The sequence below is a fragment of the Misgurnus anguillicaudatus genome, chromosome 8 (assembly GCF_027580225.2).
Source record: "Misgurnus anguillicaudatus chromosome 8, ASM2758022v2, whole genome shotgun sequence".
Lineage (NCBI taxonomy): Eukaryota > Metazoa > Chordata > Actinopteri > Cypriniformes > Cobitidae > Misgurnus > Misgurnus anguillicaudatus.
The window spans coordinates 19,662,501-19,715,763 of record NC_073344.2 but is presented as its reverse complement, the minus strand read 5'-3'; the positions used below and the strand labels follow the sequence as shown (position 1 = coordinate 19,715,763).

General features: G+C 35.6%; 2 protein-coding genes and 3 long non-coding RNA genes across 8 annotated transcripts in view; 4 read left to right on the top strand and 1 right to left on the bottom strand.

The window, feature by feature from the left end:
* Window positions 1-1,001: 1,001 nt before the first annotated feature.
* Window positions 1,002-17,513, top strand: st7l (suppression of tumorigenicity 7 like). Its single transcript, XM_073870431.1, has 15 exons — window positions 1,002-1,338; window positions 2,842-2,924; window positions 3,522-3,681; window positions 3,760-3,814; window positions 3,991-4,106; window positions 4,235-4,313; window positions 4,586-4,674; window positions 4,760-4,864; window positions 6,517-6,627; window positions 7,511-7,583; window positions 7,668-7,770; window positions 12,663-12,813; window positions 13,388-13,480; window positions 14,359-14,498; window positions 17,298-17,513. The coding sequence occupies exons 1-15, from the start codon at window positions 1,170-1,172 to the stop codon at window positions 17,391-17,393; spliced, it is 1,623 nt and encodes a 540-aa protein (XP_073726532.1). The 5' UTR covers window positions 1,002-1,169; the 3' UTR covers window positions 17,394-17,513.
* A 1,934-nt stretch (window positions 17,514-19,447) lies between these two features.
* On the top strand, window positions 19,448-21,484 carry LOC141365715 (uncharacterized). Its single transcript, XR_012370770.1, has 3 exons — window positions 19,448-20,413; window positions 21,136-21,217; window positions 21,327-21,484. It is a non-coding gene; the product is annotated as an uncharacterized lncRNA (long non-coding RNA).
* Window positions 21,485-21,488: 4 nt separating this feature from the next.
* Window positions 21,489-31,668, top strand: LOC129451158 (uncharacterized). Of its 4 annotated transcripts, none has more exons than XR_012370767.1 (8): window positions 21,489-21,602; window positions 28,361-28,441; window positions 28,563-28,725; window positions 29,563-29,641; window positions 29,764-30,109; window positions 30,231-30,311; window positions 30,901-30,978; window positions 31,101-31,668. It is a non-coding gene; the product is annotated as an uncharacterized lncRNA (long non-coding RNA). The 4 variants fall into 4 exon arrangements; XR_012370765.1 differs by lacking the exon at window positions 21,489-21,602 and adding an exon at window positions 27,969-28,256; XR_012370766.1 differs by lacking the exons at window positions 21,489-21,602; window positions 30,901-30,978; window positions 31,101-31,668 and adding exons at window positions 27,969-28,256; window positions 30,433-30,559.
* LOC129426017 (uncharacterized) lies at window positions 23,179-25,146 on the top strand. Its single transcript, XR_012370769.1, has 4 exons — window positions 23,179-23,351; window positions 24,142-24,222; window positions 24,343-24,505; window positions 25,066-25,146. It is a non-coding gene; the product is annotated as an uncharacterized lncRNA (long non-coding RNA).
* A 7,099-nt stretch (window positions 31,669-38,767) lies between the features above and the next one.
* The window catches only part of wnt2ba (wingless-type MMTV integration site family, member 2Ba), a 15,424-nt gene continuing 928 nt past the window's right edge, over window positions 38,768-53,263 (bottom strand). Inside the window, exons 2-5 of the mRNA XM_055213310.2 lie at window positions 48,759-48,979; window positions 44,833-45,110; window positions 44,017-44,281; window positions 38,768-42,208 (exon numbers count right to left, since the gene is read on the bottom strand). Coding sequence (XP_055069285.1) covers window positions 41,979-42,208; window positions 44,017-44,281; window positions 44,833-45,110; window positions 48,759-48,979 — 994 coding nt within the window. The 3' untranslated portion in view covers window positions 38,768-41,978. The remainder of the gene's footprint in view (window positions 42,209-44,016; window positions 44,282-44,832; window positions 45,111-48,758; window positions 48,980-53,263) is intronic.

Genomic DNA, 53,263 nt, shown 5'->3' with positions numbered 1-53,263 from the left:
TGTATGATATTTGTCACTTGCTCACTTATTTTAACCTTTGTCATGTTATATCCGATATGCCAATGCTTTAAAATTGATCAATTTTGGCAGCCAATAATTTGGGGGCATCTTTAACGCTTTATAGTTTTTTTTTAATGCTTAAGACATTGATGGACAGTTTATACCATAAATTAAAAATATATAGTAGCTTAAACCTTCCATACTGGTGGGAAGTTGCTAAAACCAGCATAACTGGTAGCTTATTTTTAGCTGGTTTAAGATGGTCCTCCCAGTCTGGCAAAGTTGCAGCTAACTCCAGCTCGAAAGGTGACCAGAACACCTCTAAACCAGCTAAAACCAAACTGGGAGAGCAACTAAAACCAGCTCACCAGCTAATTCTGGTTTTTGCAGTAGCACATTCATTAAAAAGTGTCTCAAATTATAATAGTATATTTTAGGCATAAACACTATTGGTATTATTTTTTTTCCAATTTATAATAGGCTATTTATTTCTGTAGTTTTTGTGTTATTTTCTACCCCGAGTTAAAATTGTACAATGTTACAAAATGTTTATATGACATACATTGTTGGCGTAAACATTATAAGTACGTTAAGTAAGTGTAGTTGTTTCAAACATAACATGTTTATATGTTTACAGTATAAACTATATATATATAGTATGCACTAGTATTTCAGACCGTTTCTTAATCGGAAGGCTGCAGCCTCCAGAGGTCGCGTATGTAGGCTGCGTATCATGTCATAAAAATCGTCTTAATTCAGAATATTAATAATTTTAAAGTTGACTCTTATTCTTAGTTAATCGTAAATTGTTGTACTATGTTTATGACTTGTGAATGTAATGCTCAGTTAACTTATATAAACCAGGCTTGATGACGTATGCACCTTGCATACGCGACGTCCGGAGGCTGCAGCCTTCGCATTGAGACACGTCCTCGGTCATGATTTATGCGTCGTTGCGCAGACCTGTCGGGGTGTGACATCACAGTACTCATTTCTCATGCTGATTTGGTCTACTACTGTAGTATATGGTAAGTTGGCGATTTTTGGTCAGTTTCGAGGATCTTGGCTATAAATAATCAAGAGCTGCGCCCCCTGGTGGAGTGTTTCAGCACGGCACCTCTCTCCTCCAGTATCCCACAATTCTTATGTTTACGGCTGCTCGGTGAAAGATGGCGGACAGCAGCGGTGTTAATCCTCAATCGTCCGGTTTCACCGAGAAATTAAAATCGTGGCTGTGCTGGTCGTGGACGTACATATGCGCGCTCTGGTTCGCCATGGTTTTAACGATGGTGTACGCGCTGAGAAGTCCTCTGAAGTTACAGGAGACCGTGAACGCGGGTTTGTGTTTATCATGTTTAGAAAGTTCAATTGGATTTATTTTACATTTCTGTTCATAAAGACAAAAACAACAGTTATGCAATGATACATGTTTAATAATGGTGTTATGCTGGGTGTACTTGGATAGACTGTGGCGCTACTAACGTATGGTAAAGTATGGTATCAGGTTAGATAGTCACACTATGGTATACTTGACGTGTTATTGTTTATAAAAAAAAACATACGATATGCACATACGGTAGGATTTACATGATACTTACATGTAGGATAATTTACACGCACATCCTTTACGAAAATCAACAATCGTTTTATTATAGTAAATATGTAGTAACCATGTTTTTGGTGTATTGTTTACTATTAGCATTACCATAGTTTTACTACGAATGTCATGGGGAGACGAGGGTACTGTAGTCAGTTAGGTAACGTTAAATGTGTGTTAACTACAATTTTACCACAAGTACAATGGTTACTGTTGTAAAAGCATGGGTAATTTTCGTCAAGATTATCCAGATAATGTTACCATGGTACCATGTCTTACATGTAAATAAAAACGTCACATGACATGATGGTAAACCTGTGGTGTTACCATGTTATGTACATGTCAGGTTTTGTTAAAGTAAAATATAATGATGAAAAATAATGCTTTATTTTCCCATTTTGTTATTGGTCTAATATTTAAATTGTGGTTAAATATAAAATATGAGATGTATAGAATTAATATAAATTAGAGACCTCTTTTGCACCTTTACCTTGCTGCAAAACAAATATCGAAACCATTACAGAAATACTCATGGTTTTAAAGGAAAACACCACCGTTTTTCAATATTTTACTATGTTCTTGCATCAACTTCGATGAATTAATACATCCCTATCTTTTTTCAATGCGTGCACTTTTAATCTTTGTACAGTGCTTTGTGAATGTGTTAGCATTTAGCCTAGCCCCATTCATTCCTATGGCTCCAAACAAAAGTTTTATTTTGTGCCACCATACCTACTCATGTAACAGTCCCCAAATAGGGAAAACATGGGAGTGTTTGGTGGCTTCTAAATTCATCCCTGTTTGGAGCCGTGGGAATGGATGGGGCTGGGCTGGATGCTGGCACGTTCGCGAGGCACTGTGCAGGGATTGATAGTGCACGAGTTGAAGGAAGATGGGTATGTGTTGATTTGTCTAGGTTGAGGTTAGAACATGGTAAAATATTGAAAAACGGTGATGTTTTCCTTTAATGGAAACTATTTGTGGGATGTTGTCTGCTGGATGGGAACCAATGGAAAGGAACCTGAAATAACTCAATTATGTAATGGTTTTCGCAAACAGCTGATGGTTCATAGCATTTTTGACATATAAACTATCAGAATTTGTATAGTTTATTTCAGTGGGGTTAATGTTGAATATGTCAATAAATTGTCAGGTGTTTTCACTGTTGGTAAATGATTTAATGTTGAGTTGTTATAAACATAGTCATAATTTATATTTATTTACTTTTTGTTATTGGTCCACAGCATCTGTGTTTCTAAATACTCTCACGCCTAAATTCTACGTTGCTCTCACTGGGACATCCTCTCTCATCTCTGGCCTTATTTTGGTAAGTTTTTGCTGTCTTAAAGCTCTAGAAAATAAGTCTAGTTTTTAGACAAAAAATATACAATTTAAGCAAATTTGTGCTTAAAACAAGCAAAAAAATCTGCCAATGTGGTAAGAGATTTGTGGTTAAAAAAAATTGTTTAATAAAAACGTTCACTTATTTTAAAATATTTTTTCTTACCCTATTGGCAGATTTGTTTAGCTTGTTTTAAGCACAAATGCCCTTAAATTTATTATGTCTAAAAATAGACATTTTTTTAGGTCATGTTGCTCATCAAGAAAATACATCTTGATTTAAGAATTTTTAGATATTTGTACTAAAATACTAGGTCATTTTTTAGAGTGTTTCACAACTAAACAAAGAACAACTACTCCGCCTATTTCCGGCCTCAGACTGTTAGCCTGGCGCTATTATCCGGTCATGACGTATGGTTCTCCGCTTTACCTATCTTGGTGAAGGTCATGGGTTCGAATTCCCAGGAAACACACATAACTGATAAAAATGTATAGCTTGAATGCATTGCAAGTGAATAAAAGTGTCTAGAAAATGCAAACATTTATCTTTAAAGAGATAATTGTATCTTCTTTCATCCTGCAGATATTTGAGTGGTGGTACTTCAGAAAGTATGGCACCTCATTTATCGAGCAGGTGTCTGTCAGTCACTTGCGCCCTCTGTTGGGTGGAGTGGAGAACAGCACCTCTGCAGGCCTCTTCTCTTCTGTAAACGGGGATGCGGAGCAAAGGTCCAACGTTGCAGGTTTGTGACAATGACTGGCTCTTGTTAATATCATTCTAGACAGTATGACGGAAATGTAACATGCAGGTTTTTTTCCAGAATGTAAAGTTTGGAGGAACCCCTTAAATTTATTCAGAGGTGCGGAGTACAGCAGGTATGTCACGTCAAACATTTATTTTGTGGTTCAAATCAAAATGTTGTAATTGACACGTCTTAACGTGTTTTGTTACCATGTAAAATTCAAAGTTTAGTGGTTAATGCACATGATCTGACATGTACTCGGTCAATAAAAGTATCCAAAGATGAAAATGAATGTTTTTCCTCTCTCAGGTACACATGGGTGACCGGAAAAGAGCCTTTGACGTACTACGACATGAATCTGTCAGCACAAGATCACCAGACTTTCTTCTTAGGTGACACTCAGCAGCTTCGACCCGAAGATGCATGTCAGTGTTATGATTTTTTACCTATCCAAAAAAAATGACACGCAGATTTGATTAAAGTTTAAACCGGGTTGTTATGAGCTCACATCAATACTTAATCTCTCTCTCTTTCTCTCATAATTGATCTACAGTAATGCAGAAAGCCTGGAGGGAAAGGAATCCACAGGCACGCATTCGAACAGCTTACCAGGCCATCGAGCTTAACCGCGAGTGAGTTTCCAGTCTGCCTATTTCAATCTAAAGTAACATCAGACTTGTTTACCACATGGCTCTGTTAAATGCATGAATGTAAATGTAATGTTAGGCATGTAATTTAGACATGTTGTGCATGTATTGGCTTTGAACATAGTTTATCCAATCAGATTTTAGCACCCCTTCTGTTTTATTATGATCAGTACTTGATGCATGTGAATCTGATGCATGAACCAGCACCAACAAAGCGTAGCTTGTTTCCAGCATGTGTATTGTTTTGTTCACCGTAGATGTGCGGCTGCATATGTGCTCCTAGCTGAGGAGGAAGCCACAACAATCACAGAAGCTGAACGGCTATTCAAACAAGCACTTAAAAGCGGTATGAACTTTCAGCTTCACACCCTCACACATGTACTCATCTGGTGTCTCATCTGGCACACACTAATGAGCGTTGCATTTCACAGCGGGTAAAGACACCAATCTGGTGGTCTACATCAAGAGAAGGATCGCCATGTGTGCCAGAAAACTGGGCCGCATTAAAGAAGCTGTGAAGATGATGAGAGATTTAAGTGCTTAGTTTTTACCATGCTAATGCTCGATACATGACAGCCTGAAATATGTGTATAAGGGGTATACCTCCTGAGTTTGAGTTTTTTCAAATACTGATATCATTTGTGACCCACTCTGTGAAAACCCAACTAAAGTATTTTTTGTGATTTAAATCCATAATTGAAATTAAACTTTGATGTCGATAATCTCATTATTTGATTGTGAGGCTTTAGTCTGGATTTCACAGACAGGGTCACATTTAGGGGCCGTTTACACGACATCGATTTCAGCCGTAAATGCGAAGGTTTTTATGCGGTTTGGCTGTTCGTTGAAAACGCAAGTTTTTGATAACGACGCTAATCTGTAATAATGATGATGTGCTAGTTCAGTCTACAAATATAACCAAAACAACAATTGGGGGCCTACAACTAAGTTGACCAAATTTTAAGCACTTTGTAGGCCGCGGTTTCTTGTAGTAATTAACCTACGTCATCGTTCGTCTAAACAAAACGGATCTATGTTTTGCCATCTTGATTATTTGTATTTATCTTCCTGAAGACGAATGCATGTGCAGCAGGTGTGTAGTGTTTCTTTACAAGGTAACATCGCCATCTACTGGCCAGGCATACGTAATGCAGGGGATCTTTTGACAGCGTTGTCGTGTCTACGTAAAATATTTCATAAAGACAAAGGGAAAACTTAACTACATTGTTGTCACAAATGTAGTCTTAAATTTGGTTGCTGTGAACTACATTTGGTGAACCTTTTCTAAACACACCAAAGCATTTCCTTGATGGTTCTGCTACATTATAGCTAGGGCTACAAAACGATTAATCGCGACTAATCATTTGCAGAATAAGAGTTTTTATATATGTCTATGTATTGTGTATAATAATTTTGTATATATAAATACAGATATATTATACAAAAGTATATGTTTAAGAAATATTTACATGTTACATTATATATAATTATAAATACTTAATATATAAATAGATTTTTTCCTTGAAATTATACATGCATGGGTGTATTTATATTAGGGATGCACCAAATCCAGGATTCGGATTCGGCCTGATAACACACATCAGGTGCTGACATGGAGATAAGCTTTTTCTTTCGGTGAGCCTTAGGGGCGGGTCACATTTTGCGGATGCGAGCGTGTCGCACAGCATTGCTTTCATAATGCATAGGCTTACGGTAATTGTCAAAATAGTTTTTCCCACTTGTCATCCTGGCATAATGTTGCTTATCCTTTTTTTACAGTTAAAATTAAATAAAATGAAAAATACACTGCTGTGGACGTTGTTTACTTCATTAATGTGTTTTACTGTGTTAATGGATTCGGTATTCGGCCGAACCCAAAAAATCTGGATTCGATGCATCCCTAATTTATATTTACATAATTATTATACACAGTACACACACACACACATATGATGTAAACAAAACCTTTTATTCTGCAAACGATTAGTCGCGATTAATCGTTTAGTTAGTCGCGATTAATTATAACCATAAAATTATTGAATTTTAAAGTTGAAATATCAATGAATTTGAAGGCCGTCTGTGTTTAGCACGAATGCATGCTTGTACCACTTGACACATTTGCACTCCTCCAAAAAATTTATTGGAGGCTGATGATTTTGTTATTTCCATTTGTTTTCTATACAGTTAATGAAAGAATTTCCTTTACTTGGAATGTTAAATATTCACGAGAACCTTCTGGAGGCTTTATTAGAACTGCAGGCCTATGCCGACGTACAGGCAGTCCTTGCAAAATACGACGGTGAGTACACCTACACGTGATCACAACTGGAATAATCTTGAATAGTATTGCAAAGTATTGCTACTTACACTATCCCCTGGTTTTACAGACGAGGCTTAAAGATAGTCCTAGACTAAAACACATGTTTAAGCTGTCTCTACACAAAATAACTTACACCAACAGATCTTAAAGGGGCTATGGCATGAAAATCTGACTTTTCCATAATTAAGTGCAATGATTGGGTCCTTAGTGCTGGTATCAACCTAGAAAATTTGAAAAAGATGAACCCTGTAACTTAGTTTTGGGAAACCATTCTCTACAAGCACATGAAAAAATAGGTCGTTGAAATTTGGCTCTCCTTATGATGTCATAAGGAGCTCTTATTATAATAATACCACCCCTTAATCCAACCACAGCACTGCCATTTAGTGCAGAGAAAAAATAATTCACAGAACAATTGAGTTTCAATTTCAACAAACCACCATCATTGTGATCCGTGTTTGCACTTCATCCGCTCATATGTATTTTAAAAGGACACACCCAAAACGGCACATTTTTGCACACACCTACAAAGTGGCAATTTAAACATGCTATGATTAATTATTTATATGGTATTTTGAGCTAAAACTTCACATATGTGCTCTGGGGACACCAAAGATTTATTTGACATCTTAAAAAATTCCTGTGACATGGCCCCTTTAAAATATCCCAGTGCCATTGATTTGTCTCAAGATACAAACCATGTTTTTTTCGAAGGCGTGTTTATAAAAGATGCTTCATTTAACAGGCCTAGTCCTGGGTTTAGCTAAGCCTAGTCTGTAAAACCAGGCCTATGGTATATTTGGTAGCATAATGTAGTGTAACAGAGTCCATATTACCCTAATGAATGTTTTCACCTCTTCAGACATCAGCTTGCCAAAATCAGCCACTATATGCTACACATCCGCTTTACTGAAAGCAAGAGCCGTGTCAGATAAGTGAGTATGAGAAATATGTCCTGATATTTAATAGCATAGATGATGGTTTACTAAATAATGTTTTGAATGTGTGTCACGTGACAGATTTTCACCTGAAACAGCCTCCAGACGAGGTCTCAGCACAGCAGAGATGAACGCAGTGGAGGCCATACACAGAGCTGTGGAGTTTAACCCACACGTACCAAAGGTAAGAGGACCGGGGCGTTGTGTACTGGACTTCTTGTTTGCTCTTAAGGCAAAATATTTAATGCTACTTTAGTTGTGATCCTGCATGTGAAAACCTAACTAAAGTTATTTTTGTAAAATCATCCTACATAATGTAAAGAACAATACGTGAAAATAACCTTAATATCCTAAATATTTACTAAGATCATGACAAAGATTGAAATCGATGCAAAATCAATAAAAGAAATCAAACTTTTATACTCCTAATGTCATCATTAGATTATGAGATTTTAGCCTTTTTAGACTTTACAGATAGGGTCACGTTTGTAAATCACCTTGGATTATTTTGCACTGCATAAAATGATTTTCAAGAAATATTTTTTTTGTATTTTTTTCTTGTTTTCAGTAAAAATATCAAAAAATTCTTAAATTAAGATGCTTTTTTTGATGAGCAAAACAACCCAAAAAATAAGTCTAATTTTTAGATCAAAAATATCAAATTTAATTGATTTTGTGCATAAAACAAGAAAAAAAATCTGCCAATGGGGTAAGCAAATTTTTATAGATTTTTTCTTTAATTTAGTGTTTAAGAAAAATGTTCAAGATTTTTGCTTACCCCATTGGGTGAATTTCTACTTAGTATTTTCTTCTTGTTTTCAGTAGAAATATCTAAAAATTCTTAAATCAAGATGAATTTTCTTGATGAGCAAAATGACCAAAAAATTCTAGTTTTTAGACCAAAAATATAAAATTTAGGTGATATTGTGCTTAAAACAAGCAAAAATATCTGCCAATGGGGTGATTAAGTGTTTAAGAAAAAATTTTACTTATTTCAAGATTGTTTTCTCACCCCATTGGCAGATATTTTTGGTTGTTTAAGCACAAATTCACTTAAATTGTATGTTGGTTGTTTAAAACTAGACTTATTTTCTTAGGTCATTTTGTTCATCAAGAATATAAATCTTATTTTAAGAAAATACTAAGTAAGAAAGTCATTTTTTGCAGTGTGACTAGCCTAAAATAAGAACCCCCCAAACAAATATATGCACATACATCTTTTTAAAATGCTTAAACTATGAATTTTTTTGTGATTTATTGTTTTAGTATATTGCTTCGCTGTATTGTTTAGTCTCGCACATCCCTATTTATTTCACTCCGGCAAATCTGTTCATTTTTGGATTGCAATTTCGCCCATGCATTACGTTACAATTACAAATATGTTATAGTTATATTGCAATGTCTTGAATTTAACTTATTCTACAAATCTTTGTGTTTGGTTTTTGACAAGCGCACACCAAAACGTTTGAGAACCAGTGCATTAATGTAAATGTTGGGATTTTGTTATTTTCATGACCAGAAGGTGATGCTATTGTAGTTTATAATGATGGATCATAGTCCTCTATACACTTCTCATAAGTGTGTGTTTATATCGAAAAAAAAAAGATTTACATTCTTGCATTTGACAGAATTTTTTTAGAGACTTACTATACAGTGAAGGTACGTTTTATCAGTATTTTTTAACTCGCAGCCTTTTAGTTGTTAGTTGTGTTTGGCAAGCAAATGAAAACGTTATATCTCCTTTTGATTTCCTTTTGTTCTTCAAAGATGTTTTACATCTCATCATCTGTTGCTTTCTTTGTACCTGGCTTCAACTTACCAATTTCCAAAACACTAGATCAGACTTCAAACGGACATACTCGCGTGACCTCTTCACACTTAAACACGCAATCTCAGACCAAAGAGTATTTTACACATATCCATGCACTCTAGACAGGCTGTATCAGACTACAAAGGGCACCTGTTTGAGACCTGCAGCAAATATAAACACACACACACCTGGTGTTTCTTATACCTCATATCGAAAAGGACATCAGACTCACTCATTAGTTAACAACGTTTATGTTAGGGTTTTTTACCTGTATACCTGTATGAATCATCCACTTTGTTTAACCTTTTAGCAAAATGTCGTATAGAAAGCTATAGTAGACCAAACATATTACTGAGATCTGTAATAGTGTTCCTGTTGAATGTGGGTAAACCTGCAACATTGTTTTTCACAATGCAGAGCATCTAAATACTTATACCTATAGACAGTAGAGACATAAGGAAAACAAAACATATAAAAATACATAGAATATTACATAAAATACATCGAATTTTTTATTATAAAAAGTACTTCAAATGTTGTATTATATGCCATCTTAACTTCCCACAAAGCAGTGAGTTATGCACAACCAGTGAAGTATTTAGTACACTGTAAAAAGTAAAAGTTGGATCAACTTAAAAAAATTATTTTAATTGGTAACGCCTAAAAGTTTTTTCAACCTATTTTTTCTTTCTTTAACTCTTTCCCCACCATTGACAAGTTAACTTGTCAATTAAGAGATAACGCTTCCCTGCCAATGATGAGTTTTTCCGACAAACCGTATTTCCGCTATTATCCACCAGGTGGCTCTCTTACCCAACTTATAAAACCCGGAAGTATTCCCTAAGGGTAAACAGTTTAAACTCTGTGTATGTTTTGAGGTTCGATTTATTAAAATTTTAAGTGTTACCAATTGAATTAATTTTTTTTTACATTTTTTTGCCTTAAATTTTCACTTAAAGTAAGAAAATTTAAGTTAAAAAAACTTCTGACTTTAGGCTTTAGCAGTTGACGTAATTTTTTAAACATTTTTCGCCTTAAATTTTCATTTAAAGTGAGAAAATTTAAGTTGAAAAAACTTCTGACTTTAGGTGTTACCAATTGACGTAATTAATACAAAAAAATGTTTCACCTTAAATTTACACTTAAACTGAAAAAAATTATTTTAATAAAACTTCTGATTTTAGGCATTACCAATTTAATTTTTTTTACATTTTCACCTTAAATCTTTACTTAAAGCAACACTATGTAGTTTCCATGTAAAAATGACCTACAGCTCCCCCATGTGGTTGAAAAGCGCAATAGTGCCTGATATCAGACACTCTTCTGCAGGCAGGGGGAGGGGCGGGGCTGTGTGCTCTACCCTCCACCGCCACTTTCAGAGTGTGCTTGTAGCAGCTAGGAGGCTGCTCAGGTTGCAGCAAGTACAATTTGTCCAGTTAAAAGTTGTTCAATCACTGAAATAATTTTAGGGACATTATTTAAAGGTAAAAAAACTACATAGTGTTGCTTTAAAGGGAAATTTTAAAAAATAGATTTTCTGATTTTAGACGTTACCAACTGAAGTAAATTTTTATTTAAAAATTTCACCTTCTAATTTTTAGATTGACTTTTTCTCAAGGATTTATTTATTATCATTAACTAAAACTATGTAAAACATGCCTGATAATTGAAATTACATTAAATGTAGTCCTAAAAATTGGTTGAAATACGTCAAGTAACCGTCTTAGCAATAAACTGAAATATTAATTGAAACAAAAACTAAACTAATGTCAAATAAAGTTAATCGAAATAGTAATATTAGTTCAAAATAAATAAATAAAAAGTGACAAATGGTGATAGCAAAATTACAAAAACTTAAACTAAAATTAACATTTCAAACTAAACTTAAAATATTACATTAAAAATCTAATTCAGAATATAAAAATACAAAGTTAAAATAAAATCTACCAACTCTGGCAACTCTGGTTTACATCCATTATAGTGACCCATTGGAACTATAATGGATGTAAACGTTATGCAAAATTAAATGCATTGGGTGCACAAGGTGGTGCAATGTGATGTCATATGTCCACAGGCACATGTACGTCACACTGCATGTCTGAAAGACCTCTATAGTGTGATGACATCATTCAGGGTCGTTATGGTAGGTGAAAGGGTAAAGTGGTACGAGACAGACTCAGACAGAGGCTTATGGGAGTTCAACAGGGGCTTATGAGGTACTACCACATAAAAGAGACCATCGCTGACAATTGATCCCTCATAAAAGAGGTGGCCCTGTTTGTGTGCGGGCATGTTGTATAGGACAGCTGCCTGTGTAATGTCAGCCATCATCAAAAAGCTAAATTACCCTTGTCTGCATAGTGTATATATATATATATGTGTGTGTATACATCACAACAGATTCTTTGTGGTGAGAAGATATATTACAAGTGCAGAAAAAGGTGTTTTTTAATCATGTTAAAGGTATGCTGGATACATTGTAGAGGGTATCGGTTGTTTGACTGTTTAAATTGTGATGTAGTCTGATCACAGGGACTTTTGGGAAGGTTATCCACTAAATAATCCTATTTAATTCTGCTTTAATGGTCTTTACAACATTCACCTCAGGGTCTGGATCAGGACTGCTCAAAAATAAACCTAGTGTTTATTAGCTCAATATGCAGCTTATATATCTATATAAAATATATACACACAAGTCGGTTATAGATGTACATTGTAAAATTGAGCGATTGAGCAGATTTTCTTATTATTTCAGGTCATTTTACTTCATTTGTTTACATTCATTCATTCATTTTTCATTGTTTAAACTAGGGTTTCCCAAACTGGGGGTTCGTGAACCCTTGGTGGTGGTTCGTAGGTGAATTGCAGTGGGTTCGTGAGTTGATGAAAAATAATCAATTACAATTAAATCTAGATACTAACACACACACACACACACACACACACACACACACACACACACACACACACATATATATATATAATTTTTTTGTTAATCTTGTGACCATTACACAATACTACAATATATTAAAAACGGAGAACTTATGCAAATCAAATAAACATTTTTGAGTTAAACATGCAAATGTGCTATTAAAGTATTTAATTATTTACTTAAAATCTCAGGGCTACTTCCAAGTAAATCATTTTAGTCAACTGGGTTCGGCTGACGAAAAAGTTTGAAAACCCTGGTTTCAACTAAATAGTAAATTTTCTAATTTCTTTAAGTTTTGAAATTTAAAAAAAAATGTCTGTCTATATTCCCAAAGTATTTATTAGAGATGAAGAGTCTGATTTTGCCTCCTGAACACATTTTGAAGAGAGGAGACAGTGAAGCAGTGGCATACGCGTTCTTTCACCTGCAGCACTGGAAACGGGCAGAGGGGGCGCTAAACCTGCTGCACTGCACCTGGGAGGGCAGTAAGTATACACACCTGTTACCGCAGCTCTTATGTATGTGTGCATACATGATAGGCACTCTTGTCAAATGCTGTGTATCAGTGGCGACTCGTGACTGCTCTTCCGAGGATGCGCTAATTCCAAATAAGTGTTCGGATTATCACGTGTGTGGTTCCCTTTTCCAAAATATGTGTCATGTGTGTGGAGAGATCCTGTGTGCATCACGTGTTTTGTCAAAATAAGTGCCTGCTGCAGACGCGTCAAAACCGTTTATGATGAAAGACACGCTCACGTTTTCAAAATACACACAAGACACTCCCTTAAACTCTGATTACGCATGAGATTGTGCGAGTATCTGGCACACGCGAGCGTCTCCTTTCAAGTTCAAGGCAGCGGGCACTTATTTTGGCATGACACGTGATGCACACACGATCTCCCAAAGCGCAGAACACATATTTTGAAATGACGAACCACACACATGACAAGCTACATACATGTTGTGACGAACTTCGCATCGTGCGCTTCAAAAAAAGATGTCACCAGCCGCCACTGCTGTGTATATATGTAAAATCACCAGACGTCTTTGTTTTTGTAGCTTTCAGAATTATTCCATACCCTCTGGAGAAAGGTCACCTCTTTTATCCTTACCCAGGATGCACAGAGACCGCAGACAGAGAACTTCTGCCGTGTAAGTGTAGAAAACTCTGGTATTCATCAGTTATGTAATATAATTGGCTTGCATAAGTATATAGGATCTGAAGGTTTTAACAATTGATATGTGTTACAAAAATATTACTTCTGTGGACTTTTTGGACTTCAAATTTAAAGCACCATTTAAAGCTTGAAACAGGTATGACATTTTCTAGTACAACTTCAATTGTGTTCGTCTGATAAAAGTTAATTATATTCATCGAGGATGGCTTGCGGGTGAGTAATTTTCATTTCCGGGTGCACTATCCCTTTAAGTGATAGTGTGGTGGAAATCGAACAAACAACTTTCTGGTTGCCATCCCTTCAGACCTTTTTCCAGGGTGCCTTATTTTGATTGGTTGATCAGCATTTTCATTGGTTTGAACCACAAAACATGTGATGTCCATTCCAGTGGACGCAGGGTCTGAAGGGGTTAAAGCAGCACAATACGCCACCTATCTTTATGTCCTTCTAAAGATTCTTTTTTGTGCCACATGTCAATTGTTGAAGCTTTCAGACCGTGTGTACTTGTGCAAGCCAATTATATTATTATTTAGTATTAAGCTAGAAATGCAGAACATGCTACATTAGGATGCTTTGTTTTGTACTGTAGATTTTAGCAAGTGCATATAGAAAGTGTCTTTTCACAGTATACTTCAGATAAAGTAGAGTAGTTATGGTAGCGTAACTATAATGCATTCATGATGCTAATACAACACGAGTTTTCTTTGTACTACGAAATGAATGATATAAACAGTTGTTGTGTTGTGACTTGCGACATGCATTGTTTTCGTAGGCTCTTGCCAATGCGAAACTCTTGCCGTTTCATTGTTGACGTGTTTCAAGTACGTCGATTTTTCTCTCTTGTACCACCAGCGTTTCACGAGGTCTCGGTTTATCCGAAGAAGGAGCTTCCCTTCTTCATCCTCTTCACAGCGGGCCTGTGCTCTTTCTGTGCCATGCTGGCCATGCTAACACACCAGTTTCCTGAACTCATGGGGGTCTTCGTCAAAGCCGTGAGTACCTGCATTGGTTTCATTTGTTTCCTCTTTGACCTTTTTGTTTGTTTGATTGTTTAGAAGAGAAAGCGTACGATGAGTGAACTACGAAGATAAACAGTTTGTATTATGTTGCAATAAAAGTCTCAGTTAGGGACTTTCAGGACCAAGAGTCTTCAACAGACGCTGAAATGATTCATTGAAGTATGTGAATACACTGCAAAAAATGATTTTCAAGAAAAAAAATTATTTAGTATTTTTGTCTTGTTTTCAGTAAAAAAATAAAAAAATTCTTAAAGGGATAGTTCACCTTAAAATAAAAAGTCTGTCATCATTGACTCATCCTCATGTTGTTGTAAACCTGCATGAATTTCTTTTTTCTGATGAACACAAAAGAAGATATTTTGAGAGATTATGGTGAACACACAGCAGTAGGTGACCATAGACTTCCATAGTAGGAATAAAAAAAATGATGGAATTTAATGGGAACCGTCAACTGTGTGCTTACCATCATTTATAAAAATATTTTCTTAGTCATTTATCACAATACTTCCAAAATATTTTTTTCTTACTATGGAAGTCAATGGTCACTTACTGCTATGTGTTTACCATCATTTCTCAAAATATCTTCTTTTGTGTTCATCAGAAAAAAGAAATTCATAAGGTTTAGAACAACATGGGGACGAGTGAATGGTGACAGAATTTTCATTTTGAAGTGAACTATCCTTTTAAATTAAGATGCTTTTTTGATGAGCAGGGCGAACCAGGAAGGTGGGTCTAGTTTTTGGACCAAAAATATCAAATTTAAGTGATTTTGTGCATAAAACAAGCAAAAAAAAAATCTGCAAATGGGGTAAGCAAAAAATATCTTGAACATTTTTCTTAAACACTAAATTCAAGAAAAATTAGCTTTTTTTGCTTGTTTTATGCACAAAATCACTTAAATTTGATATTTTTGGTCTAAAAACTAGACTTATTTTCTTGAGTTGTTTTGCTCATTAAGAAAAAGCATATTAATTTGAGAATTTTTGGATGTTTTTACTGAGAACAAGACAAAAGTGCTAAGAAATTTTTTCTTGAAAATATTTTTTTTGCAGTTGTACACTCCCACTTTTGTGTTAATATAGAAAAGCACCATATATATACATACAGCTGATGAATATCAGATCAGCTAAGATGGCTGAAGTATTTCAGTTATTTAATTAACTCAGTTTCGCAACTCATTACTTTCAGAAGAACAGATGTACAAGATTACAATATTTTTTATTACACCTCATAAAAAAAGACATTCACAAAGTCATAAATACGAAAGCAAGCTGAAATGTTTCCATAAACTTTTTTGTTTTTCATTTGATGGGTATTTAGCGTTAAACCCGAGTCTGCTTAACATAAAGGCCGAAGTTTAAGCCGTCTGTGAGGTAAAGCGTACAACGATGAAATCGGGCACAATTCGGTTTTAGGGGCTTTACCTCTCGCATGCGTCTCTCTTTTGAAAGCATGCACGCTTTGTTTTTTGTCTACTCCAAACATCTTGTTCTCCTTGGGGAACGATGCTTTAATTTGTAAGTGCAATAAATTGGAGACACGCAGCCTCGTTGACCATTATCTTTTTATCAACCTCATTCGTCATGTTACAACATGTATTTACCCTAGCACTATCTGCTTCCTAAATCTGTGTTCGAATGGATGATACCTCTCCAGCATCGACTCTGGGACTCTACTCTCCACCCGGTTTTCCTCCCTCTTCGACCTACAAACCTGGGCTTCCTTTCCCATATTCGATCATAAACATTTGTTCATCTGTGAGATATACTGCTTCATAAACACATTAGCAGCTTGTTTATTGTGGATTGAACTGTGTGGTTTTTTTTATTGGCATGCTTTCACGCCAGTTTTAAAGTTGTGGAGCTGGTTGCCATCCAGAAATGTCTTGTTTGCGTCTGTCCTGACCTCCGTGTACTAAAGTATTGCAGAAGGACAAACTCCATCATACTTATGTCTAGCAATTCAGGTACTTAAAAGAGTCGTCTTTCTGACGTCTTGTGACTCGGACGCTTTCACTTGCAATATACGAAACTTCTGCATTAGCTCACAAAAAAACGGTTACTTATTTTTATTTCTTTCATCTTTACTGTTTGCCATAGAGCTTATTATGCCATACTTAGCAATAAATCTAAAAAATTTTAATCCGGAGCTTGGAAAAACTATTAGAGTTGCTTCACCAAACATTTGTTTGGTTGCAAGGTTGTAATTACTGTAGAGTCAGAGCAAAACTTTACCAGTGATGGGAAATTAAACCTCTGAAATATTTAGCTTTATTTGTGTAAGTACTAGTTTATATTTCAGCAAAGAAATTTGTACGCTGCTGTCTGTTATTAGTGGTGCTTGCTAAGGCAAGCATCATCATTATTAACGCTCATACTTATTTTATTTTCCACCCAAAACTCGTCCTGCACCGCTGGTGTTATAACCACGAGTGGTGCATCAAATGGGGCGGCATGTTGAGGAGATGTGAGCTATTACTTTTCGAAGCAATCGGACGTGCCCGGTGGATGGTAAAATGGACCAAAAATATCTTTACACTACATTATAGATTCTTTAACTTGACTGATTTGCCAAACAGAAACCTTAGCAGTGAATAAGCAAACCTGCTTTGAACTTTCATAATATGTGCATTTCATATTCATTTGTGAAAACAAAAAAAGGTTTTTCTGACGTTAATGGTTCCTTATATTAGCCAAAAATGGTTCTTCTGTGACATCCTGTATTTTTACGAGTGCATACATCTGACTCATCTTTCTCTTTTTCTCCCTGCAGTTCTTCAGCACCCTCTTTGCACCGCTGGGTTTTTTTGCTGACAAGATGGAGAGTTTTATGCCCTCCTGCTTGTGGCATCAACTAACAAACGTCTGACGAACAACACCACACACACGTGGACATACTTGCACTCAGAAACACTACTGTACATGTAACACATGAATAAGATGTTCAAAGCGGTACTGAAAATAAAAATGTTTTGGCTGTTTGACACAATCGTACTTTGCTTTTCTACCACATTATTTATTGGGTGAAGTCATTGATATGCACAAATCCAAGTGTTTCCAGCTGGGACACTATATGATCACCTTACAAGATTTATGACACGACTGGCACATATTTTGTGCGTGTATCCCTGCATTGTCTATGATGATATAGTGTTAATGCAGCCAGTGGGCAATGTGGTGGCCTTGTGGACCCTGATGAATCACAGGCAGTAAATTACGTGTCTGTTTTTAGCAGACTTCATGAAACACAGATCAGTTTGGTCTCAACAGCAGTCTGTGCATCTCTGAAGATCGTGCCAACCGATGATATATTAGTGATGGGCCATTGTAACATTAGGAAACAATATATATGGATGATAAATGCATTGTCAGGTTACCAGACAAAGAGAATGAAAATTGGTGCAGTTATCAGTATATTTGCTTCAAGGTATATTGAAGCGAACAACTTTAAATGTAAGACAGATGTAAAAAAGCTTTTTGTTTTGTATGCATGGCCATATTTATCAAAAGGTTAAGATCCATTGATCTTATTTTCTATTAACTGTACCAAAGTATTTTGTTTTAGACTACATTGTAGACATTAACAGTCGTTTAAAGTTACATTAAGCTCTTTTAAACAATTTTATAAGCCACATTGATACTAAAGCTTGTTAGTCTTTAATACATGTTGTGTAAACCCAAAGTATGTATGTTGTTCAAAATACTTCCCCAGCTTTCTGTCATGTTTTTCAAAGCACAGCAAGGCCTCTCGACATATTTGGCAGGAACGTAGTTGTTCACAGCTACATATAAGACAAGCACATAGCATCAATGATCAAAGATCTTTGCGCCACCTGCTTTTTTTGGCGGTCTTCCATTTAAAAGACGAGGTCGTGCAAGGTTAGACTGAATAGCAATTTTGTAATGTACCGAATGTGGAGTATGAAAAGGACCAGGCTTACAAAGGTAAGGGGGGAAAGGATGAAAAATATATGTGTGACCCACAAAACCAGTCATAAGTCACACCGGTATATTTGTAGCAATTGCCAACAATACATTGTATTGGTCAAAATTATAGTTTTTTAAAAATTATTAGGATATAAAGTAAATAAATAGTTAATTTATCATTATTAAGATGTGTTGCTATGGACTTTTTTATATTTAGTTTTTGTTGCACCCTCATATTTCAGATTTTCAAATAGTTGTATATATCAGCCAAATATTGTTCTAACAAACTAAACATCAAAGGAAGCTTATTTATTCAGATTATAAATCTCAATTTCAAAAATTTGACCCTTATGAATGATTTTGTGGGCTAGGGTCACATATGAAGAATGGAAGGAGTTTGGTGAGCTCAGCAAAATATATATATTTTAAATTAAGTGATTTTCAATGCAAGATCTTGCTGTCTATTGCACTCCCTACTAAAAAAATCCAGCAAAGACCAGCATAAGCTGGTTTTGGCTGGTCCTTACAGCCTGACCAGCTAAGTCCAGCTAGACCAGCTTAAAAAGTGACCAAAACACAGCTAGACCAGCGTGCTACACCAGAAATACCAGCTAAAACCAGCTCATGCTGGTCTAAGCTGGATTTTTTTTAGTAGGGCTTGCCATTTATTGCACTTTTAGCCCATGTAACCTGTAAGTTTTTGTTATCTTATAGTATTGATTTTGTAAGAATTCAGTAAGCTTTACAAAAAATGCAAGGCAGAAGTTAATTCCGCTTAAACTGAGCTTTTATAAGTCATCTTGTGAAGTAATCCAGTGTTTCTTATATCGCAATATACATCGCAGGAAAATATAACATTGCAATGTAAGTTTCCCCCCACTATCGTGCAGGCCTACTGCGCGCTATATACGATTTTAGTAGCATGTTTCCAACATAAAAATATAAACAAACTGCTTTCGCGGAACTTTCGGGTTACAAGTTATGTAGCTTCCGGTAAACCCCGCAAAGAATCAGTAACATCAAAGTCATTTTAGATTAGTTTATTTCTGATTGCTGAACAAGCAAAATAATAGTGGTGCTAAAAAACTGGTAATAAGTAATTACCTTAGTTCAAATTATAGCTAAATCGTATCAAAAACTGCACTGAGCTAACGTTAATGTGTTAAAATGTGTACTCGGCTCTCCAACCTCCCTTCACATAGTGATTATCCATGATCGCCGTCTTCACTCATCTTTAGGAAACCAAAACATTTGTTATTTCCAGAGGTATTTGTTGCAGAGTTCAGTTTAGCCCCTAAAGTTAGTCAGACCATTAAACAAACAGCCCAGACACGCGACAACGCACGCACGTGCTCCCAAAGAAACCGCCACGTGACACAGACGCGGTTCAGGGAATTCCCCTTATTAATTCCCCCATTATGACGTCATATAGAACGCTCACTCAATCGTGGTTAGAACTGGATTATTCCATCATTCTAAGGTAAGTATCAGAACAGTAAGGTGCAGAAAACAGGAGACACTCGTGTAAGTCATGTGCTTTAATTATTGTAATCATTTCATCTTAATTATTTGACTTAATTATTTAACTAAATGTTAGACACAAATAATATAAATTGGTTTTAAAGTAATTTAACTCCTTTACAAAATAATTTTTGGTGTGCAGTGGGCTGGGGAAAAAGCGCAATATGTGTAACGGAATCCAACGGTTTTTTTTTTAAACTGTGTAACTGTTACTGTGTAAAACGTACTTATGATCTTTAGCTGTTTTTGTTAAAACATACAAGGGGCACTGCTAGTCGGAATGCAGACAGATAATCCAGACAGTAATTATTTAATTGTATTATTAAAAATCATGTTTTCGGTTGGACAGGTCTATGTTGGAATTGTGTCAACAATTGTCTCTTGAGGTGTCTCACCTCATTCCATCCTATCACACGAAGAGAAACACGACGGCCCAAAGATGTAAGTTGTAATTCCTGTTAATATATTTGTGAAATAACACATAACTTTAGTTATTAATAATGGTCGTATCCACGTTATAAGGTCACTGAGTTCCGGACATCGTTAAATGTATCATTTCAGAAATTAAATGTGAAGTCCTCTGAATGACAGATTAGCCTTTTAAAACGAGTTATATTGGCATCTGCGTATATAATCAAGGTTTTGACGGCTAACTACTGTATGTTGTAGTATAAATGATGGAGATTTACTCAGGCCGCTATGGAATTTATTTTTCCTTAACCGCTGGCGGGGAGCGCGCGGATGCAGCATTCGCAGTGATGCCAGATTATTATTAAAATCCTCTTTAGACGTTGTGTTTAGTGTTTTAGCAATTAAAGCGACACTTCAGGAAAAGTTGGTGCATGTTAGTGTTATCGATGTCTCTGAATTATTTCTGAAAGACAAAGCTTGAACTTAGGCATTTTTGTTATATACAAATTGTTGTTTTTCGTTTAAATATTTGCTGTTATTGGTAATTTAATGTTGACTGACTTTACAGTCGAGATCAAAATTTGAGAAAATGTATAAACACTTTAGAAATTTGATGTGTGGTTAATAACGCATGTTATTATTAATCTGTGGTGTGACAAACTCAAAACACATATTTAATATCAGTTACACAGACTTTAAAAGAAATATAGAAAAGTGCTAAAACATGCCATACATGCCATTTTTGCCAACAGAATAGGCATTGCCAGCAATTGAATTAAGAGGAGGATGAAAGTGGGAGGTGGAGGGCTTATACACAACATTTTTTCCTTTCAGGTAATAACGTGTTTGTTTATTTTACTTTGTATCTTGTGTAATTATTATAAATATTTGTATTTGTTTAATTGAAACATAAAAAAATGCTAAAAAACTTTTTTCCATACAGATTTATTGCCAGCATTTTAATTCAGAGGTAAAAGTGACATGTTTGTCAAGTATGCCGTGCATACTCAAAATAAGACCTCTGAATTTAACCCATCACAGTGAGTAGTAAACAACACACACACACACACACACACACACACACACACACACACACACACACCAAAACTGCAACCCACCGGCCATGAGACTCGAACTGGCAACTCTCGGGTTAAAAGCCCAAAACTCTCTAACCACTGGGCTAAAACTGCCCAAGCTGAAGGACAATGAGAGGTTTAAGGTAATGACTTGTTTGTCTATTATACTTTGTACTTTGCATAATTATTATAAATATTTGTATATGTTTTCATTGAAACATTTAATGAAAAAAAAGCTAAACAATGATCTTTTTGCCCTACAGATTTATTGCCGGTATTTTAATTCAGAGGTGGATATCAGTGGGAGGAGGAGGGCCATTATACACAAAAAAATTCTCTTTCAGGTAATAACTTGTTTGTTTATCATACTTTGTATCTTGCGTAATTATTATAAATATTTTTATTTGTTTATTGAAACATTTAATGGAGAAAAAATGCTAAACAATCAACTTTTTTTGCCCTACAGATTTATTTCCAGCATTTTAATTCAGAGGTGGATGACAGTGGGAGGAGGAGGGCCATTATACACAAAACATAATAACTTGTTTGTCGTTTATACTTTTTACCTTGTGTAATTATTATAAATATTTTAATTTGTTTAATTGAAACATTTAATGGAAAAATAAAAAATGCTAAACAATGAACTTTTTTCCATACAGATTTATTACCAGCTTTTAAATTCTGAGGTGAAAGTGACATGCTTGTCAAGTATGCAGTGCATACTTAAAATGAGACCTCTGAATTTAACCCATCACAGTGAGTAGTGAACACACCCGCACACACACACGGTATTTTCTGGGACCAAAGGTCTGTGTGAATGGGGTTATAAATATTTGAATGTTTTAATTGAAACATTTAAAGGAAAAGTAGAAAATTTGCTGAACAATGATTTTGTTTTCATACAGATTTATTTCCAGCATTTTAATTCAGAGGTGGATACCAGTGGGAGGAGGAGGGCCATTATACACAAAAAAGTTTTCTTTCAGGTAATAACTTGATTGTTTATTACACGTTGTATCTTGCGTAATTATTATACATTTTTGTATATGTTTTAATTGAACCATTTAGTGAAAAAAAGCTAAACAATGAACTTTTTTTGCCATACAGATTTATTACCAGCTTTTAAATTCAGAGGTGAAAGTGACATGCTTGTCAAGTATGCAGTGCATACTTAAAATGAGACCTCTGAATTTAACCCATCACAGTGAGTAGTGAACACACACACACACACACACGCACACACACACAGAAGTGGGCAGTTACCCCAGCATCCAGGGACCAATTAAGCCAAAGTGCCTTGCTTAAGATCACCACAACTCACCGGCCCGAGGAACTGGCAACTCTCGGGTTAAAAGCCTGACTTTTACCACTAGGCTACAACTGCCCCAGGTGGAGGACAATGGGAGGTTTAAGGTAATGACTTGTTTGTCTATTATACTTTGTACTTTGCATAATTATTATAAATATTTGTATATGTTTTAATTAAAACATTTAATGAAAAAGCTAAACAATGATCTTTTTGCCCTACAGATTTATTGCCAGCATTTTAATTTAGAGGTGGAAACCAGTGGGAGGAGGAGGGCCATTATACACAAAAAAGTTTTCTTTCAGGTAACTTGTTTGTTTATTATACTTTGTATCTTGCATAATTATAAATATTTTTATTTGTTTAATTGAAACATTTAAAATAAAAATTAAAAATGCTAAACAATGAACTTTTTTTCTACAGATTTATTGCCAGCATTTTAATTCAGAGGTGTCTTGCTGAAGGGCACGACAGTCACAACTCATTGGTTGTGAGACTCAAACTGGCAACTCTCGGGTAAAAAGCCCAAAACTCTCTAACCACTGGGGTACAACTGCCCCAGCTGAAGGACAATGAGAGGTTTAAAGTAATGACTTGTTTGTCTATTATTCCTTGTGTAAATATTATAAATATTTGAATGTTTTAATTGAAACATTTAAAGGAAAAGTAGAAAATTTGCTGAACAATGATTTTGTTTTCATACAGATTTATTTCCAGCATTTTAATTCAGAGGTGGATACCAGTGGGAGGAGGAGGGCCATTATACACAAAAAAGTTTTCTTTCAGGTAATAACTTGATTGTTTATTACACGTTGTATCTTGCGTAATTATTATACATTTTTGTATATGTTTTAATTGAAACATTTAGTGAAAAAAAGCTAAACAATGAACTTTTTTTGCCATACAGATTTATTACCAGCTTTTAAATTCAGAGGTGAAAGTGACATGCTTGTCAAGTATGCAGTGCATACTTAAAATGAGACCTCTGAATTTAACCCATCACAGTGAGTAGACACACACGCACGCACACACACACACACACTTACACCCACACACACACACTTACACACACACACACACTTACACACACACACACACACACAGAAGTGGGCAGCTACCCCAGCACCCAGCAAGCAATTAAGCCAAAGTGCCTTGCTTAGATCACCACAACTCACCAGCCCGAGGAACTGGCAACTCTCAGGTTAAAAGCCTGACTGTCACCACTAGGCTACAAATGTCCCAGCTGAAGGACAATGGGAGGTTTAAGGTAATGACTTATTTGTCTATTATACTTTGCATAATTATTATAAATATTTGTATGTTTTAATTGAAACATTTAATGAAAAAAGCTAAACAATGATCTTTTTTCCCTACAGATTTATTGCCAGCATTTTAATTCAGAGGTGGATACCAGTGGGAGGAGGAGGGCCATTATACACAAAAAAATTCTCTTTCAGGTAATACTTGTTTGTTTATTATACTTTGTATCTTGCGTAATTATTATAAATATTTTAATTGTTTATTGAAACATTTAATGGAGAAAAAATGCTAAACAATCAACTTTTTTTGCCCTACAGATTTATTTCCAGCATTTTAATTCAGAGGTGCCTTGCTCAATGGCACCACAGTCACAACTCATTGGTTGTGAGACTCAAACTGGCAACTCGTGGGTAAAAAGCCCAAAACTCTCTAACCACTGGGGTACAACTGCCCCAGCTGAAGGACAATGAGAGGTTTAAGGTAATGACTTGTTTGTCGTTTATAATTTGTATCTTGCTCAATTATTATAAATATTTGAATGTTTTAATTGAAACATTTAAAGGAAAAGTAGAAACGTTGCTGAACAATTAACTTTTTTTCTCCATACAGATTTATTCCCAGCATTTTAATTCAGAGGTGGATGACAGTGGGAGGAGGAGGGCCATTATACACAAAACATAATAACTTGTTTGTCGTTTATACTTTTTACCTTGTGTAATTATTATAAATATTTTAATTTGTTTAATTGAAACATTTTATCGAAAAAGCTAAACAAAGAACTTTTTGCCATACAGATTTATTACCAGCTTTTAAATTCTGAGGTGAAAGTGACATGCTTGTCAAGTATGCAGTGCATACTTAAAATGAGACCTCTGAATTTAACCCATCACAGTGAGTAGTGAACACACCCGCACACACACACGGTATTTTCTGGGACCAAAGGTCTGTGTGAATGGGGTTATAAATATTTGAATGTTTTAATTGAAACATTTAAAGGAAAAGTAGAAAATTTGCTGAACAATGATTTTGTTTTCATACAGATTTATTTCCAGCATTTTAATTCAGAGGTGGATACCAGTGGGAGGAGGAGGGCCATTATACACAAAAAAGTTTTCTTTCAGGTAATAACTTGATTGTTTATTACACGTTGTATCTTGCGTAATTATTATACATTTTTGTATATGTTTTAATTGAAACATTTAGTGAAAAAAAGCTAAACAATGAACTTTTTTTGCCATACAGATTTATTACCAGCATTTTAATTCAGAGGTGAAAGTGACATGCTTGTCAAGTATGCAGTGCATACTTAAAATGAGACCTCTGAATTTAACCCATCATAGTGAGTAGTGAACACACACACACACGCACACACACACACACAGAAGTGGGCAGTTACCCCAGCATCCAGGGACCAATTAAGCCAAAGTGCCTTGCTTAAGATCACCACAACTCACCGGCCCGAGGAACTGGCAACTCTCGGGTTAAGAGCCTGACTTTCACCACTAGGCTACAACTGCCCCAGCTGAAGGACAATGGGAGGTTTAAGGTAATGACTTGTTTGTCTATTATACTTTGTACTTTGCATAATTATTATAAATATTTGTATATGTTTTAATTAAAACATTTAATGAAAAAGCTAAACAATGATCTTTTTGCCCTACAGATTTATTGCCAGCATTTTAATTTAGAGGTGGAAACCAGTGGGAGGAGGAGGGCCATTATACACAAAAAAGTTTTCTTTCAGGTAACTTGTTTGTTTATTATACTTTGTATCTTGCATAATTATAAATATTTTTATTTGTTTAATTGAAACATTTAATGGAAAAATAAAAAATGCTAAACAATCAACTTTTTTGCCCTACAGATTTATTGCCAGCATTTTAATTCAGAGGTGTCTTGCTGAAGGGCACCACAGTCACAATTCGTTGGTTGTGAGACTCAAACTGGCAACTCTCGGGTAAAAAGCCCAAAACTCTCTAACCACTGGGGTACAACTGCCCCAGCTGAAGGACAATGAGAGGTTTAAAGTAATGACTTGTTTGTCTATTATTCCTTGTGTAAATATTATAAATATTTGAATGTTTTAATTGAAACATTTAAAGGAAAAGTAGAAAATTTGCTGAACAATGATTTTGTTTTCATACAGATTTATTTCCAGCATTTTAATTCAGAGGTGGATACCAGTGGGAGGAGGAGGGCCATTATACACAAAAAAGTTTTCTTTCAGGTAATAACTTGATTGTTTATTACACGTTGTATCTTGCGTAATTATTATACATTTTTGTATATGTTTTAATTGAAACATTTAGTGAAAAAAAGCTAAACAATGAACTTTTTTTGCCATACAGATTTATTACCAGCTTTTAAATTCAGAGGTGAAAGTGACATGCTTGTCAAGTATGCAGTGCATACTTAAAATGAGACCTCTGAATTTAACCCATCACAGTGAGTAGACACACACGCACGCACACACACACACACACTTACACACACACACACACACTTACACACACACACACACTTACACACACACACACACACACACAGAAGTGGGCAGCTACCCCAGCACCCAGCAAGCAATTAAGCCAAAGTGCCTTGCTTAGATCACCACAACTCACCAGCCCGAGGAACTGGCAACTCTCGGGTTAAAAGCCCGACTGTCACCATTAGGCTACAAATGTCCCAGCTGAAGGACAATGGGAGGTTTAAGGTAATGACTTATTTGTCTATTTTACCTTGCGTAATTGTTTTAAATATTTGAATGTTTTAATTAAAACATTTAATGAAAAAAGCTAAACAATGATCTTTTTTCCCTACAGATTTATTGCCAGCATTTTAATTCAGAGGTGGATACCAGTGGGAGGAGGAGGGCCATTATACACAAAAAAATTCTCTTTCAGGTAATACTTGTTTGTTTATTATACTTTGTATCTTGCGTAATTATTATAAATATTTTAATTGTTTATTGAAACATTTAATGGAGAAAAAATGCTAAACAATCAACTTTTTTTGCCCTACAGATTTATTTCCAGCATTTTAATTCAAAGGTGCCTTGCTCAAGGGAACCACAGTCACAACTCATTGCCCTTGAAACTCAAACAGGCAACTCTTGGGTAAAAAGCCCAAAACTCTCTAACCACTGGGCTACAACTGTCCCAGCTGAAGGATAATGGGAGATTTAAGGTAATGACTTGTTTGTCGTTTATAATTTGTATCTTGCTCAATTATTATAAATATTTGAATGTTTTAATTGATACATTTAAAGCAAAAGTAGAAAAGCGTATGAACAGTGAACTTGTTTCTCCATACAGATTTATTGCCAGCATTTTAATTCAGAGGTGGATACCAGTGGGAGGAGGAGGGCCATTATACACAAAAAAGTTTTCTTTCAGGTAATAACTTGTTTGTCGTTTATACTTTGTATCTTGCGTAATTATTATGAATATTTGTATATGTTTTAATTGAAACATTTTATCGAAAAAGCTAAACAAAGAACTTTTTGCCATACAGATTTATTACCAGCTTTTAAATTCAGAGGTGAAAGTGACATGCTTGTCAAGTATGCAGTGCATACTTAAAATGAGACCTCTGAATTTAACCCATCACAGTGAGTAGTGAACACACCCGCACACACACACGGGTATTTTCTGGGACCAAAGGTCTGTGTGAATGGGGTTATAAATATTTGAATGTTTTAATTGAAACATTTAAAGGAAAAGTAGAAAATTTGCTGAACAATGAACTTTTTTCTCCAAACAGATTTATTGCCAGCATTTTAATTCAGAGGTGGTTACCAGTGGGAGGAGGAGGGCCATTATACACAAAAAAGTTTTCTTTCAGGTAATAACTTGTTTGTTTATTATACATTTTTGTATATGTTTTAATTGAAACATTTAGTGAAAAAGAAAGCTAAACAATGAACTTTTTTTGCCATACAGATTTATTACCAGCTTTTAAATTCAGAGGTGAAAGTGACATGCTTGTCAAGTATGCAGTGCATACTTAAAATGAGACCTCTGAATGTAACCCATCACAGTGAGTAGACACACACGCACACACACACAGAAGTGGGCAGTTACCCCAGCATCCAGGGACCAATTAAGCCAAAGTGCCTTGCTTAAGATCACCACAACTCACCGGCCCGAGGAACTGGCAACTCTCGGGTTATAAGAGCCTGACTTTCACCACTAGGCTACAACTGCCCCAGGTGGAGGACAATGAGAGGTTTAAGGTAATGACTTGTTTGTCTATTATACTTTGTACTTTGCATATTTGTATATGTTTTAATTAAAACATTTAATGAAAAAGCTAAACAATGATCTTTTTGCCCTACAGATTTATTGCCAGCATTTTAATTTAGAGGTGGATACCAGTGGGAGGAGGAGGGCCATTATACACAAAAAAGTTTTCTTTCAGGTAATATTGTTTGTTTATTATACTTTGTATCTTGCATAATTATAAATATTTTTATTTGTTTAATTGAAACATTTAATGGAAAAATAAAAAATGCTAAACAATCAACTTTTTTGACCTACAGATTTATTGCCAGCATTTTAATTCAGAGGTGTCTTGCTGAAGGGCACCACAGTCACAACTCATTGGTTGTGAGACTCAAACCGGCAACTCATGAGTAAAAAGCCCAAAACTCTCTAACCACTGGGGTACAACTGCCCCAGCTGAAGGACAATGAGAGGTTTAAAGTAATGACTTGTTTGTCTATTATTCCTTGTGTAAATATTATAAATATTTGAATGTTTTAATTGAAACATTTAAAGGAAAAGTAGAAAATTTGCTGAACAATGATTTTGTTTTCATACAGATTTATTTCCAGCATTTTAATTCAGAGGTGGATACCAGTGGGAGGAGGAGGGCCATTATACACAAAAAAGTTTTCTTTCAGGTAATAACTTGATTGTTTATTACACGTTGTATCTTGCGTAATTATTATACATTTTTGTATATGTTTTAATTGAAACATTTAGTGAAAAAAAGCTAAACAATGAACTTTTTTGCCATACAGATTTATTACCAGCTTTTAAATTCAGAGGTGAAAGTGACATGCTTGTCAAGTATGCAGTGCATACTTAAAATGAGACCTCTGAATTTAACCCATCACAGTGAGTAGACACACATGCACGCACACACACACACACACACACACACACACACACACACACACACACACACTTACACACACACACACACACACACACACACACACACACACACACACACACACACACACACACACGGAGCAGTGGGCAGCTACCCCAGCACCCAGGGATCAATTAAGCCAAGGTGCTTTGCTTAAGATCACCACAAGTCACCGGCTCAAGCCGGCAACTCTCGGGTTAAAAGCCCGACTGTCACCACTAGGCTACAACTGCCCCAGCTGAAGGACAATTGGACCTTTCAGGTAATGACTTGTTTGTCTATTATACTTTGTACTTTGCGTAATTATTATAAATATTTTTTTATTTGTTTATTGATACATTTAATGGAGAAAAAAGCTAAACAATGATCTTTTTGCCATACAGATTTATTGCCAGCATTTTAATTTAGAGGTGGATACCAGTGGGAGGAGGAGGGACATATACACAATTTTTTTTCTTTCAGGTAATATAACTTTTTTGTTTATTATACTTTGTATCTTGCGTAATTATTATAAATATATATTTATTTTTGTAATTGAAACGTTTAATCGAAAAAAGCTAAACAATTCACTTTTTGCCATACAGATTTATTTATTGCCAGCATTTTAATTCAGAGGTGAAAGTGACATGCTTGTCAAGTATGCAGTGCATACTCAAAATAAGACCTCTGAATTTAACCCATCACAGTGAGTAGTAAACAACACAAACACACAAAACACAGCAGGTCATGAACACACACACACAGTGGGCAACTACCCCCCCCCCCCCCCCCACCAGGGGAGCAATTAAGCCAAGGTGCCTTGCTGAAGGTCACCAAAACTGCAACCCACCGGCCACGAGACTCGAACTGGCAACTCTCGGGTTAAAAGCCCAAAACTCTCTAACCACTGGGCTAAAACTGCCCCAGCTGAAGGACAATGAGAGATTTAAGGTAATGACTTGTTTGTCTATTATACTTTGTACTTTGCATAATTATTATAAATATTTGAATATGTTTTCATTGAAACATTTAATGAAAAAAAAGCTAAACAATGATCTTTTTGCCCCCACAGATTTATTGCCAGCATTTTAATTCAGAGGTGGATACCAGTGGGAGGAGGAGGGCCATTATACACAAAAAAGTTTTCTTTCAGGTAATAACTTGTTTGTTTATTATACTATTTATCTTGTGTAATTATTATAAATATTTGTATTTGTTTATTGAAACATTTAATGGAGAAACAATGCTAAACAATCACCTTTTTTGCCCTACAGATTTATTGCCAGCATTTTAATTCAGAGGTGTCTTGCTCAACGGCACCACAGTCACAACTCATTGGTTGTGAGACTCAAACCGGCAACTTATGGGTAAAAAGCCCAAAACTCTGCAACTGCCCCAGCTGAAGGACAATGAGAGGTTTAAAGTAATGACTTGTTTGTCTATTATACATTGCGTAATTATTATAAATATTTTTATTTGTTTCATTGAAACATTTAATGGAAAAGTAGAAAAGTTGCTGAACAATTACCTTTTTATACAGATTTATTGCCAGCATTTTAATTCAGAGGTGGATGACAGTGGGAGGAGGAGGGCCATTATACACGAAACATTTTTCTTTCAGGTAGTAACTTGTATGTTTATTATACTTTGTATCTTGCATAATTATTTTAAATATTTTTATTTGTTTATTGAAACATTTAATGGAGAAAAAATGCTAAACAATCAACTTTTTTGCCCTACAGATTTATTGCCAGCATTTTAATTCAGAGGTGGATAGCAGTAGGAGGTGGAGGGACATATACACAATTTTTTTCTTTCAGGTAATAACTTGTTTGTTTATTATACTTTGTATCTTGCGAAATTATTTTAAATATATTTTTCTTTTTGTAATTGAAACATTTAATTGAAAAATGCTAAACAATCAACTTTTTTTGATCTACAGATTTATTGCCAGCATTTTAATTCAGAGGTGTCTTGCTCAACGGCACCACAGTCACAACTCATTGGTTGTGAGACTCAAACTGGCAACTCTCGGGTAAAAAGCCCAAAACTCTCTAACCACTGGGCTACAACTGCCCCAGCTGAAGGACAATGAGAGTTTTAAAGTAATGACTTGTTTTTTTATTATACTTTGTACCTTGCGTCATTGTTTTAAATATCGGAATGTTTTAATTAAAACATTTAAAGGAAAAGTAGAAAAGTTGCTGAACAATGATTTTGTTTTCATACAGATTTATTTCCAGCATTTTAATTCAGAGGTGGATGCCAGTGGGAGGAGGCAGGGGCGCCGTAAGGGGGGGAAAAGTTAGGACGATTCTAAGGGCCCATGAATTTTTGAGGGCCCCAGCCAAGGACTGTGCCGCAAACGCAACCCCCTTAAGCTGAGCCCTCTTAGCTCCGCCCCGTCTTTACTCTGCGTGTTAGCGCCGTCTTCAATCCACGGTCTCACAGTGCGCGTGAACTTCAGAAGAGAGCAAGGTGTGTGTATTTACTGCTATTTGCTATGATATCTGCATATGTGCGCTTCCTTACTATAAATGCAGTTTACACAATGTGACGGCGGAGCAATACAATGCAGTTTTCTTTCCACTGTAACGTCTTCACTCTGTTCACCTCAGTTTAAAAATAAACAAGGCGATTTACGTTCCCTGTTTTATGTTATGACTCTAACGCGAAGTCAGCCCTTATAAGCTGTTTTAATTAACGTAGCCCGTACAAGCTAATTAACATAAACTAGAAATGCGATCGGTTACACACGCCAATGTTTTGTAACGCAATATGCCAAGGAAGGATTTTTATGCAGTCGTGAATCGAGTTGATTGTGATAAAACTGAAATGCAACTAAGGGCGCACTCACATTATCCAAACCAAACCATGCCCCAGCGCGATTGTCACCCCTCCCTACTCCCCCAGGTGCACGCACTCACACTGTACTTTTATCGATCCGAGTCCGGGCGCGCTTTCGTCATTAAGATGCGATTGTTTTGAAAAAAGCAGGAAGTAAAGCTCTCACTGAACACTGGAACCCACCGTAATGATAGGTCTGTGTTTTTTTATTCGGAGTCGTTTGGTGCGCGATTACAGACAGCCCTCTCACATGTCATCATATTGCTTAGTTGATCTGTCACGTGCGCAGCGCGGACATTCACGTAACCCCGCTGCGCGCATCAAAAGGTTTTTACGGAGGCAGATGAAGGTGAGTGGTCGCGCAACTGACGTCTTCACCTTTTGAATCGCGCTCAGGCGCGATTGCGCTCACACCACAGCCTTCCGCGCCTGAGCCCAAGTGAACCGCGCTCCGGCCCACCTCTGCAACCCGGCCGCGGCGCGATTAACCAATCCGCGCCCGGGCGCGGAACAGAGCACTCACACTAGTCAAACGAACCAGGCTTTGGGGGTCAAACGCGCCCGAGCGCGGTTTGGTTTGGATAGTGTGAGTGCGCCCTAAGGCTAAACTAGTCCAGTTATGTATATTAAAGCTTCTCACCTTGCAACAGGTTTAAGACATCAATGGAAATCTATGTTGTTATCTGCTATAGTTGTCATTCATTTCATTTTGGAGCCCCGTTGATTAAAAAACAGTCTGAAGAATCATTTAATAACAGTATAGCTGTTTTCTCAAGTTCACAGTTTCAATGATCTGTCGTTATTTTTGCTTTACTGAAGCTGCTGGTGTGTGAAACTTGTTCTTTACCTTATAAATAATGCTAATAATTATAATACAGGCTTTGGTCAAGCATTTTTGACCCAGTCTTATTTGAGGCATAAGGTAACTGTATAGAAAAGATGCATAGTTGTTGCCTTTTTTAAATGTTATAATGTCATTCATTGGTGTGTGTAACAGCTCAAGTATGTCACTGAGATGCCTGTGAAAATCAGACTAAAGTCTTAAATCTTACTGTGAAATAAAAAGCATCACAGTTTAATTTCAAGCATTAATTGATTTCAATCGCTGACATGACATTACTCAGTCAATATTAAAGATATCAAGTTTATATTTTCACAAAATGTTCTTTACATTATATGGGATGATTTTATGTGGAAAACAGTAAATCACAAAGAAATACTTAAGCTGGGTTTTCACAGGCATGGTCACAATTATCTTTAATCTTTAAGAACGTTGCATTTTCTCTGAATATTCGATTAATGTACTGTATTTTTCAATTAAATTTACATTGCACAATAAATTATCCTAGCTGCAGACATTGTAGGTGTCTATAAATACTGATAATTGTGGTCATAACAATAGCAAAATGAATTGTTCTGTATTATTAAATTACAGACAAAGATTTTGAATAGCTACAGTAGGTTGGATTGTATGTTTGGTGCGAAATGGGTATGGTGGGGGCCTGACCCCCTATTCTTTCATAGGGCCCAAAATTGCTAGCGGCGCCCCTGGGAGGAGGAGGGCCAGTTTTCTTTCATGTAATAACTTGTTTGTCTATTATACTTTGTACCTTGAGTAATTAATATAAATATTTGAATGTTTTAATTAATCCATTTAAAGGAAAAATAAAAAAGTTGCTGAACAATTATCTTTTTTCCATACAGATTTATTGCTGGTCAATAGGGGGCACAGAGAGGAAAAGTTGGCCAGAGAGGAGATCTACTTTTTTTAACATGTTACCAAAAAGTTAAATAAAACATGCAAATTAATACAAAATAAAATCATTTAGTTGTACTATTTCACTGCTAGTCATGTTATCATTTATCTATTGGGGCGCCTCCCAAACGAGTGTGTATGTTGGTCAGTGTATTTGTTAAAAGCATGTAACTTGAGGCTGAGCTCTTATTGGCCTGCTTCAGAATCAGTTTGCTGCACCCCAATCCCTCCCACTTTTGTTGTTAGCAAATCAATATTGTTTATGTTTTTGACCTCATGTGATTGGACCGTTCTCAGAGTCTCATAAGCGCGTTGCGGTTTGAAAATGTTCGAAAATGTTACAATTATAGGTATATTTTTGCAATTGAAAATGTATTTAATTTTATTTTATAGAAACTTATGGCAAATTTAATTTTTGCCATATGGGTTGTACAATTAGAAATGTATTTGTTACCCCTAAAATACATTTTAAAATACATTGTCATGTAGGTTAAAACTAAATGTATTTTCTAATTCCAAAACATTATTGTTTTGAACATAAAATATCCTATTAAACCTTAAATTCAAGAAGGAAAAGGCAAAGTTGACCATGACATACGGGTTTTGCTCTGAATTTGAGGCTCCCTCGCACTTTGATCTTCACAATATGTGGAGTCCCACACTTCCGTCTCTCTATCTTTAGACATCTTTAGTAAAGATTAAAGCTCGTGATCCTCTCCGTGGAGAGCTGAGGTGCTTCTGTTTTGATCTGAAAACATGGCATGAGTTACATTCTTGCTATCTGACTCCGTAGATAAGAGTTTTTATGTGTTAATCCCACACCGCCGGCCCGCTGAGCTCAGTCTGACAGCAGACGCGCTAACTCTTCCATCCATTTGCTTCTGTGAGCCAAGCCACGCTCGTCCCCAAAGGTCACGTATATATAACACTTAACTCCCCTATAAATCTGCCCTCGGGATCAAATGCTTGCTTTGGATCTGTAGACTAGAACGCTCCCACAATGGGAAGAGCATTGTGTATGGATGTAAATCACGTAGCGCTGTGAAATTTCATAAGTTTCACACCATAAATTTCTTCTGATAAGAAACTAAATTTAATGAGATGTGTGATTCTTGCATTTTATGAAGACAAAGTGTTGCTTGGACCCTCTGCTATGACCTTAGGGGTAGCAAGGCCATCTGTGAATGTTAATATGGATGCACATACACAAACCCTGTACGAATTTGCATACTGTGACAGACAGTATGTACGGTACTGAATCTGATAAAGTAGCCTGCCTACTCATCGGCCGTCAAACTGTTTTTTTTCTTTATTATATGGTATGAATATGGGTATTGCGAAGGACATTTCTGCAATAGTACACTGTAAAAAGTAAAAGTTGGATCAACTTAAAAAATTACTTCATTTGGTAACACCTAAAAAGTTGAAGTTTTTCTTTCTACTAAAATTTGAGGTGTTACCAATTAAAGTAATTTATAAAAGTTTTTTCACCTTAAATTTTTCACCTATAGTGTTCACCCCTAGTTTCACAGACAAGGCTTAAGGCTATTTCTAGACTAAAACACATAGTTGAGTAGCCTGGGAAAACTCAAAAACTCAAAGACGCCATTCAAGCCTATTTCTAATGCCAAGAAATCGCAGCACCAGTCAGAAACGTCGTGGCAGGCTTTACACGATGACGACAGCGCAGCAACTGTGAAGCAGATTTTGTACATTACAAATATGGATGCCCGCATGAAACATCACTCGTTCGAATCAGCTATCGCGACGGTTTTAAGCGATTTAAACTTTTCCTTTTCGTTAAAACCTTAGCAAAGAACAACACTCGAAGCCTTCACATCTAAAAAAAGATTTTATCGCTGTCTTACCGACTGGATCTGGCAAAAGTCTGATATAGCTCTGCATACATTATCTCCTTCATCCTTGTGATTGGTTTTAGGTCTATCCAATTGGACAGAGGCATTTGAGAGATGTCCGTAGGTGACGCCCCTTTGGAAATGATTTGTCTTTGAAGCTTTGCCAGACCATAACTCAGTTACTACTGAGAATGATCTGGTTTTAACCTGGCTAATATTTGAGTTGTCTGAACTGAAAATAACTTGCATGTACAGATCTTAAAATATGCCAGTGCCACTGATTTGTCTTAAGATACACACCACACTGCAAAAAATGATTTTCAAGAAAAAAAGTTTTTGTATATCTTGTTTTCAGTAAAAATATCTAAAAATTCTTAAATTAAGAACGACCTATAGGAAAATAAGTCTAGTTTTCAGACCAAAAATATCAAATTTAACTGATTTCGTGCATAAAACAAGAAAAAAAATCTGCCAATGGGGTAAGCAAAAAAATCTTGGAACATTTTTCTTAAACACTAAATAAAAAAAATCAAGAAAAATTAGCTTACCCGGTTGGCAGATTTTTTGCTTGTTTGCTTTGGTTTTACTGAAACCAAAAAAATACTAAGAATTTCTTTATTAAAAACAATTTTTTGCAGTGTAGTATTTTTGTTTTCTTTTGAGTACAAATTAATTAAAAGTTCTTAAATTAAGAAGCATTTTCTTAATTAGCAAAACGACCTAAGAAAATAAGTCTAGTTTTTAGACAAAAACGTAACATTTGTGCTTAAAACAAGCAAACAATCTGCAACTTTTTTCTTAAACACTTAATTCAAGAAAAAAATCAAGAAAAAATGTATTACCCCATTGGCACAAATTTAATGTTTGTCCAAAAACTAGACTTATTTTCTTAGGTAATTTTGCTCATCAAGAAAATACATCTTGATGTAAGACTTTTTAGATATTTGTACTAAACACAAGACAAAAATACTAAGTAAGAAAGTCATTTTTATTTGTCATTACACTGACTTTCTCACTTAGTATTTTTGTCTTGTTTTCAGTAGAAATATCTAAAAAATTCTTAAATCTAGATGTATTTTCTTGATGAGCAAAATTAAGTCTAGTTTTTAGACAAAAAATATACAATTTAAGTGAATTTGTCTTACTTATCTGCCAATGGGGTGAGAAATTTTTGCTTAAATTAAGTGTTTAATGAAAACTTATTTTTTTTCTCACCCCATTGACAAATATTTTTGCTTGTTTTAAGTTTAAATTTACTTAAATTTATACTGAAAACAAGACAAAAATACTAAGTAAGAAAGTCATTTTTATTAGTGATTATATATGTTTGGCACTATAAATTCATCACATTTTGTACATTAATCGACCCCAAACTTACCTCAGTTTGAGCATTAATTTCAAAAAGATCCAACTGTGTTATATCTCGCGTATAACTAGAGCTTGAAACAGCTGGATGGTTTTCAACATAACAAGATCATTATCTTGGACAATTGAACATAGTTGTAAAGACCACACACATATTGGGCTCTGAGGATACGATCATGTGACTGGATGAATATACACGATGTCCTCTCGAAAGAGCAATCGTTAACGTCAGTCTACTCAAAATAATGTGAACAGCACTGTGGGTTTCATCACCTTGCCTCTATCAATAAGTCCTTCTACGGATTAGTGCTCGAATCAAAATGTTACGGGACACTGTTTAGGAACGTACATAAATTTCAACACTAACCACATAGTGGTTATATGCTGCCAAAGGGGGGGTAATTTTACAATGTCCAAAAGAAAACATACCCTGACATGTTTTCCACAAGTCTTTCTCAACGCAGAAGTTTTTCTGGCAGGAAGAGGTGCGAGGTGAAACTGTTGAACAACGGAAAACATAATCAGACTGGCTGTGGGAAATTTCTGAGATTCCACAATTGGAAGAATGTATCTTTTGGATGGGATGATGAAAATGAAGCAACTATAGAGAGCCGTTGGCGCCCTTGGATACAAAACAAATCGTGTTAAACAACTAAGCACTTCTGGCTTACGACATCATAGCAGTTCTGATCCTCAGAATGGCTTGAGATTCGATTCGCTTGTATTCAGGGTCCAATATCAATACTCACCAGGAGCTGAGTAAATATTAGCTTTGTTGAACAAAGAATATCAATTATACAATATACAACTCCATTCAGACCAGTAAACAAAATGGCAATGTGATGTAAATCTACGCAACTCCATTCAGACCAGTAAACAAAATGGCAATGTCTTTTACCTAATTTTTATCTTGGCACAATATTTACCATTGCCCACATTAAAGGGACACTCCACTTTTTTTGAAAATATGCTAATTTTCCAGCTCTCCTAGAGATAAACTGATTCTTATAGTTTTGGAATTCATTCAGCTGATCTCCGGGTCTGGCGCTAGACCTTTTAGCATAGCTTAGCACAATACATTAAATCTGATTAGACCATTAGCATCGCGCTAAAAACGACATTTATCTTTACGTGAAAAAACAAGTAACATTTCCTGCAAAATTTTACCCGAAAGCTCAACTTATAAAACTGCACTGTAAAAGTAAAGGTTTTATTATCTTTAAAAATTCCTTCAATTGTTAACACACAAAAAAAATCTCATTTCAATGAAGTTTTAACTTAAAATTTTTCACTTTAACTGAAAAATGTAAGTTAAAAAACTAAAAAAAGTAATTAAAGTATTTTTTAAACGTTTTTTTAACCTTTAAATTTGTTATTTAAAGTGGGAAGATTTAAAGGGTTAGTTCAATTTGATCATAAATCACCCCTGTATTGTTCTAAACCACAAAGTCCTTTGATTGTCTTAAGATCACATTTTTAGATATTTTTGATGAAAACAGGGAGGCTTGTGACTTTCCCATAGACTGCAGTTTGATATTTTACAATCAAGCCCAGAAAAGAATGAAAGGTCCATGTGCCATCAGTACTTCAATAATAATATAAAGTGATGAGAACACTTTTGTGCGCAAAGAAAACAAAACAAAAAAATGTATTCAACAATTTGTTCTCCTCCTTGGTCGTTTAGTGCGCGTTCATGAGCAGACTACGGCACATGCTGCTGATGTCACCTGCTGGCGTAGTTGCTAACGTTTGTTTTTTTGTTTCTTTTATTTAAGCCATTATGCAAACAAACATTGTAAACAATACCTAAACAGCCCGTATAAATGCGCAAATTACTAGCGATCGGGGGGGAGAGCAAATTGTTGAATAAAATAGTTCGTTTTGTTTTCTTTGCGTACATACATTTTTTTTGATACTTCATATTGTTGTCGTTGAACTATTGGTGGAGCATGGACCTTCTTTGCGATGTCTTTCATTTAGGGGTGCACGGATATATTGGCCGATGATGCTTGCTATGCTTCTCAATGAATTACGGTGAAATGCCACTACATCCAAAAGCCAGAGGGCGCTCTCATGCAGAAACTCAATATGAGCTGCAGACAAGTAACTATACAGACGCAGCTTTGACACGCAGCTCCAGGAAATGTCTTAAGGATATATTTGAAGAGTTTCGTTGCAAAACGAGATAACTCCGTTTTTTTAATTTTTCAGAAATCTAATTTTTTGGTTGTGCATTCCAGTTAATATCAATTCAACTGCAGTTGGTTTGTTTTGATTTAAACCTTCATAACTTAAAAAATACAGCTAAGTAGCACCATAAAACAAAATAATAAAATGATAACATAATAATAAACATGTTTTGACAAAAAATAAAAAAAAAATGGATTTATCTCGTTTTGCAACGAAACTCTTCATTTATATTGCTGTTCTTCAAACCTTTTCAGGTATTTTCATGATAATAAAGAATATGTATGATGATTATGTTTGACGAGTGTTGCTTTTTTAAATGCACGTTATAAACGACTCAAACTAACAGTGATTTCAGATTGATAAGGACTTACTGATCAAAAGCCATAGTACATGAAATAGCTGTGAATATTATTAGTGTATGTCAGCATTTATCGGTGCACCCGTACATTCCTTCTTTTCTGGGCTTGATTGTGAAAATCAAACTACAATCTATGGGGCAGTCACAAGCCTCCCAGTTTTCATTAAAGGTCCTGTTCTTTCTGTGTTTTTAAAGCTTTGATTGTGTTTACAATGCGCAATATAACGTGTTCATGTTTCACATGTAAAAAAAACGCATTATTTTTTACACAATTTACTATCTATATGTTTTCACTGTCCTAAAACGGGCTGATGTCTTCCTTGTGCAATGAAGTCCCTCCTTCAGAAATACGTAATGAGTTCCGATTGTAGATGGCTGTAGTTCAAACCGGCCGTAGGCTTTGGAAAGGGGACTTCTGTTAAAGAAAATATATCACCTGGCCGTGAAATTTGAGCTTTATCATTTTGCAGGTATTATTTATGCTATTATAGCAACATTACACACTAACTAAAGTTTTAAAAATGGGATCAGGAAGAACGTGACCTTTAAAATTGATTCAATTGTTACAAGTGTTATTAAAAAATTGTCATTTTGGGGTGAACTAACCCTTTAAATTGATAAAGTTTATTTTTTAAGTGTTACCAATTGAAGTACAGTCATTATTAAAGTAGTTCCAATTTTTACTTTTTACAAGCTTACTATTGTGAATTGGGGTAAAATAAGGAGAATGCTAAGTTTGAATGCTTATTGTTTAGGTACTGATTTTTGTTTATTTTTTTTAGCCAAAAAAGCTAAATAATTTGCCATTTACTAGGCTGGCTCATATCATATACAATATGATGCTGATTTAGACGCAACAGCGTTCTGCTTTTTTCACAATTACACAAGGACAAAAAACAACCAAATAATTGTTTATATGAAAATAATGCAAAATACAGTTTATAGCAAGATATATATGTCAAAAAGTTACTTTCGGAACCTTCTTGTGCAGCAACAGCTCGGGGTTGTGACTTTTTTTGTCAAGTGTACTATGACAAAAAATACACAACCAAGGCCTTTACCTGACAAAGGTTCAAGTTGCTTTAGATTAATGGTGCCACAATTTTGGACGTGCGTTGTTAGCCGGTATGACAAGCCAGATTCATTGTACCATCCATCTTTGCAAATTTAGAAACGGTGTTGTCATAACAATGTGCTTCCTTCAGACCAGCACAATGAATGGCGAAGAATGCGAGTCATGCCAACCTGACTATTTTTATGGCCGAATCTCAGTAGGGTGCTTTCTTATTTTAGCGATGATTTGACATTTAGTATTTGGTTTACCTAGACTTGAGTCGACCAATAAAACATTCAGAGAGGGTCATTCATCTTCGGAGGTCTTTGTACAAGTATCCTGAACTCACCTTGTGACCGAATGGTAACGTTGCTCAAATAATAAACCAGACGTGATATTAATAGTCTTATAGAGCTAGACTTTAAGTTTGTGCCATTTCAGGACTTATTTCACATCGAAAACTTGGGAAATACAGTGCCTGAAAACTCAGATTAAAATTTTGAAATGTTTTTCTAATTTCATTGTGCAATATCTACATGAAATAGTTTATGAATGGCTTAAACTATGACCTTAATGACCTCATTGATACGCCTCTTTCATTTCAATAATGTGAGCTTTCCCTAATGATTTGGACTCTTTATTTAATAAACATCATATTTCATTGAGAAACCCTCTGTGAAAAAAATGTATTTGATGGCAGACAAGTTATCTGTGGTGAACCCTACCAAACCAAACACAAGTGCTCATATTGAAAGGGATGTTTTAGTGCTGGGGTATTGAAAAGATAACAAGAAATAAAAATATATTTCTCTAAAGTACAACAACAGTGGGATGTCATAAATTGATATTTGATCTTCTATTTCTTTTGTGTACAAATCTCATATCAAAAATTATGGTGCAAGAATTAAATGAAGGGGAACACAGTTATCACTGTTTAACAATATTTATACAACGCCCTTCAAAGTGTCATTTTGGACCATTTAATGGAATTGTTCTTGGCCTGAAATACAATTTATTTTGATATTCTTTGTGAAGCTAGAACTGATTGTGTTAGCAGCGCAAAAGGTCCCAGTGAACACACATATAAGTCGCTTTGGAGAAAAGCGACTGCCGATTGCATAAATATAATGTAAATGTAATTTTACAATTTAAAAATAGTAAAATGATCGCATCCAGATCACAACTCGAGACACCAAACAATGTCCATAATTTCCCATGACAGCCACTGACTTCCACAGCTCCTGACTGGCCTACGAGAATTGCTCCATGCTTCTCCATGCTTACATCTTTAAAGGAGAATAAAGTTAAAGGTTCGGCGAGTGGAGCGTTATAGTTCCAAAAAAACCTGAGAAAAAAGCACCGTGGCTGCTGACTGGTCATCGTGGTTACCCCGGTCAGGTCAAATCGAGCCAATCGGGTTTCTTATGTGGTTTACAGGTGTGTACGTCCACGGTTTCCTCGCAGTCCATGCATTCGACAGCGCAGCACCACTTGAACTTGCACTCGCATTTGGTCAAGCGTTTTACGCGGGTGGTGTCGTAGCCACGCCCACAGCACATGATCTCACAACTGTCCATAGCCCTGGATGACTTGTTGCACACCCTTCCTGCCGTTCCGAGAGATCCTGAAATAAAGATGAAGGAGTTTGGGATAAATAAATGGCAAGGGAATTTATATTATTTTAGTAGATTATTCATATGTTCCTAAAACTAATGTCCATAACACAACTGACCGTAAACATTATTGATGATTTTGCCTAAAAATTATTTACCAGAGTTAAAGGCGGGGTGCATGATTTAAAAAAAAAGTCGGGGCGACTACCAAAACACACTTGTAGCCAATCAGCAGTAAGGGGCGTGTCTACTAACTGACATTGTTGCCTTGGTTGCGTATGTGTGGGGCGGATCTATCCAAAGAATTCTATTGGGGTAGAGGCGTGTTTGTTTAGGCTTTCAGAGATCATGCACCCCGCCTTTAAGAGAGAAATCTGGGGGGCTGTTATTGATACAGAATATGTGTCCTATTGGGGATTTTCTGTAGTTTTAAATGCTCAGTAGTTGGATTAAAAGATTAATTGGTAGTCAGTAACTAACAAAGAGCAACTGCGTACATTTTATAAAGATAATAAAGCTTTTTTAAGAACTACTGTAAACTGTATTTCCCCCTAATTTCTAATACATCCAAACAATAAACTTTGATATTTTTGTTATTATTTTCAATAATTCTTCTCAGATTTTTAATACTGTAGTCTGTGTTACTGTAAAAAAATATTAACAAGTATTGCAACAAATAGAAACATCACAGTTTATTTTAATATAGATATTTTTTAAATTACAATAATAAGAACAATATTTTTTTACATTGCTTATGTAAATAATGTCAAGATGCACAAAACTCTTAAAATATTTTAAGCAAAATAATAATATAATAGTGGCGCAAGGATTGCGTATTTTTTAAGCAAATGTGAAAGCGAGTTAGCATTTTAGCACTTTCGGTTCTATCGTCCTGAAGTCAATGGGTTTTTTGAATGAGTTTTTGTTAAAAAACGCTTTAAATAAGTCCAAAAATATTTAAGTTTTAATCATAAAACACATCAGTAATGTGGGGATCAGGGATGACGTTGATGTTGAGAGATGCTGGTGTAATTCGCTTGTAGCCTAATGCTGCGTTTATACCAGCCGCGGTAGAGGCGTCAAGAGCGAGTGATTTTAATGTTAAGTCAATGTGAAGACGGGTTGATGCGCGTCTAGAGGTCTCGCGCCACGAATAAGCACTTAGCGCCGCATCTAGTTTCATGCGAATGGCGTGAATTGAGCATTGCCGTGGCAAACGCGCGAGTTGAAAATTTTGAACTTTGGCGGAAAGCTTGCTCTAGTAGTGAGTCGCAGAAGTACCTCCCATGACGCGAATTTCCGCGTAAATGTCTCGATGAATAGAATTTCACGTGCGAATGAAGCAAGTACACTCAAACTGTTCAAGCGGCAAACTAGGCGCGGTAGACGGGATTTTGACGTCTCAAACGCAGCTGGTATGAACCCACGGAAATGTTAGATGTTTATTACTAGTAAATGCAATAATATTATAAAAATTCATAAATATTGTGTTAATCTGTGAAGATTATAACAAAATGTGTAAGCTTTTGTTAAATACAGAGCTTCATTTTTGCGATAATCCCAAAATTTTCTGGCAAAGGGACCAGTGTCCCGCTAACTTCCGGGTTGGCCTACAAAATATATCATCCCTGCGGCACTCTACAAACAATATATTAATAAAAAAGTATAATTATATATGAATAATTTTTTTATATTATACTATAATAATAATAATATAATAATAATATACTTGTATTTTTTATTTTACAGGTAAAATATAACTGATAGATTTTAGGAATTTAGCTACATCAACTAGAAAGACACTTTCGTAATAGCTTACCTGCAAATCGGTCCATGAGACAATAGTCTGGCGAGTTTTCGACGTATACAAGATCATTTTTGGTAGTTCTTTTAAAATATCGGTCGGCAGCCATAAATCCTGTACCATCCTGGTTCATCGTGACCTCAACGGCCGTGTTATATTTCTTCCTCAAATAGTCGCCTGTTCTCCGGAAATCTGACATTGCCAGCCAGCAGGTCCTGAGAGCGCACGATCCACTAACTCCATGACATTTACATTCAGTCTTCATAAACCGCTTCACTGCCTGAGGACAACAAAAATCAATCCATCACCTCTGACCCACACACAGACTGAAAGCGAAGCTCAATTTTTCATATTTAGCTTTTCAGAGAATGCTAAGACATGTTTAAAAATTAAAGTGAAGCCTAAGCATGGGTTAATGAGGAATTTAAACAATAAGCAACAATAAGCCTTTATAAGGCCAATGATACAGTATGATGACTCCAAAATTTGAAGAAAAAAAAGCTTCATACCCATTTAAAATTAATGTCTTTCACTCGATCTTGTTGTCAATGCACATTTTTGTCCCATTAAATACTTTCTAGAATAATGATGTTCATTCCCATAACCTATTTATTACACCCAACTACGACTAAGTAAACCAATTATAATTTTGTCTAAACTGAACTAAAATGAAAGACATCCCGCTCTAAATTACTATTTTTATAATAAGTAATTGTATTCCGCATGTGAAAAAAATTCACTAAAATAATTAAAGGGGACATGTACAAATCCATTTTCATTTTTTGCTAGTCTAACTGTATGTTAGTAACTGCATTTTAACTCGACACTCACCATTCTACCACAGCGATTGTTATGTAAGTTCATCAGTGCTCTGGCATCTTTCACCATCCTCTCCCTGGCATCCACAAAAGCTTTGGCAAACTTGATACCATAGTTGATATTGTCACTGCAGCCGCCCCAGTCAAAGTCACCTTCTTTATCGCTCGCCCTGCCTCTCCTGTCGGTATCACAGCTGCAGATTTTAAGTTCGCCTTGACTGCAAGCCCTTGTAATGGCGTAAACGACGCCCGCTGAGGAGATGGCATAAACGAATGCTGCTTCCCGGCTACCTGATGGAACAGAATAAAATTTGATGTTAGCACATTTAGTCTGTCAGACACTTTTTAGTGACTTGCAGTGCATTACAAAGCAATACAGTATGGAATTAAACCCTTGATCTTTTGCTGCTAAATCAATGCTCTACCAGTTGGGAACCCAACTGTATTGCACTGCAAAAAATGATTTTCATCAAAATATTTTCTTAATATTTTGTCTTGTTTTCAGTAAAAATATCTAAAAATTCTTACATTAAGATGCTTTTTCTTGATGAGCAAACCCCCATTGACAGTTTTTTTTTTTTTGCTTGTTTTATGCACAAAACCACTTAAATTTGATATTTTTGGTATAAAGACTAGACTTATTTTCTTGGGTCATTTTGCTTATGAAGAAAAAGCATCTTAATTTAGGAATTTTTAGATATTTTTACTGAAAACAAGACAAAAATACTAAGAAATGTTTTTCTTGAAAATATTTTTTGCAGTGTGTGCTTTATATATTTCAGTGCTGAATACAAGACAAAAATATGAAGTAAGAAAGTCATTTTTTGCAGTGTACATTAAAGAAGCCAACACTGAAAAAAATGATTCATTGAATTTAATCCATCCCTTTAAGGTAAGTGGTTGCAATCAATTTATTTAAGCTACATTTAAACAAAAAAGATTAGTAACGTAAAACAAAATATAAAACTTTTGTTTAAATGTAGCTTAAATAAATTGATTGCAACCACTTACCTTAAAAAATTGATTAAATTCGATGAATCATTTTTTCAGTGAAGCTAATATAAAAAACATGTAATAAATAAATATTAAAATTGAGGCTATTAATAGAATGTGCTTTGGCCGGCAACTCACAGACTTGTGGGCACGTGCGGGCATGTTGGAGACCACTGGTGTAAAGCCTGATATTAAATGTGTTCTCAGTTTGTGACACAACAGAAAATGTGATATTAACCACACTGAAAAAAAATGATTCATTGAATCCAATAAATTTTTTAAGGTAAGTGGCTGCAATCAACCTCTTTAAGCCACACCCAAACAAAAAAGATTAGTAAAGTAAAATAAAATATAAAACTTTTGTTTAAATGTAGCTTAAATAAATTGATTGCAACCACTTACCTTAAATTTTTTTATTAAATTCAATGAATTTTTTTTTTCAGTGCACCCAGCCAAATTTGAATGTTTAAAAAACACCAAATAAATTAAATATTCAATCAAATGTTCAAAATCTCTGAAAAACAGGCAGGATTCTCAAATGCTGGGGGCATGTCCGCACTAAAACCACGCCCCCTCACAGGAAAGCTGCTGTCTCTCTCAACTTTCAAATACCGCTACAACCTGAATGGATGCTCGCAATTGTGTTAGGGGCGGGGCCATGCTTGGTGGCTCCAGTGTGTCATTGCGACACCATTTTAGCACCGCCCAAATGATCCTGAACACAGAAATGTAAAAAAACTGTTTAACGGTGTAACTCCACAATTCTTTGTAACATGTTTCAGCAATAAATTTTCTGACATGACTTTACACAATGTTCCTATGGCTCAACTGATAAATCTTTGTGTTCGCAGTGCAAAGTTCAGGGGTTTGATTCTTAAAGACACACATTTGGCAGACACCTTACAGTGCATTCAAGCTCTATATTTTGTCAATATACACTCTCGGCTGAATGTACCTTTATACCTTCAAATGCTCATCAGACACAGGGTCCTTACCACGGTACTAAATCATCTTTGCTTTTATTATATCAACTCTGTAACACATGATCCTCAGATTTTAACCCCTCGGCTTGCCCGAGCGCATGAGGCCACCTTATAGCTTTCCGACGTTCGACTGATTCAATCTGACACTCCTTCACCTTTACTTTCTTTGGTCGGCTGCACTTGTAGCCTGAAGGTGTGTTTTTTAGTCAAAGTAGCGCAAAATGACCCCTATTTGCCTCGCTTTCCTCCTCCAGCTAGCGCACTGAGCCAGAACAGAGGGTGATATGTCAAAAAGAGCAGCTTTGTCTGTCTGCCAGAGTCATCTGCACAAATATTTACATCTCCTATTACTGTTTATACATCAGCCTGTAGAGAACCCCCTCCGACCAGCCACTTGTATTTGGAGAATATCCACTCTCTGTCAGACCATCGGCTATACTTGGGAAGCTGAGACCTTTAAAGACTTTTTTCCCACCACTGAACAATATAAAAAAATCTGGGATGTTTCAGTTTTCTAATAATTCAGAAAGTTTTGTTACAATTTATATGATCAGCATAACCATTTCTCTATTAGTATTTGGTATGTTCCCCTTTTGCTTAAATGACAGCATGCGCTCACCCCAGCATGGGCTCTGCGAGTTTGTGCAAAACCTGATGATCCATATTATCCCAGCATGACTTGCAGCAATGTTCCAAAAAACATATTGCGTGTTGTAAAAGAAAGCACAAATATCTTCTTTTCTTGTTTAAATAAGTTATTGGAGTCAATAGGTGAATTTTAATCACCCAATATTACCCAATAGTTTAGATATAGATATATGGATAGATGGATGAATGGATGGATAGATACTGTCGATAGATAGATACTGTCGATAGATAGATAGATAGATAGATAGATAGATAGATAGATAGATAGATAGATAGATAGATAGATAGATAGATAGATAGATAGATAGATAGACACTGTCTGTGGATGGATGGATGGATGGATGGATGGATGGATGGATGGATAGATAGATAGATAGATAGATAGATAGATAGATAGATAGATAGATAGATAGATAGATAGATAGATAGATAGATAGATAGATAGATAGATAGATAGATAGATAGATAGATAGATACTGTCTGTGGATGGATGGATGGATGGATGGATGGATGGATGGATGGATGGATGGATGGATGGATGGATGGATGGATGGATGGATGGATAGATAGATAGATAGATAGATAGATAGATAGATAGATAGATAGATAGATAGATAGATAGATAGATAGATAGATAGATACTGTCTGTAGATGGATGGATGGATGGATGGATAGATAGATACAGTCTGTGGATGGATGCATGGATGGATGGATGGATGGATGGATGGAAAGAAAGATACTAGACAGACAGATAGATAGATAGATAGATAGATAGATAGATAGATAGATAGATAGATAGATAGATAGATAGATAGATAGATAGATAGATAGATAGATAGATAGATAGATAGATAGATACTGTCTGTGGATGGATGGATGGATGGATGGATGGATGGATGGATGGATGGATGGATGGATGGATGGATGGATGGATGGATGGATGGATGGATGGATGGATGGATGGATAGATAGATAGATAGATAGATAGATAGATAGATAGATAGATAGATAGATAGATAGATAGATAGATACTGTCTGTGGGTGGATGGATGGATGGATAGATACTGTTTGTGGATGGATGGATGGATGGATGGATGGATGGAAAGAAAGATACTAGACAGACAGACAGATAGATAGATAGATAGATAGATAGATAGATAGATAGATAGATAGATAGATAGATAGATAGATAGATAGATAGATACTCTCTGTGGATGGGCGGGTAGGTAGGTAGGTAGGTGGATAGATGGATGGATGGATAGATAGATTAGTAGAGGACAGAGACTTTATAAAGAGTTGCAAAACAAACACTGACTGCGCAGCATGACACGGCCGAACACAGTGTGATCCCGCTCCAGTGTGCTGCAATTCCAGCGATGGTGTCGGAACTGGTGCTGGCATTCCCTGATCCACTCTTTGGCTCCCTCTCCAATGGACTGCATAAGGTCTGGGTGTCGCTGGCATATCTGCCTCTGTTTGTTTACTAGACCTGGAATGTTGTCACATATGACCCGAGCACCTAACGCACCAATGTACCTGTGAAAAGAAAAGATTGATATCATTGATACTGTACGTTTCTTGAACAACTGCTAACTCACTGCTTAGCCATACACCATAATGGTGCATTCCCAGAGGAAAGTAGTTTTGCTTAAAGTTGTGTTTCATTTAAAGAGATAGTTCACCCAAAAATGAAAATAACGTCATCAATGACTCACCTTCATGTCGTTCCATACTCGCAAGACCTCCGCTCATCTTAGGAACAGAGTTTAAGATGCTTTATATTAAGTCCGAGAGCTTGTTGACCCTTCATTGAAAATCTATGTACGGTATACTGTCCATGTCCAGAAAGGTAATAAAAACATCATCAAAGTAGTTCATGTGACATCAGTTGGTCAGTTAGAATGTGTTGAAGCATCAAACATACATTTGGGTCTAAAAATAAAAAAAATTACGACTTTATTCAGCATTGTCTTCTCTTCTGCGTCTGTTGTGAGGTGCATGCGTGAGACTAAAGTCACGTGACTGCAGATGACATACGACGCTGCTGACGTGTTATCTGGTGCCTCCCAGCTGTTTTTTTGCTTGTTTGTTTGTTGGTGGAAGAGAAGACAATGCTGAATAAAGTCATAATTTTTGTTATTTTTGGACCAAAATGTATTTTCGTTGCTTCAACACATTCTAACTGACCCACTGATGTCACATGAACTACTTTGATGATGTTTTTATTACCTTTCTGGACATGGAAACCATACATAGATTTTCAATGAAGGGTCAACAAGCTCCCGGACCAAATACAAAACATCTTAAACTTTGTTTCAAAGTTGAACGAAGGTCTTACGAGTTTGGGACGACATGAGAGTGAGTCATTAATGACATTATTTTCATTTTTGGGTGAACTATCCCTTCAAGTATCACCTTAACATGCTTAGGAGAAATAAAAACAAACAAGACAATAAAAACACATGTATTGTATGGAGCTGTAAAACTAATGAAATTATTTGGATAAATTTGATTAGAAATGTTTAATTTAATATTGAATTCTGCAATAATATTGACTTTTGATTGCAAATTCGGCAAATGAGATTTCGTGGTCTTTTTCTCATGTTACAAGAGACATAAGCAAAACTTTCCATTTGGTCTCCATCATTTCTTGATGCATAAAAGAAATAACTTAAATCTGTGAGATCTGTGATTTTTCACTTGGTTTTGGTGAAATTTACTATGTAGCAACTTTGCACCTCAGTCATTTGAATTTGTTTCAAACACATGTGCTGAACTTTTGAAGCTGAAATCGAAAAACCCTGCTGTTGAAATCTGAAAAATCGTCGTCTTCATTTCATGTCACACCATAAGACTGCACACGCTTCAAAAATTTTAGACACTATAAAAGATATAGTATGACACGTCGGGTCAAAAAGGGATGAACCCAACCTGTTCAATTAAATAAACCCAACAATGAGTTAAAACAACCTAGCATTTTGTGTAGGTTGAACAAATTTTTGAAGGGAGCTATCAACAGTCTAACAAATCTTTGGTCCAGTCCTTGTCCTTCGTCTCTTACAGTTCAAACCTACCACCCAAACACCGCACAGTGTGCTCAAAGACCCTTGTCTCCTTTCCAGATCTCATTGTCCAATCAGTCGTGCCCAGGTTTGTCCGACAGAACAATTTCCACTCCTCTTATGGATGTCTCTGTTGGTATCCCTCTTTCTCTCTCACCATGTCATACTCATACAAACATACAGCCCAGCATCCAGGGAGGGCCCGCTATTGCCGATCTTTAACACACAACTCTTTTTCTCTCCAGGATCTAATAGACTTATCAGCGACATACAGCTGGGATTGAGAAAGACGGCTGCGCGCGAGCCAAAAATACTCTACGCGTGAATTGATTGCAACGATGACAACAATCCCCATAACCGTATAAATTACCGTAGAAACTACGAGATATTTATCACCGCTGGCTCACGCGTATTTGGGCATGCCGCCACAGCTAATGCTGCCGAATCCCTGCTGCCTGTAAAGGGGCCATACGTATAGTTATTTCAACATAGATGATAAAACCGATAACCTTTTCCCATTCATGAAATACAGTATTTTTGTCTTATCGTGTATGTTAAGAGAAACCCAACGTTCATTTTATTCCGAACTGGTGCAGACTGAGATTAGGGTGTTTACTCAGCTGTGGGGTAATAGGCGACGGGACGCAGTGTGGTGTGAGCGGTATGACTGTGTTGATCTTGCTACCTCTGAGACACTATGGGGAAATTATGAATGCTGCAATTAGAGACATTTTTAAGGTTGTGTCAGCATGTCTGGCGATATAAAATCTATAAAAAAGTACAAACACTTCGGTGATGAAAAGCAATCACGTCTCCAAATCACATCCAATCTAGTTTTCTGATCTTAACACAAGCAAGTTGTAAGGCCTGTCATGAAACAATTTGGTCAATGAACTATGTCTGTTTAGAATTGTCTTTACTAACAATTTCTTGAATGTTAACTTCTCTTGTTAGTCTATTATTAATCTTGTTTGATCGTCCAGTTATTTGCCATTTAGCAAGTGCTTTGCATCTATGGCTTCACATAATCATTCAATCTGAATTAGGACTATGAACACTACAAAATGTACAGCTTACAGTACTATTTTTGCTTACCAGAACGAAAAAGAAAACAAATCTTTAAAGCGATATGGGAACCAAACACTAATGCTCCCAGAATGTTCATTTTTATTATTATTCCTCCTCTTTTTTTTTAAATGATGCTTGTATGGTTACACATATGTGATGATGCTCAGTTATTTTGCATCTATGGCTTTATACAATAATTTACTTACTTTAGCTCTCTTTAGGACTATAAACACTGTTTGTTTATTTGTTTTGCTTACATACGTGACCCAGTTTGTGAAAACCCAGCAAAATAGTTTTGGGATTGTTTTGAACATAAAATCAATCACAAAATCCTACTTAATGTAATGCACATATAACTTTGATCTATTTAATATTGACTGAGTAAGGTCATGTTAAATCAATATGAAATCAAACTGTGATGCTCCTAATCTCATCAGTATATCATCACACTTCGACTTTATGGCTTTTTATGATCATTCACTCAAACTGAAATTCACATTAACGCTTACATCTTAAAATTGGGTAGTTACGAAAACAGAAACTATCAAAAAACGTACATCTAACGGTTTTTATGGTTATTATGGGAATTGTTTTAATGGAAACTGTACTGGTAATGTGTTGCGAATGGGTGATTCTCACGAAATCCAGACTTAAAAGGCGTCCAGCATCAGATTTTTTAAAAAAGCCATTGAAGCCATTTTTTTGCACGTATAAGATTAAGGTCTGAACTTAGTATAACCCTTATTTTTAGAGGATTTAAAAAATATTTCCTATAGAATTATTAACATTTTTTAGATTATCACTATCAAAAATTATCATTACCGCAACATGATATTAAATTAAATATATGCATTTACAAACTCATGTTTCGGTAATGAGAACTGATAAGTTGTCTAGGTACTATAACAAACCAAATTTAAACTTTTATCTGGAGAGAAAAATTAAGAACTGCTTACCTGGTAACCATTTTGAGTGTCACAGTCAATTATGTCCCTTCCAACAATTTTTTTTTAAATGTTAGTTCCTTGAGGGCTTGAAACAATGTTGCGGAAAATGAGAAAAATTTTCTTGGACACATTTATATTCCTTATTATTGTCTCTACATTTACCAATGATCACCAAATACCACATATTTCTTTACTGTAAATGTTTATAGTATAACATGCACTGAAGCTTTTCATTTTTTAGATTTTTTAATTATAAATATTTCCATGTCAAAGAACCAAAATCCAGTCATGGACACGTGGCGGTAATGAAAATTTTCCCCTTAAATGTGAAAAAACAAAAACAAAATTGGTTTGTATGATGTCATTTGAAATCATCTGCAAAATAGTACATGAAGAGATGTTTGTAACTGGATGCTTCTTATTTTGATACTCTTTGCATTTACTTTTTTTATCAAAATGTTTCATGACACCGGATAAGTCTTCGCGAGAATCACCCGAATGTGAACCTACTAGAATATCTTAATAAACAAACATAAAGCAAGTATCTGGTTTTAATGGTAAGCAGCTGATGGTTCATAATGGTATTTGTAATGGAAACCATTAGATTTAAGTAGTATTTAACCACAGTTGGCAATGTATTTCTTGTAATAATTGTGATCATTGAATGATTCTTCTTTGTTTTCATTAGGAAACTCAAATCCTAATAGAAATTTCATGGGCATCCCTTAAGGATGTTTTGGGAA

Coding starts and splice junctions, on each gene's coding strand:
- st7l (XM_073870431.1), top strand. CDS start 1,170: ATGGCGGACAGCAGCGGTGTTAATCCTCAATCGTCCGGTTTCACCGAG. Junction 4,107..4,234: donor GCTTCGACCCGAAGATGCAT/GTCAGTGTTATG, acceptor ATTGATCTACAG/TAATGCAGAAAGCCTGGAGG. Junction 14,499..17,297: donor TGGGGGTCTTCGTCAAAGCC/GTGAGTACCTGC, acceptor TTCTCCCTGCAG/TTCTTCAGCACCCTCTTTGC.